The sequence below is a fragment of the Notolepis coatsorum genome, assembly GCF_963971535.1.
Source record: "Notolepis coatsorum genome assembly, chromosome: 16".
In the NCBI taxonomy this organism is placed as follows: Eukaryota; Metazoa; Chordata; class Actinopteri; order Aulopiformes; family Paralepididae; genus Notolepis; species Notolepis coatsorum.
Window position 1 is genome coordinate 16,643,772 of NC_140180.1, and position 72,089 is coordinate 16,715,860.

At 44.9% G+C, this 72,089-nt stretch overlaps 1 protein-coding gene across 1 annotated transcript; it reads right to left on the bottom strand.

The window, feature by feature from the left end:
- Window positions 1-9,225: 9,225 nt before the first annotated feature.
- Window positions 9,226-23,773, bottom strand: LOC311242902 (N-acetyllactosaminide beta-1,3-N-acetylglucosaminyltransferase 3-like; the record flags this gene model as incomplete). The annotated part of the gene is made up of 2 exons (XM_084331965.1): window positions 23,761-23,773; window positions 9,226-10,390 (listed from the first exon to the last, which is right to left on the bottom strand). Exon 2 carries the CDS (start codon window positions 10,378-10,380, stop codon window positions 9,226-9,228), a length of 1,155 nt encoding a protein of 384 aa, XP_084188091.1. The 5' UTR covers window positions 10,381-10,390; window positions 23,761-23,773.
- Window positions 23,774-72,089: the final 48,316 nt, after the last annotated feature.

Sequence of the window (72,089 nt, forward strand, 5' to 3'; positions counted from 1 at the left end):
AATATTTGACTTTGGATGAAAATTAATATCTTCCTGAAATGAAATGAAATGAAATGAATTGAATTGAGAGTGAATTGATCCCAACCCTGCAATCTACTGTCACTGATCACTGTTTAAAAATTGCACAGTGTTGAGCACAGTGGTTAAAGGAAAATTGGGAAATTAGCTTATCGTGGTCAATACGGCAATACTCACGCTGCATTGTGTGGTATGTCACAGGAAGCTCGTTCCAAGTTTTAAGAATCAGCTGGTCTTCAGGTTGAAGATTTTTAATTTCTGTCCACTTGTGTTCCCTCGCCAGCTCTGCTCGCTATATCTTCAGCTACAGATACTATTAGCTGTATCTTCAAAACTAATTTCTGTTTACTTTAAAATGACACAGTATTATTAAGAAATATCACAAGTATTTATAAAAAAAAAAAAAAAAATTTAATTTTTTTTACTCAAACATTTCTGGGAGCCATATGCTGTCACCAGAAGAGCCATATATGGCTTGCGAGCCATAGGTTCCCGACCCCTGTTCTAGACCATTTGTGTATCTATATAATATTCAACAATTCTCTCTGAAGAGCTCATTGTGCATCTTGAAACAGTGCTGAGCATGTACTGAACAGATAGCCTAACAACATAGATTGAAGCCTGCATTTCTAGACCAGGGTGCCTTGCCTACCATTTTGCTGTTTATTTACGGCTTTCAGGTGAGGAGGAATTTTCATGTGTCGAGTCGGCTGTGATTTTGAAGACTGGGAAAATACAGTTTTCTTACCTTGTAGTAGTGACGTGAATATTTAGGAAAATAGCTTTAGGATCACTTCTGTAAAGAAAGACTTCGCTGTGGAAGAGAAATAAACCATTTGGATATCTTTGTTTTACACCGGAGCGGCTGTGGCCCTTATTTTTCTTTATCAACGAACGTACTACTACCAGTAGAGTGGAACGTCGGCCCTGATACGTATATTGTGCATGTGACCGTTGACATGAAAAGAAAAAAGGTTAAAAAATAAATTAAAAAAGTGCAATTTCTTTTAATTATTTTTCTTTCTTTTACTGTATCTCTTGTGAATCGATACTCTGTAGTACAGACGTGTTTCGGTAAGTACCTTTAAAAGTACCAAATTCGGTACCCATCCCTAATAAGCAATGACGTTATAGTTTAAAGCTAAACTATACGTTTTTCTCTCTTGTTAGAAGAGGGATAACTTCTTCAGTTAGATTTGATTTGATCTTTATTTATCTTGAACATTTTCAACCATAAACACACATTTGTAATAACACAAAATGTATAAAAACGAAATAAAATACAAATACATTTAAATATATCTTCCTATGGAGGGAATAATCAACATAGCTCAAGACCAGGGCCAGACTGGGGAAATAATTCATACCGGGAGATATAGCGCGAAATATAGCCCCAATCAGGCCACTTTTTAAGCGGGGGGTCTGGGGGTCCCCCACCAGGATTTTTTTTGTTACAAAGACTTCATTTCCTGCATTCTGGTGAATTTTAGTGCATGTGAATCACAAACTAATGAGCCAACAATTGCTTAGTACAATGTACTGTTATGGACCTCAAATAAAATTGTTGTGGCACTAGCAATGCTACTCTCTCCACCTTCAAAAAGAAAAAAGCAAGAGCACAACATATTTTTCTATTTACTATTATAATACAGTTAACCACTCTCTCCTGTAAGGGCCTTTCTTTTTCTTTGTTTTATCCCTCTCTCCTCCACCCTTTCTCTTTCTTCCACTGTCCATCTTGACATCAACGTTAATTGACTTTCGCTCTACTGCAGGGGTCTCAAACTCAATTTACCTGGGGGCCGCTGGAGGTGGAGTCTGGGTGAGGCTGGGCCGCATCAAATATTCCACAAAAAAAGGGTTTCAAGTATTCAAAAAAAAGTACAACTGATCCAATCTTCTCAATCTTATCTTCAGGCTTCTTAGTGGTGTCAGTAGACTTATCCACAGCTGTGTCAGTAGACTTATCCACAGCTATGGAAATGCACTGTGCCAGTATTTCAGTTATTCTGGTTGCTGTGCGATCTGAGGGGGATTTGCTTTTGTTTGCCTTCAAACATGGTCTCCATCACTTCATCACATTATTTTCAAATAGCTATACCGTTTCTTGGCATATAGTCACATAATTGGTTTGGTGCTGGGACCAGGGGAGTAGCTGGGGGGGGGGGGGGGGGGGGGTTAGGATGATTCCAAGGGCCCAGCAAATGCCCCACATTTTTTTATAGATTGGGGGCCCCACATTTTTTAATAGATTGGGGGCCCACAAATTGATTATTTCATGGGGCCCAGAATCTCCAGCTACGCCCCTGGCTGGGACTCAGCATGAACAGATTATTTTCCCGTCCATTCACCTTTGAATGCAGTCGACATTTCTTTTACTGACCATCTTTGAAAATGCCATATTTTTCTGCTGCCTGCCTGCTGGCGAAAATAGGCTAATAGCTACATTTATCTCACATAGATAAAACTGGGAGCGAGTTTACTGTAGAATAGATGCGCTGTCAACTCTGCTCCGATTTGAACTGAAAGAGAGAGACGACATGCAGTCCGTGAAGACCCGCCCTACTCCCCTACTCTGCATCTGATTCGCAGACTGTGGGTGAGGGGGGAAAACGCTGACGGGACGCGTATGTGATTGGACCAGACCCATACACAGACACACAGTGGCAGTGCTGCGGGACATGCAGAGCACTGCTCGCAGAGGAGAGAGAGAGCGAGGATGCATTTGCTTCCACTTTACTTGATATCACTCCGGAATCACGTTTCAACCAAGTCACTAACATAACGTTGCTGTCATGAGCCTGCGCTATGGTAGCCTACAAGTGATAAAATAAATAAAACTTCCAACTCTCGCGCAACGACTCGGCAAACAGTTGCGCGCGGGCCGCACTAACACTAAACGTTGACGTCCAGTAGGGGGCCGCAAAATATCATCCCGCGGGCCGCAATTGGCCCGCGGGCCGCGAGTTTGAGACCCCTGCTCTACTGTATCTCTCCCGAGTCCCTCACTACCTGGCTCACTGCCTGGCTGTTATTCTGCATCTGAGTGCCGTCTGCCATTCCATTCGCCGCCTCCGCTGTCAATCAGTTGTATCGCCTGGTCCCGCCTCCACCAATCACAAGCGGCAGCACGGCTCCATTGTGTGTGTGTGATCCGCGTGAGGGAGAGAGTCAGATAGTTCTCCAACTCTGTCACAGACAGTGAAATCCTGGTTGTTCCCCACCCACCTAGGTTATCTAACTATCGCGCCGCGCCGCCGCCAAAACTAGAAACAATGGCATGGCAAAAAAAAAATTAAAAAAAATTATATATATTTTTTTTTTTTTTTTTTTTTTTATATATAATTTTTTTTTTTTTATCTGTGCAGGCCAGGCCACCGGGAAAACTCCCGGTGCTCCCGATGGCCAGTCCGGGCCTGCTCAAGACAAATGGTTTTGTTCGAGAAGGGACAGAAAGAAGCAAAGCTTATCTGGTCCTGCCCCTTACAATATCATATTAATATGTAATAAGTTATCTATCAATATATAGTTAACTAACGGAATAGATAGTTAACTAATCAAAGTATCAGAATGTTTATAGAAATTCCTGTGGCCTGCGGGCCATCCTCTCCTCAGTCACGACTCACGAGAGCACTCGCAAATTATGCTGCATGCATATCATTGTCAAACGGTGCACGTCTCGAGTCGTGCCACTGTCGGTCGCTTGGTTGACAGTGGCACGCACGAGACCACTGCACAAGACCTGCGATAATATCAGAATGTTTCATAAAAATTCCCGCGGTGGCCATACTCTCAGTGCACGTCTCATGATAGCTGTCGGTGGCTATACCAGTCATCAACACCGTAATGACCAAACGACCAGGATATTCTTCATAGCATTAACACATTTATTGACCCAGAAAATGTGTAGTTTGACATAGGGGTGGACGGTATAAACGCTATGAATTTGCGCTATGGTATGGATTTTGACTATACCTTGTAACCGGTAGAGCAACTCTAAAATAGCAATGACGTCATGTAACCACAGCCAGGGCGTGACTATTTCACTCGTATTTGCCCCCAAAAATAGATAGAATTAGTCATAATAGATGTGCGAACTGGAAAAAGTTATTTATGAGCACAGAGGCTTCACGCAGTGGGCGTGTCAACGTGCAATTGTCATTTCATAATACACAGAAGCAATAGCTCTTCCACCCTGCGTTTGAAGGCTGCATGTGACAACTTCTCTCGCAAGTCACTCAGTTTCTATGTGTAATGTAAACTGCAATGAGTCCAATGGTCTAACATGCTTTGCATCCTCGCCATTCTGGAATGCCCACACCGCGCTAAAACCTTATGTAATGTTAACTGTCGATGTACTATCGTCAGCAAGCTAATGTTAGCTGGCTCCACTAGCAGCCTGTCGATGTACTAGCCTCAGCAAGCTAACGTTAGCTCCACTCTAGCAGCCTCCTCCCTCCCTCTCTCTCTCTCTGCTAACAATCCTGATTCGATTCTTGAACCTATTTAATTAAAAAGGAAGATATTGATGGACATTAGCTATAGTATATCTCAGCAGCTGTAACAGAATAACAGTGTTTTACCCCTTCAGAAGCATTTATATAGACATTTTGAGATAAGTTAATATACCGTGATATATACCGTTACCATATATGCTTCAAATTATACCATGATATACATTTTAGACCATACCGTCCAGCCCTAGTTTGACACCAAAATTGATATATGTTCAACATTCTAACAACAAACCCTAACCCAATGTTCGACACATTTGTACCACATGCACAAACCTGCTTGATTATTGCCCCAAATAGCATGCAAGTTGGACAAAGTGGGTATGTCTGGAAAGAAGAGGCTTGTGGGTACCTATAAAACCAATGTTCACTCTGATATATTCATGTGAACAGCCAAGGGACCTTTTGGAAGATGAGCATGGCAGTTTTTTCTAGGTGAAAATTTAACATAATTTTGAATCATTGCCTATTAAAACCCCCTTCCCAACAGTTGGGCTTAATGAAAATGATACAAATGGAAAGCTTAGCTTCTCTAGTTTACAGGGATACCAATACCTTTGTGTTCGCTCAAATATTGAGCGTGCTATGGACCAAGATATTTATTAATGGGCAGAACCTTGATTTTACATGGCGGCCATCTTGAAATCCATCATGATGACGTGGCCCCTACCCCAAAATGAAAGCTATGGTGATGGGGAACACGTGGAAAAAATTTTGTGCTTTTGTCCGGCGCGTCCAAATTTTTTTGCTAAGCCACCGCACTACATATAGATGCCTGTCCCAAATAGGCAGGGTGAGTTCAGTGATTGAAGCATATTATAATAATATTATTAATTAATAAAATAATTGCTATAGTGGTTTTCTCAAACTCAAAATTGCTTTACACCAAGGATGGTGGAAGGAAGTATCCAACGATGTTCATTGCTAAGCATAATAATAACAATAATAATGAATAATACAAAATAACAGAATAATGAAGATTATGTAACAATGTAACATCTGCCAAAGTTCACAGTGAAACATAAAGTCAAAATATGCATCGCTCTTGATAAATAACAGGGCCTCCAATCAAAATCTTAGAATAAAATAATATTGCAAATGTCTTCAAATGTCCACTGCATTTGTGGACTGTCCAAACTTTATTTGTTTAGTCATGTAAATGCAACTTCATTATGACAAAATATTTGCTGTCTCCTTGGCTTTCCCTCATCCAGCTGTCTGTAAAATATAAATATATCTAAACAGAATAAAAAGAAAATAAGAAAAGGCTTTCCCCAGACTATCCCAAAGATTGAAACTGTCCATTGAGATCACATTCCTATTTCCAGCTAGTTTCCCATAAATGAGCATTTTCAATGAAATCTGAAATTAAAACATTGTTCACATCCAGTGCGTGTATAATATCTACACTGCTCAAAATGCTTTCATATCATCATCAACATTTATTTAAGTCTTGGGGGGGACGATTGCAAGTGGGCCCTCATTCTAAATGTTGCAGCGATTACAAAATAGGCAATGATTAAACATAAATAAATATGCTTAAAACAATAGAATTAGGCAACAATAAAAACATTAAAAAAACTGAAATACAAGCAAAACACAGATAAAAAAAAAGAAGATCTGTTAAAACAGTTACACAATGAACTAGGGAGGTTTGAGATCATGGCCCCAAGGTCAGAGAAGCGTTCCAGGAAGTTGGTGCACTACAGAGAAACGCTGACTCTCCAAGTATGGTTGTCAATATTCCAATGTACAGTTTTGCTTGTACAGTGTGTCCCCCCCCCCCCCCCACCTTTATTGGACATAATCCCATACCATAAATAATAATAATATATTGTACAATTAAATTAATTAATAATGACTTAAGATAGAAGCTGAAGGTTATCTGAGTTGTGAAACATCACAAAGTAATTAAACAGGATTCATTTTAATCATGCCTGCAGCGCAATGAAGAGGAGCGCCAGGAGGCAGCCAAGACTAACTAGTAACAAAGAGTAACTAGTAACAAAGAGTAACTAGTAACTAGTAACAAATAGTAACTAGTAACAAAGAGTAACTAGTAACAAAGAGTAACTAGTAACTAGTAACAAAGAGTAACTAGTAACAAAGAGTAACTAGTAACAAAATAACTAGTAACAAAGAGTAACGAGTAACTAGTAACAAAGAGTAACTAGTAACAAAGAGTAACTAGTAACTAGTAACAAAGAGTAACTAGTAACAAAGAGTAACTAGTAACTAGTAACAAAGAGTAACTAGTAACAAAGAGTAACTAAGAGTAACTAGTAACAAAGAGTAACTAGTAACTAGTAACAAAGAGTAACTAGTAACAAAGAGTAACTAGTAACAAAGAATAACTAGTAACAAAGAGTAACTAGTAACAAAGAGTAACTAGTAACAAAGAGTAACTAGTAACTAGTAACAAAGAGTAACTAGTAACTAGTAACAAAGAGTAACTAGTAACAAAGAATAACTAGTAACAAAGAGTAACTAGTAACTAGTAACAAAGGAAATAAAGAAAGGAATATTTGTCAAGTTCAAATGCTTTCTTTCAAGTAATTTTTCAGTATTTCATGGAGGAAGGAGGGAAGGGATGAATACATTTTTACTGAAGCAACTTCTTTTTTTTTATCCACTTTTTTTCTCATTTTTCTATTTTGCTCCCATCCCAATTTAGCCGCGCCAATTCTCCCCTCCCCTGTCTTGAACGTTGCTCGCATATGCCCCCCACTGGTCGGCTATAGGGAGGATAGAAGCCTTGCATCACATGTCCCCTCCGATACATGTGGAGGCAGCCTGTCACATCTTTTCACCTGCCAGCGCGGACTCTCATTCGGCGAGGAGTAACGTGTGGGAGGCTCACACTACCCTGACATTTCCTGTCTCTGCTGTGCAGGCATCCCCCAACCGACCTGTAGGAGTCGCTGTCCACAACGTCCAGATTACCACCCATCGACTTCCACCCGCTAACTCTGCCAATTGAGTTAGTATGACGGCCGGCCCAAGCCGGAGGCAACGCTGAAAATTCCCTATGCGAGTGTGTACAATCTTTTTCATGTTTGCATTAGTGAAAAACTGCATATTACAGCGGCTCAGCTGACCCTCCCTAGATAGTTATGCAATTTATATACATTGAGCTAGTTTCCTTTCAACAGTACTTTCTTTCAAATATCAAATTAAAAGATTGCTCTGCTGCATAAATAACATTTAAGGAACAGTACTCATTGTTCTCACACAGTTAACAGGAATAGGCACTATCCACCAATTAAAATGTTAAAACGTAATGCTCTTCTCCAGAGTCAGACAAAAAGATAGATACCACGGAACTTATTTGCATATGTACTGGGAATGTACCCCAGTGGCAACATTTTGGGAGATGGTTGCTTCCAACCTCTCCGAAATATTTGAGACCAATGTACCATCTTGGCGGCACGGTGGTGTAGTGGTTAACACTGTCGCCTCACAGCAAGAAGGTCCAGGGTTCGATTCCCGCTTGGGGACCAGGTTTCCATGATGCCAGTTACCCAGGTGGGGTATCTCCCAGGCCTTTCTGTGTGGAGTTTGCATGTTCTCCCCGTGCTCGCAAGGGTTTCCCCCCCCGATAAGATAAACCCAATGGAAAAACATGCACAACAACAATAGATCGCTAACGCTGTGGCGTCCTTGACGAAGACGGACAGGAGCACTTGGATTGGTCCCCTGGCGCGGCTCACGTTGACGCCTGTCTGCTCCCGGCTGCCCTTGGGAGGGAACGACGACGGGATGGGTTAATCGCAGATACGAATCGCATTCATGCATCGCATGCGTGCCGAATGATGACCTCTGAGCAGGTCCTAAATTATTAATTATTTTTTACCTCATGCACCTGTTACACTCATGTTGAATGACATACTGTATCCAATCTGGGCTCAACAGTAATCAAGAAACGAGCATTACTGGCAGGGCTTACAGCTGCTAAACAGCTGGTGGCAATGCGTTGAAAGCCCCCCCATTCTCTCTCTCGTAGGGCATGGATACTAATGTACCTAGACATAGTCTATAGTATATCTGTGTGTGCTAAGCTAGGCTAGCTTGCAGCCGGATAGCTTTCTGCGGAACACACAGAGAGGAAATTGGTGTCTATCTTCTTGTCTGGCTTTGGAGGAGACGCTAAGGTAATTTCCCATAATGTTGGCGTGTTCCTTTAAAAGACATGTAAACTTTAGTAAAAAAAATAGGCTCTTAGGCTGCTTCTCATTCACCTTTGTTCCCTTGTTGAAGTCAACTAACTTTGAACCTTTTCCAGCGAGGGAACGGTTATGACCATGCACTTCTTCAGCTCTGGCCTGTGTCGTTGTGCTGGTGAGATTAGGGTTCATAGTTCGACTGAGGTCAAGAGCAAGTTCAGGATGCAAAATCCCAGTGTTATTGGTCCGCCCAAGGCTAAGGCTGCATTGGTCCGTTGTGTCTGTCTCGTCTACGTCTGTTTGCATTTAATTCTCAATGAGGAGAATCCATTCGTTGGATAGGGTTGACTCTGTGTCCGTCTTCGCCAGATTTGTGTCCGTTTTGAAGGACAGAAAAGTTTGGAGAGGGTAAACTTTTGAAAATGTTACCATCCGCAAAGCTGTTGTTTCTGCAAAGGCACAATTATGTTTGATAAAAAGAAGAAGAAAAAAAACAAGGGAGAGTAATACCTTCCGTAAAAAAAGAAATCCTAAAACACAGTCTCAGAACTCCAACATTTCAGGTCAGGGTCATGTATTCTGTGCCACATGACGTATATATCACGCGGCAAGAACCTATGTACCAATATCATTTCTCTGTAATAACAAGGAACGTAGGGGTCTTGTGTACGTGAGGGGATGTGCAGTCCTGCGGTCTTGACACCCATGTGGGAAACAGGCCCGAGTCCCGCCTTAGCCAGACACATCCCCATGTAGACGTCATCGATGGGTAGAATCCTGATGGACGCAGACATTTTGTATATGAGCATGGCTGTATAGCCTGAGAGGAGGAAGCCCCCACCACCGCAATAAGGGGGGTATGAGTTGGACTCTTGTACCTGAACTGGGATATAGTACTTGCTCCCCGGCTCTCGGATAGGTCCCACGTACTGAATCAGGTGCCCAGTGAAGAGGTGCTTGCTGCCGTCATTGTCCTTGAGGCTCTGAAGGTACTCCACCATGTTGTCCGTGTTGGCGAAGATGTCATCGTCTCCGTTGAGGAGGAAACGGGCCTGGGGACAGTTCCTCTCCATCCACTCCAGGAAGAGCATCTGCTTCAGGGTGAGGTTGAAGAAGGAGTCTTGGAAGTCCCACTGCAGGATGTCGTTGTGCTCACGGTGCTCCAGTTCCAGGAGCCTGTTCAGTTTCTGCTTCTTGAATCCCGGGCTTGTCGTTCCCAAGATGAAGATCCTCCGGATCCACACGTTGTTGTGTAATCGCTCCTCTGCCCAGGTTTTTCGTAGGACTTCTCGCCGGTCGTAGTTCCTGGGGGAGCTCTTGATGAGCAACAGGAGGAAGACGTCTCCGGAGTTGTCCACTCCTCCGCATTTGCCAGGGACGTCTAGCAGCATGGGGAAATGGCGACAATGACAATAGTAGAGGAAGTCTTGGATGTTACCAGGGAGAGAGGAGAAACCAGAGACATTGGCTGCAGACAGGTTTTGCTGACAAGTTGGCCATGAGAACGCAAAGGAGCTGTCATTGTTTGGAGAACTCCTCTGATCGGTTGCCTCTCTTTTATTGGCCTGTATATGGAGGGTCACGTCATCATGGAAATCATCTTTCCTCAGAAGGACAACCAAGCATAGAAGTCCAATCAGCATCAGAGCCGTTGCCTCAAGTTTGCATTTAAATGTTCTTCTCATCCTTGTTGCTCTGCAATGACAAACCAGAACAACGTTTTCATATCAGCCGTCTACATTTAAATGTTCTTCTCATCCTTGTTGCTCTGCAATGACAAACCAGAACAACGTTTTCATATCAGCCGTCTACATTTAAATCTTCTTCTCATCCTTGTTGCTCTGCAATGACAAACCAGAACAACGTTTTCATATCAGCCGTCTACATTTAAATGTTCTTCTCATCCTTGTTGCTCTGCAATGACAAACCAAAACAACCTTTTCATATCAGCCGTCTACATTTAGAAATTATGTTGTAACTTTTAACATTTGTTATATATTTGATTACATGCATTGTCATATTAGGCCGTAAGGTGCAGGCATCGTTTCATCCCGTTCCCACCTCGGCGGACTACTAAATTTTCACTCTGGGTGAAAGATATATTGGTGTAGATTTAGGAATAAAAAGTCCATTTACAATCCTGCCCGTTTTGCGCAGAATTTTAAAGTCGGGACTAGATCTTTCCTCACGAACGGATACTTGGTTACCACAGAGTTTTATTTGACGTAATTGGTGCAAGTTCGGTCACGTATCTTGCGCTCGACCAATAGCAGCTCTCTTTGTTGCGAGGATACGGGCGACGTCCGTTCAGAAACCTACCAGGCCAGAATCATACCATTGTGGAGATATACAAACATTGTTTAGAGATCAATTTGTGTCATAAATGTCATGATATATATCTTTATATCTGTATGTCGTGTATGTCATAAATGTCATGATGAACTTGTGCTGTTCAAGTTGGTCATGAGCAGTAAAACTCCTGTTTTTATACATAATCAGATTGTTTTTAGTAATACTGTGCACAAGCATTACACTAGAGTTGAACACTGAACTCTCCACGCACAAGCACACATGAGCACACACACAACACACACACTGTACACGCTCACACACTAGCAGCCACTTTAACATGAGCACACACACACTCATGCTGCACACGCTCACACTATGGACACTTTACAGAAGGAAAGGTCACTTTAAGAATGGTATAGCTTGAGATTGTATAATATTGCATTGTATAGCAGTGTACATAAAGACCCAAGGCCTCATCCGTAGCTAACAGTGTACTGCACTGCCACAGGACCTAGCATGTCCTACCATGCTCTGTAAATAACTCATGTACAGATACCGATATGCCTACTTTGTTTACTTGTTTATTGCACTATGTCGCTCTATTGGTTGGACTCTTATTATTATTACTTGTATTATGCACATCGTTGCGGGCGAGACCCCCCGCATTTCACTGTATACCTGTATGCCGTGACAAATTAAACTCTTGTATCTCTTGTATCTTGTATCTTGTATCTAGAGGTTCCAGTAGTGGGCAGCTTGAATTGCCAGGTCCTAGAACCAGTGCTTTGGGGAGATCTTTTATTTTTAGAGCATTAACTCTTTGGAATGGCCTGCCTCGGAACCTCTGCTGCATTTACAGTAGATTCACTTTTAAAAATAATCTTAAATTGTTTTTAAATAGTTTTTAACACTGTAAAGTATTTTTTTGTTTTTGTTTTACACTAATGTAATTTTAGCTATCTTAATTGTTACAGTAGTTTCATTATGCATTGTGTGTACTGACTTTTAATAATTTTGTTTTTGCAATAGTGATTGTTTTTGTATGTTTTTTTTGTGTGTGGACCCCAGGAAGACTAGCTGGTTGCTATCGCACCAGCTAATGGGGATCCCTAATAAAATAAAATCAAATAAAATCAAATTGAAAATGGGGGACCCTGATTAGATTAGATTGTACTTTATTGTCATTATAGGGGTGTAACGGTACACAGAAGCCACGGTTCGGTACGTACATCGGTATTGGGGTCACGGTTCGGTACGAGTTCGGTACAACAGAAAAAAATAAATATATATATATATTTTTAATCCTCTCTTTCTCCGATTTTTCTCTGTTTTCTCCCCGTTCCAATTTAGTCGTTGTGCCAATTCCCCCCCCCCCCCCCCCCCCCCTACCTGGTTGTTGTGCGCATGTTCTGCTACTGGTCGGTACAAGGGAACCCTGAAGTCATCCGCACGCTTCCTCCGACACGCGCGGCGACAGCCAGTGACTCTTTTTTCACCTGGCAGCGAGGACTTTTTCTCGGAATCTGCCAGGGTGAGTGAGGGGCGGAGTTTAGTGATGTTTCGGAGGTGAAAGAAAGAGGTCTTGCAGAGGTGTTTGATGTGTGTATCATATGTGTGGGGGTCCATTTTCACGCCCAAGTTGGTGACAAGGGTGGAAAGGGGAATGTCCTGACCGGAGAAGGAGATGGTGGTGATGGTGGTTGACCGGACCTGGTGTGGGGTACCGATCAGCATGGCTTGTGTTTTGGAACTGTTGACCTGGAGAAACCTGTTGTTCATCCATGCCTTAGTCTCCTCCAGGCAAGCGGTCAGTGTGGGGGGTGATGAAGGTGATGATGGTGTGATCCAGATATATAACTGGGTGTCGTCAGCGTAGCAGTGGAACAACACACCGTGCCGGCCGATGATGCGGCCGAGGGGGAGCATGTACAGGGTGAACAGCAGGGGGCCGAGGACGGATCCCTGGGGGACACCGCAGGTGACGGGGTGGTTGGAGGATGTTGCGCCTCCAAGGGAGACACACTCAGTCCGACCAGCCAAGAGGGACTGGAATAAGCCAAGGGCTAGGTCACGGAGTCCGACATTGGAGTGGAGACAGTCCAGTAGAATGGGATGATCCACCGTGTCGAAGGCTGCCGATAGGTCGAGAAGGACCAGAATGGATGGGGTTCCAGCATCCGCCGCCATCAGTAGATCGTTGGTTACCCTGACCAGGGCTGTCTCTGTACTGTGCGCGGAGCGGAAACCAGACTGGAACTTCTCGAAGATGTTGTTGTCTCTGAGGTGTGCTTGGAGCTGCTTCGCAACTACCTTCTCCAGCACCTTTTAAAGGAACGGGAGGTTGGAGATGGGCCGGTAGTTGACGAGGGCCTCTGGGCCTCTGAGGGTCTATCATTGTTTGTGTTTCATGTTCATCCCCTCTCTCTTCTCGCTAGAAACATCGACCCACTGACAACGCAACGCAGTGAATTGAAAAATTCACATGGCAACATAAATGCACCTAGCAACTACATTTAGTCAATCAGCGTCTTCAAATATGATGGTGTGAACAACCAGACTACTGCTCTACTGCTGGTGTGAACAACCAGGCTACTGCTCTACTGCTGGTGTGAACAACCAGACTACTGCTCTACTGCTGGTGTGAACAACCAGGCTACTGCTCTACTGCTGGTGTGAACAACCAGACTACTGCTCTACTGCTGGTGTGAACAACCAGGCTACTGCTCTACTGCTGGTGTGAACAACCAGACTACTGCTCTACTGCTGGTGTGAACAACCAGACTACTGCTCTACTGCTGGTGTGAACAACCAGACGTACTGCTCGCACAATAAATTACATGGTGCTTCAGCGCTTTGGCCCTGGTCTGTTCCCGGCATTAGCCACCCTTCAATCTGATAAATAATTGTAGGCAACATTTCAAATTCTCCCCAGCTTCAACGCTTGGCCCTATCACCTCTAATAGTCAGGCAGGTTAATACTTGCACCATATTTTCCCCAAATTGACCCTGAAAATTTATGATTAGACACCAAAATTATGATCCTAAGTTACTTAGAAGCTGAGATATTGGTAGATATAGGTTTTTACATTGCAGCCATTTTGGATCTTCCAGTTGGTGTGTATGTATTTGCAGTGGCTTAGCAAAAAAGAATTGACGCGCCGGACAAAAGCACCACATTTTCCCCACGTGTTCCTCATCATCATAGCTTTCATTTTGGGGTAGGGGCCACGTCATCATGATGGATTTCAAGATGGCCGCCATGTAAAATCAAGGTTCTGCCCATTAATAAATATCTTGGTCCATAGCGCGCTCAATATTTGAGCGAACACAAAGGTATTGGTATCCCTGTAAACTAGAGAAGCTAAGCTTTCCATTGGTATCATTTTCATTAAGCCCAACTGTTGGGAAAGGGCTTTTAATGGGCAATGATTCAAAATTATGTAAAATTTTCGACCTAGAGAAAACTGCCATGCTCATCTTCCAAAAGGTCCCTTGGCTGTTCACATGATATATCAGAGTGAACATTGGTTTTATAGGTACCCACAAGCCTCCTCTTTCCAGACATACCCACTTTGTCCAACTTGCATGCTATTTAGGGCAATAATCAAGCAGGTTTGTGCATGTGGTACAAATGTGTCGAGCATTGGGTTAGGGTTTGTTGTTAGAATGTTGAACATAGAAGATAAATGTTGGTGTCAAACTACACATTTTCTGGGTCAATAAATGTGTTAATGCTATGAAGAATATCCTGGTCGTTTGGTCATTACGGTGTTGATGACCGGTATAGCCACCGACAGCTGTCATGAGACATGCACTGAGAGTATGGCCACGCGGGAATTTTTATGAAACATTCTGATATTTTCGCAGGTCTTGTGCAGTGGTCTCGTGCGCGCCACTGTCAACCAAGCGACCGACAGTGGCACGACTCGAGACGCGCACCGTTTGACAATGATATGCATGCATGCAGCATAATTTGCTAGTGCCCTTGTGAGTCGTGACTGAGGAGAGGATGGCCCGCAGGCCGCAGGAATTTCTATAAACATTCTGATACTTTGATTAGTTAACTATCTATTCCGTTAGTTAACTATGTATTGATAGATAACTTCTTACATATTAATATGATATTGTAAGGGGCAGGACCAGATAAGCTTAAGCTTTATCTTTGTAAAACAAAGATATCCAAATGGTTTATTTCTCTTCCACAGCGAAGTCTTTCTTTTTAAGTGGTCCTAAAGCTATTTTCCTAAATATTCACGGCACTACTACAAGGTAAGAAAACTGTATTTTCTTACCTTGTAGTAGTGACGTGAATATTTATATTTAAATAGTTTATATAAATATTTATATATTTATATAACTCGACACATTAAAATTCCTCCTCACCTGAAAGCCGTAAATAAACAGCAAAGCGGTCGGCAAGGCACCATGGTCTAGAAATGCAGGCTTCAATCTATGTTGTTAGTCTATCTGTTCAGTACTGCTCAGCACTGTTTCACGATGCACAATGAGCTCTTCTTCTTCTTCTTCTTATTGAAAGAGAATTGTTAAATATATATAGATGCACAAATGTTCTAGAATGTTTGATTATGACATCATACTGTGACATCACGAATGCTCTAGAATGTTTGACTATGACATCATACTGTGACATCACAAATGTTCTAGAATGTTTGACTATGACATCATACTGTGATATCACGCATGTTCTAGAAGGTTCTATTATGACAAATAATACGGTTCAATGACTATCTAAATCCAATCAATATTCCTAATGCCGTTTCAATGTAAGGTTATAAAAATAAACATATAAACATTCATATAATACAATAACCTAAATATATAGCTTTGGCTCCTCTACAATACGTTTACCTATACGATTTGACTTGATTCAACAACAAAGCAGTCAGGGCAATGGCAAGCCGAAAACGGTCGAAAGTGTAGTTATTTGAAGTTTGGATTTTTTCTTTTCACGACTGAGGTAGGTAGATAAAATTTTTAGAGACTAAAGTACTGAAAAAAGGTACCGTTGGGTACCGGTATCGATTCACAGGTACCGGTACCGTATCAGTTCAAATGTGAACGGTACCCATCCCTATTGCTTATGTCCAGAGATTCCACCTTTGATAACTAAAGTAATGACACTTGACTTACCGGTTATATGTTTTGCCTTTTTAAACATGTCCTTTATCGTGCTGTCCTCTGGCTGCGCTAAGCCAGGACAGCTGTCACGAGACGCGCACTGAGAGCTGGCCAGTATACCGCGGGAATTTTTATGAAACATTCTGATATTTTCGCGGGCACGAGACCACTGCACAAGACCCGCGAAAATATCTCCATAACAGTTAAATAAGCCTATACGGGCTAAAGAGTTATGATAATAATAATAAATGTAATGAGTGTTCCTAATAAAATGTCTATTCGATTAGCCACCCTTCAATCTGATAAATAATTGTAGGCAACATTTCAAATTCTCCCCAGCTTCAACGCTTGGCCCTATCACCTCTAATAGTCAGGCAGGTTAATACTTGCACCATATTTTCCCCAAATTGACCCTGAAAATTTATGATTAGACACCAAAATTATGATCCTAAGTTACTTAGAAGCTGAGATATTGGTAGATATAGGTTTTTACATTGCAGCCATTTTGGATCTTCCAGTTGGTGTGTATGTATTTGCAGTGGCTTAGCAAAAAAGAATTGACGCGCCGGACAAAAGCACCACATTTTTCCCACGTGTTCCTCATCATCATAGCTTTCATTTTGGGGTAGGGGCCACGTCATCATGATGGATTTCAAGATGGCCGCCATGTAAAATCAAGGTTCTGCCCATTAATAAATATCTTGGTCCATAGCGCGCTCAATATTTGAGCGAACACAAAGGTATTGGTATCCCTGTAAACTAGAGAAGCTAAGCTTTCCATTGGTATCATTTTCATTAAGCCCAACTGTTGGGAAAGGGGTTTTAATGGGCAATGATTCAAAATTATGTAAAATTTTCGACATAGAGAAAACTGCCATGCTCATCTTCCAAAAGGTCCCTTGGCTGTTCACATGATATATCAGAGTGAACATTGGTTTTATAGGTACCCACAAGCCTCCTCTTTCCAGACATACCCACTTTGTCCAACTTGCATGCTATTTAGGGCAATAATCAAGCAGGTTTGTGCATGTGGTACAAATGTGTCGAGCATTGGGTTAGGGTTTGTTGTTAGAATGTTGAACATAGAAGATAAATGTTGGTGTCAAACTACACATTTTCTGGGTCAATAAATGTGTTAATGCTATGAAGAATATCCTGGTCGTTTGGTCATTACGGTGTTGATGACCGGTATAGCCACCGACAGCTGTCATGAGACATGCACTGAGAGTATGGCCACGCGGGAATTTCTATGAAACATTCTGATATTTTCGCAGGTCTTGTGCAGTGGTCTCGTGCGCGCCACTGTCAACCAAGCGACCGACAGTGGCACGACTCGAGACGCGCACCGTTTGACAATGATATGCATGCATGCAGCATAATTTGCTAGTGCCCTTGTGAGTCGTGACTGAGGAGAGGATGGCCCGCAGGCCGCAGGAATTTCTATAAACATTCTGATACTTTGATTAGTTAACTATCTATTCCGTTAGTTAACTATGTATTGATAGATAACTTCTTACATATTAATATGATATTGTAAGGGGCAGGACCAGATAAGCTTAAGCTTTATCTTTGTAAAACAAAGATATCCAAATGGTTTATTTCTCTTCCACAGCGAAGTCTTTCTTTTTAAGTGGTCCTAAAGCTATTTTCCTAAATATTCACGTCACTACTACAAGGTAAGAAAACTGTATTTTCTTACCTTGTAGTAGTGACGTGAATATTTATATTTAAATAGTTTATATAAATATTTATATATTTATACAACTCGACACATGAAAATTCCTCCTCACCTGAAAGCCGTAAATAAACAGCAAAGCGGTCGGCAAGGCACCATGGTCTAGAAATGCAGGCTTCAATCTATGTTGTTAGTCTATCTGTTCAGTACTGCTCAGCACTGTTTCACGATGCACAATGAGCTCTTCTTCTTCTTCTTCTTATTTGAATTTCCGGCAGAGTAGACGCATCGAGGCGTATTACTGCCCTCCGCAATTCTTTTTATGGGCTCTTCTTCTTCTCCTTCTTCTCCTTCTTCACCTTCTTTTTCTTCTTCTACTGGACCCCGTCATCACCTACATTGTCCATTGGAGTGCAGCTACTGCTGCTACTTCCTGTCTGAGCCCCCCTCCGCGGGACCCACCTTGCCCCCTGCTATCTTATCCTGGGCTGCTTTGTCCCTCGCAGCCTTGTCCCTCGCAGCCCCCTCAGCCAATTCGCTATACACCACCTCCCAGTCCAGACCTTCCAATCCCAGATGTTGAACCGCTATCCTAACAATCATCTTCACCATCGCTGTTTTACCCTTAGCCTCTGCCATACCAGTAACTACCCCTGCCACGAAGGCCACAATACCTAATTTCTCCTCCCTTCCCCTCTCTACCTGCTCTACCCTCACTGCCAAATGCCCTCCTTCAACCCCCTGCACCCTTTCTTGGCTACCCTGTCCTGCCCTGCTAACCGCCCCAGCATACGTCAACTTACCCTCCCTTCTCTCTCTCCGATCCGCGACCTCCTTCATCATCACCTCGCACCCCCTAAACGCTACACTATGCTCCCCACCACAACTACAGCACTTCGGCTTCACTCCCTCTCCACACTTCCCATATTCATGTTCCCCGCCACACCTAGCGCACCTCAGCCCCTTCCTACACGTGGTAGCTATATGGCCAAACTCCAGGGCCCTCATTCATCAACGTGGACTTTGACCTTGACCTACTTCCACAAGTAAGCACGGAATTTAGAACTAGCGCACGCACAGGGAAGTCGGCATTCATCACACGTGCGTAAGCAGGCTCTACGCACACCTGTCATGATGAATCCCACCTTGGCCCTGCGCCGCAGCTTGTGCACGCTTTCACGTATTTGCATACCAAAACCGCCCCGACCAACCAAATATGGTCAGGCCCTCCCCTTCAAATACCATGAGGGAATCCCTGTGCGTGGAATGTTGGAGGATGGCAAAGCGAACGAAAAAGAGAAACTACACAGACACCGAGGTGGAGGTCCTCGTAACGGAGGTGGATAAATAAAAGGCGGATTTGTAAACGGTGATGTCAGATATCAACGGCTCCCTAAGACCATTGCTGCAATTCTGCCTGGACAGCTCAAAATACTAATAAAGACCGTTCGTTGACCACTGTTTGGCGTTGGTTGTGTTGTGTGTCATTATAACCGTGCTGTACAATATGAATGCCTTTATTAGTTGTGTTCGATTGGCTATATGATTTTTAGAGGCATCTATTTTGTTGTCGGCTAATAAAGACCGCGCTGGAATATGACTGCCTTTTCCCGTGTTGTTTGATTAATACCCACGGATTAAAGTTCTCCTCAATTCTATTCCAAATCGCGATGGATCTCCCGTCAATTTTCTACCTGCTGCATGATTTCTAGAGGCATACTACTACAATCTATTTTGATGTCAGTATTGGGTAGCCTATATAAACAATATAATACGAGAGCATATACAAGAACAATGAATCTCACTGCATGTATGATGTATCCTGCCTTTCAATACATGAACTTGAATTCCATCATATAGTCTGTCCACTATCTGGTGTCATTGCAATGCGTTTTCTATTCTTTCTTGTACAGTAAAAAGGGGGAAGAACACTATATTCATATGACTTATTCTGCTTACAGCTTCGAAATTCCACTTGTTTCGTTTAACGTAAAGCCTTTTAAATATAATCAAAACGTTCCCGTGTTTCGGCGGTCTGTGTGCAAAATAATAACGAGTTGAGCTTTATGATTTATGATGAATTGAAAATGGGGGACCCTGATGTAAACAGGACGAAAGTTGGTCTGCATCCCCAATTAACAATTGTATGTACTGAGCTGTACTGTACCCATTCTGCAATCTGTTAATAAACTTTTCAATCAATCAATCAATCAAGCTACGCGGAGCGCAGTCAGTCAGTAGCCTACACCCCGTATATTCCGAGAACGCTATATAAACCATGAATGAATGAATGAATGAGAACTTTATTAACAGATTGCAGAATGGGTACAGTACAGTACAGCTCAATACATACAATTGTTAAGGGGATGCAGACCAGAGAAAGACTTTCGTCTTGTTTACATCAGGGTCCCCCATTTTCAATTAATCGTAACATATATGACATGCTGCATTCATTCTGAGAGAAAGATCTATTATTCCAAATGCTATTTATAGGGTTTTGACCATAATTACACTACTGTTGCTATTTTACAATGAACTATAATGAACTACGGTTCATAGAACATCCAGTGTTATTATGCACAGAAGCTCATTTCCTTGTTGTAATAATATATTCTACCACTGGGCGCGAGGTACGCCAGGTCCGAAATGTGCGTAGATGTAAGCACGAAGTCAAGTTCAAGTTGAAGTTGATGAATCCCACTCTTTGCTTAGAAATGATCGTACGCACGGGTTACGCACAGATCTGTGCGTAGAACACGTTGATGCATGAGGGCCCTGGCACCTATAGCACCTAAGAGGATCATGAACAAATTCCCTAACCCTATACATCCTACGCCCTACAAACACCTCCCTAGGAACAACCCCCTCAAATGTAATCACTACCGTCCCCGTCACTGCCCTCTCTGCTCCCCTCTTCATCCTTTCTGCACTCTTAACTATGCCATTACGCCCGTTCTCCATTAGCTCTCCCACCAGCTGCTCTACTGTAACCTCGACCGGTACCCCAGCTATCACCCCCTTACATCCCCCCCCCTCTTCTCCCCTACCCTCGCCACCTTACTTATACCCACCCCCCCAATGCCCCGCATCTTCCTAGCCACCTCCACCTGCCCCTCACTACCACACCCTACGGCCAGATTCCCATCCCACAAAACTCTCACGTACTTTACCTCCCCTAATTGCTCTGCAATGAGTTTGGGCCACTCGAGCCTACCTACTTTCCTCTCACCCCTCTCCCCCTCAAGCCTGACCACTATATGGATCACTTCCGCTTTTGCCACATCTTTTCCAGCACCCTCGTCTCCCGGCCCACTTGAGCTATCGTCCCCCACTTTCTTCCTCTTCCCCCCTTCTCCCCCCCTCTCCTCCCCCCTACTCTCACCCGACCCCTCACCCTTGCCCTGGCTATCCCAATCGCTGTCGTTCCTCCCCATCTGTTTCTTCCTCTTCTTCCCCGCCGTTTCCCACACCTCTTTCTCAATCTCTTCTTTCTCACTCTCCTCTTCTTCTTCTTCTTCTTTTGAATTTCCGGCAGAGTAGACGCATCGTGGCGTATTACTGCCCTCCGCACTTCTTTTGATGATCTCTTCTTCTTCTTCTTCTTCTTCTTCTTCTTTCTTGGCGTATTTCTTCCCTCCTCATTTCTTATACTACACTAGTGGTGTTCCATCTTTAGGCCTCTTCAACTCACACTTTCTCCTTCTTCTCTGCTCCTCTTGCCTGTCCAATACTAATACATACACTAACGCTATATCCTCTGGTACAACTCTGAAGCATGCAGAAATGTCAGCACTGCCTCTGTGATCAACTGGTGGTTCTCATTATCCATGCCAAAGAATGATTTAAGAGAGAAGGAAGATACTCCCAGCTCTACCAGACTTTTATAAAAGATTTCCCTCTCTTTCCTATACCTTTCACATTTTAGGAAGACATGCCCGACAGTTTGTCTCTCCACATTCACACACCCCATCTGGATGTTTGCCCACAATGAACAAGCTACTGTTCAACCCACAGTGCCCCAGCCTCAGTCTACACATCTTCACCCTATCACTCCTTGACCCATATCCCTCCACCTTGATCTTGACCCGAGGCTGCAGAGAGAAATAGTGCCTTCCCTTGGTCCCCCTTTCCCACTCATCCTGCCACTCAGCCTCAACTCCTTTCTTTATCTTATCTCTGAGTTCTACTCTTCCCATTGAAATACCTATCTCTTCCTCCCTTCCCAGGCTCTGTTTGGCAAGGGAGTCAGCCATCTCATTCCCCGCAATCCCAGCGTGTCCCGGGACCCAACAAAACTCCACTGACCATCCTGCCTTCGCAATCCTATATAAAACCAACATTATTTCCTGAATGAGATCAGGGCGAGCTTTAGACCCACCTGCACTCAGAGCCATCAGTGCAGCAGCCGAGTCAGAGCATATAATCACCTGGCTTGGTCCCACTTCCTCCACCCACCACAATGCCCAGAGGATGGCAAGCAACTCTGTCACAAATACTGAGCTGCCATCGGATATTCTTTGTCCCTTACCGATCCCTAACCAAGGCACCCACCACCCAAATCCTGCCCTCCCACTTTCAGGATCCACAGAGCCATCAGTGTACACCTCCAGAGCCCCTGATTCCAGAAGGAACCTCTCTATTTCCTCCACAATCTCGCCCTTATCCTCCTCCTTCAAGAACCGAAGTTCAATGACTTGATCAGGCAATAGCCAAAATGGCACTGATAGCCACCGAGTGTGCTCCGCCACTCCCCCCTGATGCAGTCTCAACTTCCTGGCCCACTGATCAATACTGGCCAAAAAAGGTTTATACTTATCCCCATCTCCTGAAAGTAAACACCTAGCTGGGAAGGACAGACTTGTCCCACTCAATTTTGCCCAGTACTGTAGCCCTAACTTTACTCTCCTCAGGTTTAGGGGCAACTCCCCCATTTCCACCAATAGTGCTGAAGCAGGGGTGGTCTTAAAAGCTCCACAGCAGATTCTCAAAGCCTTGCACTGAAGCACATCCAGCTTTCGCAAATTAGACTTGGCCGCAGAGCCGTACACATAACAACCATAATCAATTGTTGACCTGATCATCGCCTGGTATATCATGCACGTGGTCTCTCTATCCGCTCCCCACCCACTCCCAGCCAAACTTCTCAGCACATTCACTATTCTTTCACACTTTGCCAGGATTTTCTCTATATGAACAGCCCAATTCAATCTTTCGTCAAACCAAACTCCCAAAAATGTAAACACCTTTACTCTCTCTAAGGGAGATCCATACATAACCAGCCTTCCCCTAGGCACCCTCTTTCTAAAACCAAAAATCATATAATTAGACTTAGAGGCGGATATTTTAAAACCCCACTTGTCTCCCCATTCCTCTACATCCCCCAGAGCTCTTTGTACCTGCTTTAAACAATACTCAACATTCTTCCCTCTTTTCCATATGGCCCCATCGTCCGCAAATAAAGACAACCCATATCCTTTTCCAATTTGCCCAAAAATGTCATTAATCATCACATCGAAGAGGACCAGACTAATCACGCTTCCTTGCGGGGTGCCATTTTCTATTTTTACAGTTTTTGAGGTTTGCCCCCCCACACGTACTTGGATCGTCCTGTCTAATAGAAAATCCTTTATCCAATTAAACAATCTCCCTCTAACTCCTAGGTCATACAATTTCAAAAGCAGCCCCTCTTTCCACAAAGAGTCATACGCCTTCTCAATATCCAAAAATACACTTATCACTACTTCCTTATTGTCAAAAGCCTGTCTAATGTCCTGGTCTAGAACAGCTACTGATTCCATTGTAGACCTGCCATTTCTAAACCCATTCTGATACCCAACATAAAGATCCTTACTTTCTAAAAAGTAAACTAATCTATTAGTAATCATCCTTTCCATAATTTTACACAATACAGACGTCAAGGCTATGGGTCGGTAAGACCCTGGGTCAGCCGCTACTTTACCTGGCTTCAAAATAGGAATGATGACGGCATGCTTCCACTCCTTTGGCAAGCAGCCTTCTAGCCACACATTATTAAACAAACCCAGTATTTCAATCATTACAAATTCGTCCAAATTCTTAAATAATTCATAGGATAATCCATCTCTGCCAGGCGTCGTATTTGCACCAGCCTGGATAGCATCCCCTAACTCTTTCATTGTAAAGTACAAATTAATCGGATTATTATTTTCTGAGCTTCTTCTCAACTTCCACTCATTCTGCGATAGCAGTTCAGACCTCTTTCTCCCTCTCTCCTCCCCCAGACTCCCAGAGTTATGCACTGCCTGAAATGCCTCCACCAGCATGTCTGCCTTCTCTTTATTGGTTACTGCTTCTACCCCCCCCTTCTGAATCACTGGAATCGAGCTTTTTTTATATATTCCAGCCATTCTGTGTACGACTGCCCACATCTGCCTCACAGAAGTCTCAGGGCCTAGTGTTTCACAGAACTTCCTCCAACTACTCTTTTTAGCATCTTTAATAACTCTTCGTGCTACTCCCCTTAACCTCTTATATTCTACTGACTGGCACAACCCTGGATACCGTCTCACCCTCTTGTATGCTTTATTCCTATTCCTTACAGCTACGTCACATTCTTTATTCCACCAGGGAACCATCCTTCTAGCTCTGGGTTCCTCCTTCATAGGGATTGTGCCCTGCACTGCCCTATGTATCATCTCACTAAGAGAAGCATTCCACTCGTCTACACTCCCCTCAGAGTCAATCTCTCCTACCCACTTTCGGGCCGCCTCCAAGAACTCTTCCCAATTAGCTTTCGAAAAATTATACCTGGGCACCCTCTCCTCGATTTCTATTATCAGATCCCTTCCAAATTTGCACAGAATAGGACAGTGGTCGCTTCCCATAGTATTACTATCCAGCGCTTCCCACTCTCCAACCCTAGCCAAACCCGAGGAGGCAAAACACAAATCTATGTGACTGCAAGTATTCCTTGTGACATCAAACCTAGTCGGTCTATCATCATTTATCATAACTAGCTCATGCTTATCCAGGATCTCCTCAACCACGACTCCATTACTGTCCTTACTATTGCTTCCCCACAATGGGTTACAAGCATTAAAATCACCGACCCATATAACTGGACATCTCACCTTCTGCATAATTTCATCAAATTCAGGCAAAATAAGTTGTTTACACGGATTATATAAATTAAGCACCGTTATGGGACTATGGCTCTGATTACTCCAAACTTCCACTGCCACACACTCAAGGTTAGATGTTATGTCCAATGCCCTATACTGGATCCCTTCTCTAACGAAAGTTGCACACCCTCCGCCTCTTCTACCAACTCTGTCTTTTCTTAAACACTCATATCCTGGAATAACAAACTCAAGGCAAGGTTTCAGCCACGTCTCCTGAATGCAAATTAACTCAGGTTTCACTATGACTTCCTCCACAAATCTTTTTAACTCCTGTCCATTAGCGATCAGGCTCCGGGCATTCCACTGAAGAATACAGAACATCAGTGATCTAATCCACTTTCTTCTTCCTCCATACTGCTGTCCCCCTCACTCTCCCTGTCTGTCGTCCGCCCCCTGCCTATCTGCCCACTTATCTTCCCATTCTCCTTTGCCCCTAGTGCACACGACTGTTCACCCCCACTTTTCTTCTCATTCTCCTTCTTCTCCCTCTCCTTTGCCCCTCCACTCCTGCATATCTGCCATTCAACCCCACTTTTCTTCTCCTTCCCCTTTGCCCCCAGTGCAGCACCCTTGCCCGGCCGCTGCCCACCCTCACCCAGCACCCCACTCTCCTTCAGTACAGTATGGATTTCTTCTCCCCTTATCCCTACCCCCAAAAACCTCTCAGCTGCATTAGCCACCCTTTTACAGACGTTAGACTTTGATTCACTGCCCTTCACTCCCGCCACCACCTCTACCATGGAAGCCAGAAACGCTGTCTTGGTCATTATCATCACCTCATCCTGAGACGCGGCTGGCAGACCAGGTCCAGACCGAGACGCATCGGAAATAATAGGAGGCGCGGCTGGCAGAGTTGGAGCAGATTGCTGACTCCCCTGCTGCACCCTGTTCACCCCCTGTCTCCTTTCCTTCTCTTTCGCAGTCGCAACTGACTTAACTGCCTCGGCATATGACACCTTGTACTGATCCCTCACAGATTGCACTTCCTTGGCCTGAGCAACATATGCACACCCACGAAACGCTACATGGTGTTCCCCTCCACAGTTACAGCATTTGGGAACCTCTGCATTGCACTCCTTGATCTCATGACCCTCGCCACACTTCGCACACCTCTGTTTCGCCCTGCAAGCCCCTGCAATATGCCCGAACTTCTGGCACTTATAGCAGCGCAGCGGTGGCCTTTGTAAGGAAATACCCTTATAGTTCTTTTATTGAATGAAGCAATGAGACACAAGTTGAGTCTGAAGTCTGGTGCCGCCAAGGTTTTTATCTCGAAGTACACAGAGAACACAGGAAGGATAGCTCTTCAATCCGGACCACCTGCTCGAGTACACCCGCAGAATGATACTTGACGACAGACAGCCACACATTTTATACAGTATGGTACATAGGCCAACCTCTTCTCTGCCTTGGTGATTGATAGCCGTCATGTCACAGTTTGAGGACAAAGGATCTTATCAGAATGGTGTGTGTATATCTCTCGGTGTGTATGCATTGATGTCTATGTGATGTGTGCTTGTGTGTGTGTTAAAGTGAGAGACATGAGTTTGCATGTCTAGCTGGCACTTTCGAACAAAAAAGGGGGGGGTGTGTGTATCTCTCTCTATGTGTATGCATTGATGTCTGTGTGATGTGTGCTTGTGTGTGTGTTAAAGTGTGTGTGCTGGTGTGTGTGTGGGCTTTTGCATGCTTCTGATATGATCATGCACCTGTGTCCAGAACTGTTTCATGGGGCCCTATGTTTACACAGAGACCGTTTCATCGGGTCCCGTGTTTACACAGAGACATCTGACGTCAGTGTACAGCCTGAAGATATATAAGATATTGACAACAGATCAATGAATTAAAACTATCACCTTACATACTCTCTCACGGCGTACGACATGCTCCCTATATACACCCTGACTGGTAACAATGCGTCTGCAAATGTTACCACTACTGGCGCTCCTGAGCTCCCCTCCCTTGCCTTGAATCTATAGACACCACTGACAATTCCTCCCTTGATATGACCCTTAATGTCCTCCTCGGTCAACTCACCGCAAACCCCGTAAATGACTCCTTTTAGCCCCTGCTGTCTCTCTCCAGGGATAATTGTCTCCACCCCTATCTTCATCACCGTTGTCAACTTCCCAGCTGCTTTAAACTGTACTGAATCCTTGCAGCATACTCTCAGCACGCCGTTTGACAATGTTTTTGTCTCATATCCTGGTCCTATCTGATCATCGAAACTTTTTTCTAGCTTTAATGGATGCAGAGAATTGTTAAATATATATAGATGCACAAATGTTCTAGAATGTTTGATTATGACATCATACTGTGACATCACGAATGCTCTAGAATGTTTGACTATGACATCATACTGTGACATCACAAATGTTCTAGAATGTTTGACTATGACATCATACTGTGATATCACGCATGTTCTAGAAGGTTCTATTATGACAAATAATACGGTTCAATGACTATCTAAATCCAATCAATATTCCTAATGCCGTTTCAATGTAAGGTTATAAAAATAAACATATAAACATTCATATAATACAATAACCTAAATATATAGCTTTGGCTCCTCTACAATACGTTTACCTATACGATTTGACTTGATTCAACAACAAAGCAGTCAGGGCAATGGCAAGCCGAAAACGGTCGAAAGTGTAGTTATTTGAAGTTTGGATTTTTTCTTTTCACGACTGAGGTAGGTAGATAAAATTTTTAGAGACTAAAGTACTGAAAAAAGGTACCGTTGGGTACCGGTATCGATTCACAGGTACCGGTACCGTATCAGTTCAAATGTGAACGGTACCCATCCCTATTGCTTATGTCCAGAGATTCCACCTTTGATAACTAAAGTAATGACACTTGACTTACCGGTTATATGTTTTGCCTTTTTAAACATGTCCTTTATCGTGCTGTCCTCTGGCTGCGCTAAGCCAGGACAGCTGTCACGAGACGCGCACTGAGAGCTGGCCAGTATACCGCGGGAATCTTTATGAAACATTCTGATATTTTCGCGGGCACGAGACCACTGCACAAGACCCGCGAAAATATCTCCATAACAGTTAAATAAGCCTATACGGGCTAAAGAGTTATGATAATAATAATAAATGTAATGAGTGATCCTAATAAAATGTCTATTCGATTCATGCATGTCTGACTGTTAAACAGTAAAAAATGATGTAAATATGTTGTTAGAATGGTACAAATATTCATCTGGTGACATTCTTCATAGCATTAACACATTTATTGACCCAGAAAATGTGTAGTTTGACACCAAAATGTATCTTCTATGTTCAACATTCTAACAACAAACCCTAACCCAACATTGACATTTTTGGCAGTTGTTAGAATGTTCGACACATTTGTACCACATGCACAAACCTGCTTGATTATTGCCCCAAATAGCATGCAAGTTGGACAAAGTGGGTATGTCTGGAAAGAAGAGGCTTGTGGGTACCTATAAAAGCGAATTGCCTATGGGCAACATTTGGGGAATCGTTCGTATCTGTTAATAAAATTTCCATTCAATCAATCACCTGCAGATTGATTGATTGAATGAAAGTTTTATTAACAAATTGCAGAATGGGTACAATACAGTACGGCTCAATACACACAATTGTTAAGGGGATGCAGACCAGAGAAAGACTTTCGTCTTGTTTACATCAGGGTCCCCCATTTTCAATTCATAATGAATTGTAAGTAAGGGTGCAACTTGCTCCGTGCAATCCATTCTTTGTGGATCTAGCCCCAAGTCTCCAAACGCTATAACTCTTGAACTCTTCAATGTACAGTCAAAATCCTGGGCTCTAATAAAAGGTTACACATAGAGCTATCTTCAGATTTGATCAGATTCACTCTCAATATTACTGAAACAGAGTAAGTGAAGCATAAACGCATCCCATTGACAAACAAATCACAGGCCCCTCCCCCTTCAAGCCCCAAACTAACCAAATAAATATTTACTGTAATGAAGAATAATCTCAGAACGAAGCATTTGAAATACATGGCTTTCGAGTCATATATCCCTGTTTGCTGAATTTTATTGGCTACAAAAGTGGCCAATAATTTTCACCGGTCAGACGTGATTGGACCAATTACCAGAAGGCGAAATAGGAGGTGGTAACTTTTTCAGAATGACGTTCGTTGGTTGTTTCGTATTATTCCCGGAGATTGCAAGCACCTAATACGTTGAGTATGGTGTCAATCGAACGGTGCCAATCTTAGCTTTCAAGCAATGTATTGGTTCATTGGCATACAAGCATTGGATCGCCTTAAAAACGAGGCCAAAGTGCCACAAGTGCAAAATGGTTCGTATAAGACCCGGTGCATGTTAAGAGGTTTTAACACCATAGTTTTCATATTTTGGACATGAATGTTCATAGCGATCAAGGATGACAAGAAACATGGTGGTGAATGGCACACTTATAGCAGACTAAGCAGAGACACTATATATAATGAGAACAGATAAATCCGTAACACTAAAGATGGGAGCAACGACGAGTCCACATGGTATAATCTTTTGTGTGGCACGGTGGTGTAGTGGTTAACACTGTTGCCTGACAGCAAAGAAGGTCCTAGGTTTGATTCCTGCTTAGGGACCAGGTTGCCAGGTACCCAGTTGGGGTATCTCCCGGGCCTTTCTGTGTGGAGTTTGCATGTTCTCCCCGTGCTCACAAGCGTTTTCCCTCCAGAAAAATATATAAACCCAATGGAAAAACATGCAGAACAGATCGCTAACGCTGTCACGTCCCTGACGAAGACGGACAGCAGCACTTGGATTGGTCCTATGATGAATTGAAAATGGGGGACCCTGATGTAAACAAGACGAAAGTCTTTCTCTGGTCTGACTGCATCCCCTTAACAATTGTATGTATTGAGCTGTACTGTACTGTACCCATTCTGCAATCTGTTAATAAACTTTTCAATCAATAAATCAATCAAGTCCCCGGGCGCGGCCCCACGCCGCAACCCGTGTCTGCTCCCGGCTGCCCTAATGTGTTCTGTCGCCCATCGCATGTGTGTGTTCGCTGCGTGACTACGTTCCAATGTGTGCTACAAATAGAGACTTCTTCAAGCCCAGTTTAATGTACTTTACTCTGAAAGGTCTGAATCTTGGAACAAAGTATAGGTAACTATGAGCAAGAGTGGCCTCATCTGACATTTGTCACTGTGGGAACGGTCTGTTGTAATCCGTTTAGAAAGAGTTAAAAACTGGCCGGCTTCTTTGACTCTGACATCTTGACGCTCGGCCGCACCCTGCAGAATACCTAGAGGTGAGGTATAATTGTTGAAGTGGAATGGCATCCAGTTTAAGAATTCTCCTTGCTCTCCCTGCTGACCTGCTCTCCCTGCTCTCCCTGCGCCACGGGACGTGTGAATATTAAAGGCAACCAACTTGTGTTCAGCTTTTCGTTCAGCGTTTCTCTGATTGGCCACACGGCCACGTGACCGCCCTAGCACACGCCCTTATCCGCTGAGAGACGCGGCAGTCGGCAGACGCGCTGGTCGAACCAACGCGCTGGTCGAACCAGTTCAGACAGAGGTGTTTATTTATATTAATAAACATATCTACTAGAAACACTGGTGTTCTGTTGTGTGACTGTACTAAACTCTTCCACCACATGACCGACATTTGACATACAGTACACCTCCTATAGCTATGTTGGGATTATGTTTGGTCATGACATGACAAAACAATAAAAATCGCTACTGTTAGTAACGCTGCCACCACCCACTTCAATGACAGAGCTCTCATATTTGCGAATGCATAAACTATATCTTAAATTATGGCGATGTGTCTAATATGGCTGTCGCGAAGTCATTGATAAGCGACAGCCATATTAGACACATAGCCATAATTTAAGATATAGTTTATTTATGCATTCACAAAATATGAGAGCGCTGTCATTGAAGGGCTTCCTACAACGGAGCATGGCCGCTGCTGCTGCTGGAGCTGGATCGAGTCAAGCCGCGGGCGGCGCACGGAAGCCGGGGACAGACCACCGCGTCGCCCCGCTGGCGCTTCAGCAGCCTCCACGGGCGAAATAACATATAACGTTACACTGCAGCGTACAGTTCCACACTGATGTACAGTGAGTGTCTAATATGGCTGTCGCGAAGTCATTGATAAGCGACAGCCATATTAGACACATAGCCATAATTTAAGATATAGTTTATGCATTCGCAAAATATGAGAGCGCTGTCATTGAAGGGCTTCTACAACGGATATGTGGTTTATGACGTTAATTAATAATAAACACTGTTAGGACTATCTGACTCTTACTAATAAACACTGTTAGGACTATAAACACTGTGCGGACTATCTGACTCTTAATAATAAACACTGTTAGGACTATCGATTCACGCGTCACTACTGTAATTAGAAACTGCTGGGTGTCACTGTACATCAGTGTGGAACTGTACGCTGTAACGTTATATGTTATTTCGCCCGTGGAGGCTGCTGAAGCGCCAGCGGGGCGACGCGGTGGTTTGTCCCCGGCTTCCGTGCGTCGCTGCTGCGTCAAGCCACACAATTATGTCTGTATTTGATTATGGTGAAATTATGTACATGCATGCCTCTCCCTCTGAAAACCCATCCACGCTGTGTATCATAGAGACATAGAGCACTGGGTTTTATCACTGGAGATATATTTCTCACTCACCATTGTATTTTGCACCATCTGACAATATCATAATGATGTGTTTTCTATATTATATCCACAATCATTCATCTAAAAAATGTATCTGGAGTGAATCTGGTAGTAGGTTGTTAAAAACACGAAACATAATAATCAGTCAGCAGCGCTCCACTGCTACCGCAGCTGAACACAAGTTGGTTGGTACAGCAGCTGAACACAAGTTGGTTGGTAAAGTTGGTTGCCCGCGCTGCCGCTTGCTCCTTGGATTTCATTTGGGACGTGGGACGGCTGCCGCTTGCCTGCGCGTGGGGGCGGGGGGTCGCGGCCAATCAGAGAAAAGCCAAACACAAGCTGGTTGCCTTTAATATTCACGCCCCCGGCGTACTTCAGTGTGTATTGTGGCTTGAAGCCACGTCCTCTGCTGCTGCCAATTAGATGTTTCCGTGTCTGTGTTTCTTGGTGTAGCTCTGTGTTGTTTCACATGTACTGTCTGTGTTTCTTGGTGTAGCTCTGTGTTGTTTCACATGTACTGTCTGTGTTTCTTGGTGTAGCTCTGTGTTGTTTCACATGTACTGTCTGTGTTTCTTGGTGTAGCTCTGTGTTGTTTCACATGTACTGTCTGTGTTTCTTGGTGTAGCTCTGTGTTGTTTCACATGTACTGTCTGTGTTTCTTGGTGTAGCTCTGTGTTGTTTCACATGTACTGTATGTGTTGCGTGCTTCATGCTTTATATGCCTCTGTACTGCTTGCATGACTCGGCTAACATTGTTGTCCTGTTTTAGTGCTTCGTGTCCTTTATTTATGGCTCAACTAATATTTGCTTAACGCTGCTTAGTGTTGTCCCGTTGCGTGCCTCCTGTATTATAATTAGAGCTGTTAATCGATTCAAATATTCATCGTCGTGATTAATCTCATGATTGTCCATAGTTAATTGTGATTGATCCCATATTAATCACACATTTTGTATCTGTTCAAAATGTACCGTAAAGGGATATTCTTCAACATGGGACTAGACAGATATATGCTTGCTTTATGCACATGTATGTTCTTTAAATAAAATAAATAACCAAAATAACAAATATTGTCCAGAAAAACATTGCATTTAGCTTACAGTAAAATAAATATGCTGCAAATAATCATAATATATATAACAAATAAGCTCAATAGGCAAATGTTTGTAATGTCCTATTCCAATTACATTTGTCACTTATAATTATTGTACTATATTCTATTGTGCTATATTTAATTTAGTTTATATCCCATTTAATTGTATTCAATCTCTTTATTAATTTCTAAAGCCCTGGCCTATATTTGATTTCATAATTATATTATATTGTGCTTAACTTGGTTCATATTTCATTTTATATTACACCACCTCTTTATTGTGATTGTAACCTAACCCAGCACCCAAAGGAGTGAAGGAGAGGAGTTATTTTTCATTTAATAATAATAATAATAATAATAATAATAATAATAATAATAATAATAATAATAATAATAATAATAATAATAATAATAATAATAATAATAATAATAATAATAATAATAATAATAATAATAATAATAATAATAATAATAATAATAATAATAATAATAATAATAATAATAATAATAATAATAATAATAACTTTGTTTTATATAGCACCTTTCATAAAACCCAAGGTCGCTTATAGGGGGGAAAAAATACTTTCAAACTAAAGTGGGAAACCAACTCAGAACAAAGCATTTGAAATGACATGTGTTAGTCAGTGCTTTATTATTTATAATAGCGCTCACTGCCAGACTTTGCAAAGGCTATCTCGGCCTGTGGCTGCAACAACAAATCATATAAGATCTATTTTCTGGCGTTCCAACGAAACCTCAATCAACAAAATCTGTCCATAGATTCTGGCTGTACAGGACAAAATGTAAGGGAGCGTCCTTATTTTTACAGTCATTTTACAGATCAGAGGTGCAGAACCTAGTTAGGTGGAGTGAGACCAATAACCTCACCCTGAATGCTTCCAAAACGAAGGAGCTAGTCATCGATTTTAGACGTAGCAAGGTATCCCATCTCTCCATCCCATCTCTCCATTACCATAAATGGCTCAGAGGTGGAGATGGTGAGCAGTTTTACATTTCTTGGGGTCACTATTTCAAATGACCTGAGCTGGCACTCCAATACCAGAACCATTGTTAAAAAGTCCCAGCAACGTCTTTTATTTCTCAGGAAACTGAAAGAGTTCACAAATAACAGGGTGATTCTACACAACTTCTATCGCTGTGTGATCGAGAGCGTTCTTACTTCCTCCTGTACTATATGGTTTGGTAACATCACAGACCAGGAGAAGAAATCTCTGAATAGAATTGTGCGTCTTGCACGCAAGACAATGAATCGGGTCTAGCCTGCCAGCTCTAGAAGAGATCTATGGTGCCAGGCTGCTTTCCCGTGCCTCTGGCATTATCTGGCATTATCAACGACCCCTCTGGTCACCCAGCCGCAGGCCTCTTTTGTCCCCCTCCCCCTCCCCTCGGGCAGTTGTTACCGCTCTATCACATGCTCTACCTCTCGGTTTACTAAGAGCTTTTTCCCCAGTGCTGTGCGGAGCCTGAATGACTCCAAAGGCTAGTTTTGTATTTTATCCTATTTTGTTTCTGTGTTTTTATTAGTGTTTTTAGTCAGGTTTGTGGAAGTGCTGTTTTTGTGTGTGTCTGTGCATCATGCACTTTGATTATATGCACTTTTACTGTAATTTGTGCCACTATGCACTTAACTATGATATGCACTTTTAGGGGATGTTGATATAAATTTTAGCATTTGTCCTTTTATACTGTCTGTGTTTTTACATATTTTTACTGTACTGTTTCTACTCTGCTCCTGTATTGTATTAGTTGTAGACACACAGTGTTTGCTCTGTACCTGTATTCCAATGTGGATTCGTCCATACATGGCAAATAAAATCTTTGACTTTGACTTATTGCATAATTACTGTACTACTGTAACTTTTCCGCGACAACACACCACTCTTGACAATTTAGGCACTGTGCCAGTGAAGATATTTTATAATAGACGAATATTTTGAGTGAGCAAGTTGTTGTTCACCTCAGAAACATTGCAAAACTACGCACCATCATATCTCACTCTGAACTAGAACTGTCCGTGCATGCTTTTATTTCCTCTAGGCTTGACTACTGCAACTCACTTTTCACCTGTCTCACCAAATCATCCACAGACAAACTACAAATGGTCCAAAATGCTGCAGCCAGGCTACTCACAAGGTCAAAAAAATCATGTCACATCACTCCCATTCTGGTATCCCTGCACTGGCTCCCGGTCCACTATAGAATTCACTTCAAAGTCCTCACTTTCACTTTCAGAGCACTTCACGGTCAGGCCCCTATCTACATCACTGAACTCATCCATCCCTACACCAACACCCGCTCACTCAGATCTGCCGATCAGCACCTCCTGGTGGTCCCCAGGTCCAGGCTGAGAACAAGGGGTGATCGAGCCTTCGCGGTGACAGCACCAGGGCTCTGGAACGCTCTCCCCCTGGACCTGCGAACTGCCCCCTCTGAAAACTCTTTTAAAAAACAGCTAAAAACACATTTGTTCAGACAGGCCTTTGGTCATACATAGGCACTTTTTTCTTGTCCTCACTGTTCCTACCTATAGTGTTGTTTTAATTAGTGACTCATGATTTTATCCAAATTCTTTTATTCTACTTTTTTCTATCTGGTTTCACTGTTTTTAACTGCTGTTTGTTGTTGTTGTCATTTATTTCTGATTTTGTTTTATTGTGTTTTTATATTAAGCTGTAGTGTAAAGCACCCTGTGCATTCGTGCTGTGAAGGGTGCTATATAAATAAAGGTCATTCATTCATTCATTCATCACAATTGGAACATGAGTGCAGTCAATAATGATAATAATAATAAACATATTTATATAGCACCTTTCATACACGGATTGAAGTTCAAAGTGCTTTATATAATGAATACATTATAAAACAAGTAGCAAATAAAAGTAGCATCATGATGCAAAATCAAAATCAATCAATCAATAACGCTGCCAACATTGGGAAAGCAGACAACGTTAACCTGTAAAGCTGCACGTTTTTTTTTTTTTTTATCATAAATCGATCAAGAGACCATATTAGATCCCCACGTGGGGTATAATTGAAAAGCCACACTCATTGGCTACAACCCTGTCCAAAGAATTTCGAGATCGCCAAATGATTGACAGAGCTAGAGCCCCGGGAGTCATGTACGTGTTGTGTACTTTGCCTTGTACTTTCCGTGTACTTTGGCGCACGCCTCACATATCGGCATGTAACTCGAGAACCGCTGAACGGATTTTGTCGCCTGAAGTGGCAATCGACAGGCAACAAATAGGGCTTTAATTCTATATATATATTGTATTAAAAAAATGCATTGTATTAAGGAGCTTTTTCCCTATCCATATATGTATGATTTGGCCATAATAAGGTCAAGTTCAAGGTCAAATATGAATTTATCATTTAAATGGATTATAATTTATTACTGTATCTACAAATCCTTCTGTTTAATCATCTTCCCTTTATTCATTTGCTTAGATTTTTTTGTACACTTGATCTCAAGAAGGTGGTGAATGAGCTCAGTGAGTGAGCTTGGTGGCTGCACAATTGTAACATGGTGTTATTCACGGGCAAAGATGCATAAAAAAATCATAATTTATATTCTCCTTTGTTTCATCACAATTTCCTCAAACCTAGTAACGGACACAATATTTCTGACACTGGGAATACATACCCCCAGTTCCGTAGATGTTCCTAGATACCAAGAACATGCAAATTGACCTTGTAGAAGTGGAGCAATCTTCCATTTACTTGGGCATGTACCTTTAGGCGAAATTTCTTAACAGGTTAAATAACAATATTTAAATAATAAATACGATTGCATGGGATCTCTGGGTGGCTGGCTTAATATCATCCTTGTGAGTGATATTCTCCTTCGAAATATTCTTTCACGGTCACGCCTGGCATTACGATGCCTGCGTCTGGCAACAATTACTGCTGCCATGATCACCTGTGATGCTGGCATGATGCCTCTTTATAGCGCTTAGGGATTTGCGCTTATTTACTACCATGTCTGTGAAGACGGTAGGTGCGTAGCATTAACTGGTCGGTGCAATTTGCGCCGGCCTTTGTGGATATGGAGCAGATTTGGACGAGGCTCATTTACATAGAAAGGGGACATGTTCCGCCCATATTACCTCATTTAAATGTGCACCAATTGCACCGGATGCAATGATGACGGAATGCAGTTGCCACCTCATTTCACCCGTTGCGCGTCCTCTGTGGATACCAAACAGAGTTTCAGAGCAATATGCACCGGCTTTGCGTCGGAAAAAGCTGTGCAAACCCTTTGTGGATCCCGCCTTCAGTCTGTATTTTGTCAAGGTTCTTTTTAGTTGTTGATCAGTCACCATGCTCAAATAATCTGCTATGGTGTACTGTCGATTTAGAGCCAGATAGCACTGCATTTTGCTCTGTGCTTTTGTTTGTGTTTTCCAATAGGATAGGTGATGTAGTTTTGTTTTAGCTGTGTAGTAATTCTGATGGTGATGTGTTCTGTTCCTGAGGTGTGTAATAGAGCAGGTTTGTGGACTCAGCCTCAGGACCAGCTGGGTAAGGGGGTTCCTGATGCTCCTCAGCTCTTGGCACTGCAGGGCTTGATAATGGTACGAGAGGGGGTCACTTTGTTTTAGGTGTGTCCAAAAGTGAATTGCTCTTTTTATTTAATTTTTTTTTGTATTTAGCTCCCATCCCAATTTAGTTGTTATGCCAATTCCCTTCCTGGTCATTGCGCGCATTGCCCCACTGTCGGCCTAGGGAGGGTGTAGAACTACCACATGCCTCCTCCGATACATGTGGAGTCAGCCAGCCGCTTCTTTTCACCTTACAGCGAGGACTCTCACTGGGGGAATGTAGCGCGTGCGCTATTTCCCCCCGATCCCCTCCCTGTTGAACAGGCGCCCCCCGACCGACCAGTAGGAACTGCAGTTTACAACGACCAGGACACATACCCCGCCGGCTTCCCACCTGCTAACACTGCCAATTGTGTTAGTAGGGACGACTGACCAAGCCAGAGGTACCACTGACAGCTGGATTCGATCCCAGAGTCTCTGCGGTGGTAGGCGAGTGCATTCTCCACTGCACTACCCAGCCGCACCGAATTGCTCTTTTTTGCATTTTTAGTATTAGTGGGTAACGGCCTAATTCTGCCCTGCATGCATTGTTTGTAGTTTTCCTCTGGACATGTAGGAGAATCTTACAGAACTCTGCATGCAGGGTCTCAATGGGGTGTTTGCCCCATTGAGTAAAGTCTTGTTTTGTAAGTGGACCCCACACTTCACTGCCAATTGGTTCAATAACACATTCAATAAATTTTTACCAAATTCGAATTGGTATTTCTGTTTGTATATTTATTTTTATGGCATAGAAGTTTTCACCAGACTGTTGGACTCAGCACTTCTGGTAAATAAATAAAAATACTATAGTCAGGGCGGCCGGGTAGCGCAGCGGACTAAGCGTCTGTCTACCACCACAGAGACAGTGGGATCGAATCCAGTTGTGGTGCCTCCGGGTTGGCCGACCGTCCATACTGACACAATTGGGAGTGTTAGAGGGTGGGAAACCCGGCGAGGGTGGGTCCTGGTCGTTGTAAACAGCGACTCCTACAGTTCGGTCGGGGCGCCTGCACAGCAAGGGAAGGATCTAAGAGAGGTAGTGACCTTCCACACATTACACTCTCCCAGTGAGAGTCCGCGCTGCCAGGTGAAAAGAAGCGGTGGGCTGGCTGTGTCGGAGGAAGCATGTGATAGTCTTCGCCCTCCCGGTCCGACTGTAGGGGGTAGAGTGCGCAACGACCAGGAAGGGGATTGGGAATCGGCATAATGACTAACATTGGGATGGGAGAAAAAACGGAAAAAGAAGGAGGAAAAAGACAATAATAAAAAATTGAATAAATTCTATAGTCAAACCGGCCGATGAGGAAACCTATTCGGCTCCGTGGTATAGTCTGGCCCGAGCACACAATAGTAGCCTGCAATGCAAACTATTGGAGATGATGGAGAAGAAGACAACGGATGAGGGCCACCTAACGTTATCCAAGACACTTGGAGCGAGAGTGGAGTACCTGCTGACAAAGGTAACGTCTATTTTACCGAACCCCATCATAAAACATGCTTTTGTAATGATCGCAACGTCGGAAAACGACCCCTCCCCCCCTGATGGCTTTGTGAAGAAACATTATGGTCATGTTACCTTTGACCTGGCAATAATATAGGTTTCAGGCGAGAGCAGCCACGAGATTTGCGCGTATGCGCACAAAACACTCTCACGATCTAGAAAACCAGCCTGGATTATTGTGAAACGGGGCGATCTTTAGCGTGGTTTAGCGCACAAACGAAGGTATGTAAAAATAAACTGTTTTGTCCCTGTTGGAGTATAAATAGTGCCTGTCAAATGAGCCATACTATTGTCTCCGTAGCTATAATATAGAATATACGATGGGTCCGCAAACATCGTGAAAATGGTCAATAACGCTGGCACCAGGGAGTAAAGATGGAAAAACATACGGTTATTTTATAACCATAGTTATATGAGTATAGCGAGCACTCTGCTCGTAGTGGAACTATCCCTTTATCCAGTCTAATAATGAATAATTTTCTCCACATGCACACACCCATCCGTCTGGCCACACCCACATCCGCTCCTCTACATAAGCAGGGTCGTGGCCACACCATCAGCTCCTTCCTAAGTCTTTCACCACCGAAGGCGAAGACCACGGGGCCCTCAGTGAGTCCGAGCAGAGCGCTCGCTATACTCATTTATTACATGGCGTTTTCACATTCACCGAAATGCTTGCTTGTGATTGGTCAATAGCCCCCGACAGCGGTGAATTATTTTTCGATAACCACCGGTGATTATAGTTTTTCGCAGCTGGAGTAATCAAGCCCCACTGACACACACTGTTTCAGTGCAGCCAATCAGACACACCTGCCGGGCTGCCCGCGATAATAATAATCACTTTATTTGGGCTGACAGAGCCACAGAACAACTGCGATTTGTCAAATGAATTAGGTATATTGTTAGTAAGTTAGCCATGTAATAAGCGGGATAATGTATAGCTATACTCGGTCATCATCGCAAAATAATTGACCTTCACTGACGTTTAAAACACCTCGCTGAGGCGGCTCTGTATTTTAAACTCTGTGTCGGTCAATTATTTTGCGACAATGACCTCGTAGCTATACATTATCCCTTACATAACTATGGTTATAGAATAACCGTACGTTATATATCGTAATAGCTTAAGCTCTGCTCGTAGTGGAACACAGGAGCTGAGCAGAGCTCGACAGATGTACCCGCTGAGGCCCCCCACAACCATCAGAACCGGGGAGGACCCGAGCCCCCCGGCCCTCCCTAGTGGAGGACGGGAGGGAATCGGATCCGACTGTGCGAAGAGGGTTTAGCACCTCAAAACGCACAGGGTGAGCAGACCGTGGGACTTACCTTCACACAGAAGGACCCGCGACCACTCAGGCGCGCATCCCACATGCCACCAGGGAACGGACGGGAAGCAAAACACCCCCGTCACAGTCCCCAACATCACGTGGTCGAAGGTCAAGAACCCAACCCGTGGCAAGGCTGTAGCAGCGGAGCCAGGACCCCCCCGAAAAAGGGACCCCACCAGACGGTCACTGGTGACACCACCCCCCACATCGCCAGCATATCGGACAGGGCCCAAATCAAGAGCAGGCCCTTCCCCCCTTGGCACGCCGCTCTGAAGCACTCTAGCTTACTGCACCTGGTATTCCCAGGGGTCTCCCATCCACTACCACAACTACCAGGGCCAAACCTGCTTAGTTTCCGAGATCTGACGAGATCGGGCGTGTCCAGGTTGGCATGGCCGTAAGCCCCAAGAGGCTACCCCCCCACAATACTGTGGGGCTAGACGGCGCGCCGGGCAGACAACCCCCAAGGGGGTTTATCCCTCAATCCAGGCAACAGGCCAGAACTCGACCTGTGCCTGGAGCACTGCGGACTAGACAGGCGCCTAAGGGGTCTACTGTGAGAACAGTACCCGGCGGAAGGGGTGTTCGATATGCTGTGCACCATGTCATGACCCCCACAAACCTGACCCCTCCAGCGGGGTCGAGGTTCAAAGGAGAGGCAGACACAATTGGCAGACGTCATGAAAGATGTGGGGGCATACTCTCTGGCAGACGGGGTCAAGCCCGGCCTCAACCCGAGAGTCGACTCTGCTACCAACACACCGGAGAACCAACCACCTCCCTATGTTTAGTTTAACAGGAGGCGGTTGTTCCCTTAACCCACCAAGAAAACTTAGAAACATAACTGCGCGTATACACAGGCTATACAAGCAGTACAAGTGTTTTCAACCCAGTTTTCAAAGGGTTAACCCAGGCCAACAGGTCGACGAGAACGAGTCCGGACCTGGGCCTGGCGGACCGGGACCTACACAGGGATGCCTAGAGGGGTTGACAGCAACCACCCCGACAGCCCCCTCCCATCCCCGCCCAGCAGGGGGAGGGAGGGGTGAAACTAATGGAGAAGGACCAGGCCCCCTAACACAGCGCAAGGTACAACACAGTATGGACCAAGCACGTCACTGTTAAGGGCAACTCGTAGTGGCATACATATGACACACACATCCACGACATCAATCCCCGCGAAGCAAGGACCGACCCGGCATTTTCCCCCCGGAAAAGCACAAAGTCCTTCTGGGTACCAGAACAGCAGATCTGCGCCCCGGCGGACAACGGGTTAACTGACCTGGTCCGGCGCGACCAGAACCAGTCCCGCGTCCTAGTCATGCCGCCATCCCCAGTCCTAAGAGGGGGGTAGGTACGCGTGTCGATCTAAAACATCACAGAGGGTGCCACCAAGATGGACAGTATGTGAAAGCGCTGCTCCTGGTGGCCCACCTCATGGGCGTGAGACCCCTCCGCCAATGTATTGATCTACTCCGTCATCTCCCCCCGGAGATGCACGTGAGTCGAGTCTAACCTAGTGCACTGGCGCTCGGTAGAGATGAAAATCTCCTTCCCAGTCGCCTGCATAAAAATGAATTGGGCAACCAAGGCACGCCGGCCCATAACGTGGTTCCACATTGGAAGCACCCAGGGCCAGTGCTATATGCATGTCAAGAACCCGAAACACATCAATGGTGAATTCTAATAAGAAACACCAGACAACGTTCCCTCCATGCTGTCTGGGACGAGCAGCAGGAAGCCGGTCAATAAGACACAGACACGGGCCTTATATGACGCGTCTGAGGGCAACCCCGTCAATTCCACTCCTTACATAAGAGGGGAAGACAGAAGTTCCCCCAGAGAGACCTCTACGTGAGTAACAATTGAAAAAGATACATGTAATAATAATTGGGCCAAGTGACCCACACTGTAATAGAGAGCAGAGCAGAAAACGAACAGTTCATCCAACTTTGACAAAGACAGCGGTCGTCTCATGGCCAAATAGGAAAAACGTGCCTAGTGACGTATTCCATGGCCGGGGGGAAATCCTGTGACCCACCCATCCTAACATGGAGTGGAACCAGGGACCCCCCCCCTCCCTGTAGAGTAAAAGCTTCACATCATGCACGCCAGCCACAGCCGATAACCTTGTTTGAAAACAGGTTTCCCACAGCTCTGCTTATGTGTGAAAACTTGCCACTTGTAACTGAGGGGTACAATTCCCTGACTGTATTGAGAGTATGGTATTATTAAACCACTACTTAGTTATGTACTTTAATTACTGGCCATACAGTACATAGATATATCTGGTGAACACCCACACAAGAATACGGCAATGACACATAAAGTTCTAGTTAGAGGTATTTATTATTATTAGAGCAGCAACGGTAGGTTACAGATTGAGAATTATACTTGCGCTTGTAAGGCGAAGAACACTTAAAGTAGGTCAAGAGCGTAAGTCCATGAGAATAGTAAGATGGGTATAACTGACGCCACCTGTAGCATAGTAATTACATAAGGCACACTCGTAGTCAGCTGGAGACACTGGGGGGTTCCCTCCGGTTGTAAGCCGGCAGGGTAGAGGAATGTTCGGGAGCAAAGTCTGGGTCAACGCGGAATAACGAGGCTCCAGATACAGGAGCCAGTGCAGTACTCCCTTGGTCCGCAGACAAAGCAACAGCTATAATCCAGTATGCCCGACAGCATGGATGAAAGCTAGCCAACCTCTGGTCCTAGAGGCGGGCTCGAGGGTGCTCCTCACAGGGGTAGATCCCACACGACAGTGGGGTAGACGGTTCTCTGCTCCAGCAGCCACAGTACCAAAGCAATATAATCCAGCCAGAAAAGGCTCTGCATTCGCCGGTGTAGGTTCTCCGGTGTACATATCCAACGGTTCTCGTCTAGGACTCCTCGGTGGTGGCACGAGTTTAGGCCGCCCAGCCTGGATAAGTGCACTAGCTATAGGTACGACGAACCGGTGGTAATGCTGGTCACTGAAGAACGGTAGCCGCACGATACACTATAAATGATAGACTATTACTTCACATTAGAATAAGTCGAACTCAACTCTGCGTTAAACTCTGACACTTTAGCTATATATTCGCACGCGGTTCTCAAGGCTCTATTCAGGGGCAAAGAGGCCCACTTCACGGCGAGTTGTATCGTGGTGAAGGCTTCAACGTTTAGGATACTCTACTGCTGTATCCACCTGCGACGTATTTATACGTAAGGTGAATAATCTAGTGCCAACCTCAGTTCTGTCTCGTATTACTGCGCAAACCTGGACATGTTGAGACATGCCTTGGCGTTGCCTTTGAACTTGCCATTGGGGGTATGGCCGTTGGCGCCTATGGGTCGCTGTCCAATAGGAGAACGAATATTATGGTCTGGTTTGTACCTAGGTAAAGGGATATTCCGTGTATATATACAAAGAATATACAAGGGATATCAAACGATATACAAATATTATACAAGGGATCTCAAGCAATAAATATATATATTCGGTTTAATCTGACCCTTTGTAACACCACTCGTTATTTCTATCATTACCCTTAAGTAAAGAATAACAAGCCAAGAGATCGACTCAGGCCCTCAATCATATGCCACTATGTACAGCGTTGTAGGCAGGGCTTGACATTAACACCGGCCACCGGCGAAATGCTGGTAGACAACAGTGGCCGTTGACTTTTTTTCTGTTTCAGCCGCCTCGCCGAGGCGGCTCGGTATTTTAAACTCAGTCAATTATTTTGCGACAATGACCTCGTAGCTATACATTATCCCTTACATAACTATGGTTATAGAATAACCGTATGTTATATATCGTAATAGCTTAAGCTCTGCTCGTAGTGGAACACAGGAGCTGAGCAGAGCTCGACAGATGTACCTGCTGAGGCCCCCCACAACCATCAGAACCGGGGAGGACCCGAGCCCCCCGGCCCTCCCTAGTGGAGGACGGGAGGGAATCGGATCCGACTGTGCGAAGAGGGTTTAGCACCTCAAAACGCACAGGGTGAGCAGACCGTGGGACTTACCTTCACACAGAAGGACCCGCGACCACTCAGGCGCGCATCCCACATGCCACCAGGGAACGGACGGGAAGCAAAACACCCCCGTCACAGTCCCCAACATCACGTGGTCGAAGGTCAAGGACCCAACCCGTGGCAAGGCTGTAGCAGCGGAGCCAGGACCCCCCAGAAAAAGGGGGCCCGGTGAGACCAACGATGCCGTAGCATCGGGACCCCACCAGACGGTCACTGGTGACACCACCCCCCACATCGCCAGCGTATCGGACAGGGCCCAAATCAAGAGCAGGCCCTTCCCCCCTTGGCACGCCGCTCTGAAGCACTCTAGCTTACTGCACCTGGTATTCCCAGGGGTCTCCCATCCACTACCACAACTACCAGGGCCAAACCTGCTTAGTTTCCGAGATCTGACGAGATCGGGCGTGTCCAGGTTGGCATGGCCGTAAGCCCCAAGAGGCTACCCCCCCACAATACTGTGGGGCCAGATGGCGCGCCGGGGAGACAACCCCCAAGGGGGTTTATCCCTCAATCCAGGCAACAGGCCAGAACTCGACCTGTGCCTGGAGCACTGCGGACTAGACAGGCGCCTAAGGGGTCTACTGTGAGAACAGTACCCGGCGGAAGGGGTGTTCGATATGCTGTGCACCATGTCATGACCCCCACAAACCTGACCCCTCCAGCGGGGTCGAGGTTCAAAGGAGAGGCAGACACAATTGGCAGACGTCATGAAAGATGTGGGGGCATACTCTCTGGCAGACGGGGTCAAGCCCGGCCTCAACCCGAGAGTCGACTCTGCTACCAACACACCGGAGAACCAACCACCTCCCTATGTTTAGTTTAACAGGAGGCGGTTGTTCCCTTAACCCACCAAGAAAACGTAGAAACATAACTGCGCGTATACACAGGCTATACAAGCAGTACAAGTGTTTTCAACCCAGTTTTCAAAGGGTTAACCCAGGCCAACAGGTTGACGAGAACGAGTCCGGACCTGGGCCTGGCGGACCGGTACCTACACAGGGATGCCTAGAGGGGTTGACAGCAACCACCCCGACAGCCCCCTCCCATCCCCACCCAGCAGGGGGAGGGAGGGGTGAAACTAATGGAGAAGGACCAGGCCCCCTAACACAGCGCAAGGTACAACACAGTATGGACCAAGCACGTCACTGTTAAGGGCAACTCGTAGTGGCATACATATGACACACACATCCACGACATCAATCCCCGCGAAGCAAGGACCGACCCGGCATTTTCCCCCCGGAAAAGCACAAAGTCCTTCGGGGTACCAAAACAGCAGATCTGCGCCCCGGCGGACAACGGGTTAACTGACCTGGTCCGGCGCGACCAGAACCAGTCCCGCGTCCTAGTCATGCCGCCATCCACAGTCCTAAGAGGGGGGTAGGTACGCGTGTCGATCTAAAACATCACAGAGGGCGCCACCAAGATGGACAGTATGTGAAAGCGCTGCTCCTGGTGGCCCACCTCATGGGCGTGAGACCCCTCCGCCAATGTATTGATCTACTCCGTCATCTCCCCCCGGAGATGCACGTGAGTCGAGTCTAACCTAGTGCACTGGCGCTCGGTAGAGATAAAAATCTCCTTCCCAGTCGCCTGCATAAAAATGAATTGGGCAACCAAGGCACGCCGGCCCATAACGTGGTTCCACATTGGAAGCACCCAGGGCCAGTGCTATATGCACGTCAAGAACCCGAAACACATCAATGGTGAATTCTAATAAGAAACACCAGACAACGTTCCCTCCATGCTGTCTGGGACGAGCAGCAGGAAGCCGGTCAATAAGACACAGACACGGGCCTTATATGACGCGTTTGAGGGCAATCCCGTCAATTCCGCTCCTTACATAAGAGGGGAAGACAGAAGTTCCCCCAGAGAGACCTCTATGTGAGTAACAATTGAAAAAGATACATGTAATAATAATTGGTGACCAACGGCCCAATACACACTGTAATAGAGAGCAGAGCAGAAAACGAACAGTTCATCCAACTTTGACAAAGACAGCGGTCTGCAGCACAGCGCCTGTAACCTCACGGACGTCTCATGGCCAAATAGGAAAAACGCGCCTAGTGACGTATTCCATGGCCGGGGGGAAATCCTGTGACCCACCAATCCTAACATGGAGTGGAACCAGGGACCCCCCCCCCCCCTCCCTGTAGAGTAAAAGCTTTACATCATGCACGCCAGCCACAGCCGAAAACTTGCCACTCGTTATTTCTATCATTACCCTTAAGTAAAGAATAACAAGCCAAGAGATCAACTCAGGCCCTCAATCATATGCCACTATGTACAGCGTTGTAGGCAGGGCTTGACATTAACACCGGCCACCGGCCAAATGCTGGTAGACAACAGTGGCCGTTGACTTTTTTTCTATGAAAAAAAAACATTGTAGTCTACAAAAGGCATCGGCAATAATTAAGTCAATCCAAGTGATACTACTAGGGTTGCCACCTTTGACCAATAGAAATAAGGGACACCTATCAGCGAGCGTGCGCGAGATTTTTTTTTTGTGGTTTTGGGGCGTGTTTTGGGCAGAAATGGCCGGATTTTGTCACTATTTATTTTTTTTTACTTTATTTCGGTTTTAGGGTTAGGCTTAGGGTTATGTTATTTAATTATTTTGGGGAGCCAGCCCCCCAAACTCCTGAAATGCATAGAAATCTATGAAATCTCAATAAAACAATCTATGACATTTATATTAAAAAGAGCTAGCCCCCCAAACCCATAAAATACATAGAAATCTATGCATTTTGGAACAGTTACTATATATAGTCAAGAAAGCATTTAGTCATACTTAAAGTTCAAAGTGCTTTATTTGCATTTAACATTGTTTAAATAAATTGACTGAACTATAGCCTCAACTTTGAACTGGCACTCGTAAATATGACCACATCTCACCGATTTTATCCTCACTCCACTGGCTCCCCGTGCACTTTAGGATTAATTTTTTAATTATTTTATTTGCTTTTAAAGCTCTTCATGACCTTGCCCCACCCTACCTCTCTGAGCTGTTGCAGGTCTATACACCTTCTCGCTCTCTCAGGTCAACTGACCAGCTGCTCTAGTAGTGCCTACAACTAGGCGTAAGCTCAGGGGGGACCGTGCCCCCAAAATGTGGAATGAGCTGCCACTGCAGATTAGGCAGGCCTCATCACTGCCCCGTTTCAAAGGCCTCCTTAAGACCCACCTTTTCTCTCTGGCTTTCGACACCATGTAGCTTGTTGATTTTATGATCTTATTGTCTTACTGTGTTATTGTTGTACAGTTTTGTTACTGTGTCCTTTGCTTTTAAATATTTTTTAAGTACTCTGATCTATTTTAATTTGTATTGCTGTCTATGTTTTTTCTTCTCTTTTTTGGTACTCTTGTATTTTTGTATCTATTTTTAGTGCTGCTTATAGTTTTTAATATGCTCCCTCTGTACCGCACTTTGTGCCCCTGTGGCTGTTAAAGCGCTTTATAAATAAAGTTGGATTGGATTGGATTGGATAGCCTCAACTTGAGCATAATACTGTATGCATATAAAGTGCTGTAAAAACAAAGCCTGGGAACACTTTTACTGAAAGAGGACAATAATACAATGAAACACTTGTGTGACCCAAATTAAAAGATTAATAAAAGTGCAAAGAAGAGTAGGCTCCTGGCTGCCAGGGCAGGTAAATAGAAATACTGACATCTAGTTAAAAACACAACCAGATAAATAAGATGTAATATCCCATACCGAATCAATCTCAGGAGATGTTTCACCCATGAAGAACTGTGACACCTGTGCTTGGGTCCTTTCTTTGCGTTCTTATATTTCGGGAATGTTGTTCTCCTGAGGCATGCTGTCTGATGTCAGTCAGTCAGTCGACCATGCGCCACAGAAAACACATACATACATACTCTGACACTATCAAGCCAGTGGTTTGCCTCTTCCCACTCAGGTCTGTATTTCTGGAGGCGTTTTGTCTTTTTAGGACGCGGTGGAGTAACAGTGTCTGCTGTAGACATTTTCAAAACGTCTTCGAAAAGAAATCACGCAGCGCACAGACAGATGATTGGCACAACGGCACAGAACTCTTCTTAGCAACGTGAAAGCGCTAATTCTCATTGGTCGGTGAGCTGCTGAGCGCACGCCCACCATACCAGAGTTGCCATGTCTGTTTATTTCCCGCAACTTTGACACAATCTTGCTTGTTTTTGTAGCTCGGCTGGCTCATTTCTCTCACTAAACTGGCAACCTTAAAATACGGGACAAAGGGCGTCCCGTATCAGTTCAATACGGAACGCGTCTTTTAGTTCCCAATTATGGGACGATTCCGTATTTTAAGGGACGGGTGGCAACCCTAGATACTACATAATACTACAACTCCCACAACAATTTGGAAAAGTGCATTACCGGCCAGATCCTGGTAGTGGTGCTGTCTCAAGAATGGAGTACTCCTTGTTTTCAGACCGGATGTTAATTGTTTTCATTCAGGCCTACTTTTTCTGTTAGCGTGAAGCTATGCCTTCATCAGATCGCATGGAATACCTTTTGCGTCGCCGAATTCAGTATGCAGTAAAGGAATATAGCATCGGCCAATGGACATATCGATCTACCAGATGGCGATCAATAACTGGGAAATCCTTTTTGGGATCCAACCGGCCACAGGTAAGAACGATTTCACGTAGATTTCATGCTGATCAGGCCTTGTTAGCATAGCCAACCAGCCGATGAATGAATGAATGAATGAAAACTTTATTTAACAGATTGCAGAATGGGTACAATACAGTATGGCTCAATACACACAATTGTTAAGGGGATGCAGACCAGAGAAAGACGTTTGTCTTGTCCCCCATTTTCAATTTATAGTGACATTTATGACATACACAACATACATGACATCATGACACATCAGTAACGAATGCCGTTATTGGTAATCAATCAGAAACAACGTCCCCCACCCCCACCCCCCCTTTCATGCATTCATGGTGGAACATGATACCGATCATATGCATTTTGATTTTAAACATATTAATCACGCAATAAAATGGTATTGATGAAAAAATTATTTAGTGTGGTTGTTCTGAAGGGCCAGATTAACACTGAGAATCTGCGTTTATTATTTTGTATAACTTGTATATTGTTTATATATATAAGCTATATACCTTTAAGCTTCCGTTTGCATCATAGTATTATTCGCTCGCCTCATTGGGCACCGCCCTTGACATTGGAGGCGCCAGCAGACGCGCCCCTCAGACAAGTTCAAAGACGTTTCCGGGCAAGTTCAGACATGCCCATAGCAGGCGCATTGATTCCGGACAGGTAATTCGGCTGCGCTCTAGAAATCAGTCTGAGTATATATATTGTAGATGGCGCAAGCAGCAGTAAGCAGAGAAACGAAAACACAGTAACGAGTGTGCAGAACGAGTGAACATGTGAGCAGTGGAAGTAATGAGTCGGCAGTAGCAGAACAGGAGAAGCAGCTGAGCGAGATTGTAATACGTTCGGTACCGTTGTACACAGACCTACCCGCGGTGTATCGTTACGGATAGCTAGTAGCTACTTAGATACGACCATAATATTGTAGAGCCATTATTGGCGCAGTATAGTGACTTGTGTAAGCGAAGTAACGTGGAGAAGCGTATAGTTAAGACCATCGGAGTTTGGATCTAACTACTCCCTGAAGACCGTCATCGGGCTAGCTTCCAGTACCAACGAAGCTAGCTAGCTACCATCTCTGCCATCGTGCTTTGGATTAAGAGCTATTAACCCTGCCATCGGGCACTTGGATTACAAGGACTGGATCCGTACGAGACCCCCTTTTCTTCAGTGACCACAGGATTATCCGACTATTCTTCAATTCCTCCGGAGCTTACAACTCCACAGGGGAAATCATCGTCTCCAGCTACCCACCATGCTTTGCCCTGTATCGCCTTCTCTCACTCCCTGCAGAGCTCCGGTCGAGTATTATTAACCTAGGAAATATTCATTCCCCCTGACTTTGATACTCTGACATTCTACTATTAAAAGAGCAACGTAATAATTCAGTTGTATAGTGATATGACTATTAAAATACTGTAAACTTGATATCCTTGTCCCCGTGCCGTCAATTGAGTGTCTGCCATATTTATCTACCTGTACTGTCTGGCAAGTAATAATATTTAGTAGTGGTTTAATCTAAACAATCTTTAATACAGTCCGGGTTGTGTGGCCCCTCAGCTACAATTGGTCCTTCGAGCCGGAGGGTATCAGTAATAATAATCATATTAATAATAATATGGCCAGCGGCGGACACTCTCCAAACGGCTCTCCCCCACTAGAGCGCCCTAGGCGCCAGCGTCAGCCCCCTCCCCACTTCGAGAACTACGCTGTAGATCTACCTCCTAGCTTATCTAAAAGGACGTTAAGCAAGGATAAAATTAGTAGCTTAAGTATGCCCAACCTTATCGACCTGTCAACCCCACCGGTAGAGACCCAAGCTAGTTTAAGTGAAACTGACTTAGCTCACGGTAGGGGGGACAAGCGGGACATGACTTGACTATGCCCATAGACTACCGCGCCCCCGAGATGGACCTCGGAGCGCAAGAAGATAAAGACCGCGCCTCCGAGATGGACCTCGGAGCGCAAGAAGGTACAGAACGCGCCCCCGAGATGGACCTCGGAGCGCAAAAGGATAAAGAATGCGCCCCCGAGATGGACCTCGGCGCGCACCAAAGAAAAGAGCACCGCGCCCCCGAGATGGACCTCGGAGCGCGGGAGAAGACAAAGTACAGCACCCCCGAGATGGACCTCGGAGCGCGTAAGGAGACAAGGTCACCGCCAAGCCCTGCCAACTCCAGATCACCATCATCAGCGTCATCCCCAAGCGAGGCCGACCAGAGGCTAGCGCAAGTCCTGATCGCCACGCTGGCAGCTTCAAGCCAAAGAGACCGCCTCCAAGCGCAACAAGAAAGTGAACGTGAACACTCCAGAGTGGAAGAGAGACGTCTCCAGGCGCAACAAGAGGGTGAGCGTGCACGTCTCCAAGCGCAACGAGAGAGTGAGCGCGAACATCTCAGACTGGAAGAGAGGCGCCTCCAGGCTCAAGAAACCATGGAGCGAGACCACGCCAATGCACAGCGTGACGCAGCCAATGCGCAGCGCGATGCACAGCGCGACGCAGCCAATGCACAGCGTGAAGCAGCCAATGCACAGCGCGAGGTGGAACGAGACCATTTACAAGCACAAATGATGGAGCAAGCGCTCCAGAGAGTGACGCCCCACTCTTCCACCCGGAGCTCCCGGAGATCATCACGACACGGGTCGAGGGCACCCTCCCCTCCCCGACAAAGCTACACGGGACCCAGCCTACGGGAAGAACCTGCTTACGTTGCAGAGCAGCTAACCGAGCGACTACAAAGCCTAGCGGAGGACGAGGGAGGACAGAAAGCCCACCCGCACGCACCCATCTCAGAACAGGAGGAACAGTGCAGCCCCGGTCTCAGTCCCGACGCGCGGCGTTATGAACCCCCAACACGTCCCAGTGGGGAGTTCGAGCAACAGACAGCACCGAGGAATAGTGCCTGGGGGCCCAGTCTCTGGTTCCCGCCCAGCACGAACCAACGACCCCACGTACGGGGAGACTCGCCAAGGAGGCCTCTCCCCCTACGCGCATCAGTGTCACAGCCATCCATGGCATCCTACATTGGGACACCCACATTCCCAGACTTCACAAGAGAAGACAGAGCGCAGTATACCGAACTGCGCATGTGCCTAGAGACAATTATGTCCGGAGTACAGGACGAGTCCTACAAGTATGCCATCCTCCTTAAGCACCTCAAGGTAACCAGAGCGCACAACATAGCGCTGGCATACTCCAATTCACAGACTCCCTATTCTGATGCCCTGGTGGCCCTCGACGCACGTTACGGACGTACATGGGACTATGTCATTCAGGAGATACGTGAGATTGAACGTCTCCCCCCAGCTAAAGACAATCGAGCCCTGGACGACCTATCCGTCAAAGTACAATCCCTGGTAGGGATGCTCGGGTCACAACGAGAGAAGGGGATGTACGAGTTGTACGCCAACTCCAACGTGGAGCGTATATTGGAGAAGCTCCCCCCATTCCGCCAAGAACGTTTTCGGCGGCAAAGAAATCACTGTGACCCCAATGGCCCAGAACAATCACTCCTGGACCTTGCTGACTTCCTAGCCAGGGAGGTCAGCAGCCTAAGGATCGACACCTTCGCATGGGGTGGCTTGAACATTAAAGAGGGACCGAGAAGGTTTAAAGACCAAAGCAGGCCCATCACCGTGATGCACCAGGCCGAGTCGGTGCCACGACAGAAGAGTCATAACCCCCCCGCTAAGGAAAAATGGAAGATCGCATGCCAATATTGCGACAACGAACACTGGCTGTCACAGTGCGACGCATTTAAGAAACTGACCGCCGACGACGTAAGGCAGTGGATTAAAGCAAACCGCCGTTGTTTCCACTGCGCGCGCAGCCACATGGCAACCGAGTGCCGCCTTAAGAAGAAGTGTGGCAAGTGTGACGGCGCCCACCTCGAAGCACTGCACGAGAGCAACAAACGGAGACCCGCCCCACAAAGCAGCTCGAGAGCAGAAGTACTCTACATAGACCCCGCGAAGAGCGGGAGCTCCCGGGTGCTCCTCAAGGTGGTACGAGTACTCCTCAGTCACGGGGACAAGGTACTCGACACCTACGCCGTCCTCAACGACGGGTCGGAGAAGACTCTCCTCCTCGCCTCCGCCGCGACCCAGTTGGGCTTGCGGGATCCAGAGGAGACCATGACAATCTGTACCATTCGTCGAGACTTAAAGACAATAAAGGGTGAAAACGTCTCGTTCACCATAGCAGCGATCGATCAGCCCGAGAAGCGGTACAGCATCAACAAGGCGTTCACAAGCCACGACATAGGTCTGTCACGCTATGACTACCCCATCCCACAGCTGAGGGAGAAGTACGAACACCTACGCCGACTGCCCATACCGCTCATCGACGGCGCTACACCGACCCTGCTCATAGGCTCCGACCACGCAGACCTTATCGTCCCAACGGACGCGGTCCACATCGGACCCAGAGGATGCCCAGCCGCGGTTAAGACCCAACTGGGCTGGACACTCCAAGGCCCTCTCTCCGGGCCTTCCAACCGACCAACGTCCACACGCTGCCTTTATACCAAGGTGAGCGACCCAGACAATACCCTCTTGCAGCACGTTGAGAGGCTATGGACACTAGACTCGCTGCCATTCAAGAACGAACGCAAAATGGTTCTGTCAAAGGAGGACAAGTATGCCATAGTTCTACTCGAGCAGAAGACTACGAGGGTCGAGGTCGACGGAGTGCCAAGATACGCGACCCCACTCTTGAGGCGGGAAGGGATGCCCACTCTGCACGTGCCGAAGGAAGTGACACAACACTATCTACAGAGCACTGAGCGGCATCTCGCCAAAGACCCCCCCCAAGCAACGATATATCGTGCCGAGATCGAGAAGCTGATCACGGCTGGCCATATAAAGAAAATCGATGACCACGAGGCAGACAGGACGACTGAGTCATGGTACGTGCCCCACCACAAGGTCACCCACAACGGAAAGAACCGCATCGTGTTCAATTGCAGTTATCAGATTGGACAACAGAACCTGAATAACCTGCTCCTGCCCGGCCCGACCCTCGGCCCCTCCCTCCTCGGCGTACTGCTACGTTTTCGTCAGGACAAAGTGGCCATCAGCGGCGACATCAAGGGAATGTTCCTACAAGTCCGACTGATGGAGGAAGACAAGCCTCTGCTGAGGTTCCTGTGGAGAGAGAGGCTCGACAACGAACAACCCTCGATATACCAATGGGAGGTACTCCCATTCGGCACCACCTGCAGCCCGTGCTGCGCCACGTTCGCGTTACAGAAGCACGTGGCCGAAGACCCCGGAGCCGACGAGGAGGTCCGACACAGCGTGGAAAGAAGTTTCTACGTGGACAACTGCCTACAGAGCGTATCTACGCCAGAAGAAGCCGAGAGCATCCTACTGAAGCTACGAGCTTCACTGGCCAAAGGTGGATTCGACCTCAGACAATGGGCCAGCAGTGACCCTCAAGTCCTCCGAAGCCTCCCCCCAGAGACCAAGGCCGCGAGCAGCGAGACCTGGATGGCGCACACCCCAGGCGAAGCGCAAGAGATGACCCTAGGCCTCGTCTGGCGTTTCAAGACGGACTCGCTTCACTACAGACACACACCCCTGACCACGGATCAGGAGAGGTCCAAGACTCGGCGGAGTGTGTACCGAACACTCGCCAGCCAGTACGACCCAATGGGATGTATCCTCCCTTACACCACTCGGGCGAAGATGCTGGTGAGAGAACTGTGGGACAAGGAGCAGGGCTGGGACAACCCCATACCCAAGCACCTGGCTTCCACATGGAGAGAATGGGAGGATGAACTTGACTCATTCCGAGATGTGACCATCCAACGGAGTTACTTCCCCCCTACAGTGCGGCTGGAGACGTGTCAGATAGACCTGCACGTCTTCAGCGACGCCTCTGAAGTGGCGTATGGATCGGTGGCTTACCTGAGATCCCGAGAGGAGGGAGGAGAAGTCCACATAGCCTTCGTCCTGGCCCGCTCGAGGATAGCTCCCCGCAAGCAGCAGTCGATCCCGTGACTAGAGCTCTGCGCAGCTCTGGTAGGCGCGCAACTCGCAATGATGATACAAAGTGAACTCACCATATCGGTGCGTGAGATCATCCTATGGTCAGACTCTATGTCCGTGCTCACCTGGATCCAGTCCGACTCCTGTCGGTACAAGGTTTTCGTCGGAGTCCGAGTCACCGAGATCCAAGACCTGGTAGGAGCAGCATGTTGGAGATACGTTGACACCAAGCAGAACCCGGCGGATGTCATCACACGGGGGATGTCCCTAAACGACCTCACAAGTCCTAACCCTTACAGTGATGGTCCTGAGTTCCTCAAGCTCCCGGAGGAGAAGTGGCCTATCCCCACACCACGGGAGGCGAACCAAGATGAGTCAGAGATCAAGAAGTCTATGTTCTGCGGGCTGACGCAAGCCCCGGCTCCAACGGACCCGGACCTAGACGACTGTTTAACTTTTGAGAGTGCTCAGAAAAGGACATTCTTATGGCACCACCCGGAGCTCCCCCCCACCACAGACCTCGACGCATCGAACTACAAAGAAGCCGAACTTCTTCTGATAAAGAGAGCCCAAAGAGACTCATTCCCAGAAGAACTAGATTGCCTGACAGGGAAAAAGCCAGTCCCCTCAGACAGTCGACTCCTCACCTTGGCCCCAGAGCTCGACGCCCAGCACCTCATCAGGGTGGGTGGTCGATTGAGACGGGCCCCGGACGTAACCGAAGATGCTAAGCATCCCATCGTCCTCAACAGCCGACACAAGATAACCGAGCTGATCATCCAGAAGTACGACGAGGTGGTGCACCACGCGGGGGCCGAGAGAGTCTTTGCGGAGATCCGACGGCGCTTCTGGATACTTCAAGGGAGAGAAGCTGTACGTCGATTCCAACGGACTTGCCCAACCTGTCGCAAGTGGAGGGCACAGCCCAGTATTCCGATGATGGCCGACCTGCCTCCCTGCCGCCTCCGACTCGGCGAGCGGGCCTTCCACTCCACGGGCGTGGACTGCTTCGGCCCATTCAACGTCAAGAAAGGAAGAGGGACAGAGAAGAGGTGGGGCATCGTGTACAAGTGCATGACCACCCGAGCTGTTCACATTGAGCTCCTCCAGACCATGAGTACAGACTCGTTCCTCATATCATTCCGGAGGTTCCAAGCAAGGAGAGGAACCCCATCAGTGCTGTTGTCCGACCAAGGGACGAACTTCAGAGGAGGAGACACAGAACTGAGAGAGAGCTTCCTGACTATGGGTGAAGAACTCAAGATCCGTCTCGCTCCTGCTCAGGTCACCTTCCAGTTCAACCCCCCGAACGCCCCCCATTTCGGGGGAACGTGGGAGAGAGAGGTCCGATCCATAAAGACTGCTATGTACACCGTACTTGGGGCCCAGACCGTGGGCGAGGAAGTCCTGGCTACGGTCCTCACAGAGATCGAGGGCGTCTTGAACTCTAAGCCCCTCGGTTACGTTTGAATGAATGAATGAATGACCTTTATTTATATAGCACCCTTTACACTACAGCTTAATATAAAAACACAATAAAAACAAAATCAGAAATAAATGACAACAACAACAAACAGCAGTTAAAAACAGTGAAACCAGATAGAAAAAGTAGAATAAAAGAATTTGGATAAAATCATGAGTCACTAATTAAAACAAAACAGTGAGGACAAGAAAAAAGTGCCTATGCATGACCAAAAGCCTGTCTGAACAAATGTGTTTTTAATTGTTTTTTAAAAGAGTTCTCAGAGGGGGCAATTCGCAGGTCCAGGGGGAGAGCATTCCAGAGCCTTGGTGCTGTCACCTGGAAGGCTCGATCACCCCTTGTTTTAAGCCTGGACCTGGGGACCACCAGGAGGTGCTGATCGGCAGATCTGAGTGAGCGGGTGTTGGTGTAGGGATGGATGAGTTCAGTGATGTAGATGGGGGCCTGACCGTGAAGTGCTCTGAAAGTGAAAGTGAGGACTTTGAAGTGAATTCTATTTCAAGCGACGTAGCGGACATCGACTCCATCACCCCAAACTACCTCTTGATGGTGCGGCTGGACCCTGCCCTTCCTCAGACGGTGTACAGACAGGACGAGATGAACGGCCGGAGGATGTGGAGACACAGCCAAGTACTGGCCGACCAGTTTTGGGCCCGCTTCCTCCTACACTATCTACCATCCCTTCAAGCCCGTCAGAAGTGGGTAAAAGACAGGGACAACCTGACAGTGAATACCGTCGTAATGATAATAGACCAGTCACTACCCCGAGCTACGTGGCTGGCTGGCCGTGTGAGCAGAGTGATTACTGGTTCCGATGGGAAGGTCAGAGCGGCAGAAGTCATCGTCCAACGGCGGACCTACACCAGACCTGTAGCCAAGTTGATAGAGCTGCCGGAGATCCCAAAATCCCCTGACGACGACGATGACCCACTGACTTTGTAGATTGTTTCCAACTCCCCATAGCACAGTATGGAGAAGTTGACTTGACTTTAATATTAATCTGTGCCCCCATTTATTTACTAATTAGGTGCGGACTAATTAGGAGGCGGCTGTTCTGAAGGGCCAGATTAACACTGAGAATCTGCGTTTATTATTTTGTATAACTTGTATATTGTTTATATATATAAGCTATATACCTTTAAGCTTCCGTTTGCATCATAGTATTATTCGCTCGCCTCATTGGGCACCGCCCTTGACATTGGAGGCGCCAGCAGACGCGCCCCTCAGACAAGTTCAAAGACGTGTCCGGGCAAGTTCAGACATGCCCATAGCAGGCGCATTGATTAATTCGGCTGCGCTCTAGAAATCAGTCTGAGTATATATATTGTAGATGGCGCAAGCAGCAGTAAGCAGAGAAACGAGAACACAGTAACGAGTGTGCAGAACGAGTGAACATGTGAGCAGTGGAAGTAATGAGTCGGCAGTAGCAGAACAGGAGAAGCAGCCGAGCGAGATTGTAATACGTTCGGTACCGTTGTACACAGACCTACCCGCGGTGTATCGTTACGGATAGCTAGTAGCTACTTAGATACGACCATAATATTGCAGAGCCATTATTGGCGCAGAATAGTGACTTGTGTAAGCGAAGTAACGTGGAGAAGCGTATAGTTAAGACCATCGGAGTTTGGATCTAACTACTCCCTGAAGACCGTCATCGGGCTAGCTTCCAGTACCAACGAAGCTAGCTAGCTACCATCTCTGCCATCGTGCTTTGGATTAAGAGCTATTAACCCTGCCATCGGGCACTTGGATTACAAGGACTGGATCCGTACGAGACCCCCTTTTCTTCAGTGACCACAGGATTATCCGACTATTCTTCAATTCCTCCGGAGCTTACAACTCCACAGGGGAAATCATCGTCTCCAGCTACCCGCCATGCTTTGCCCTGTATCGCCTTCTCTCACTCCCTGCAGAGCTCCGGTCGAGTATTATTAACCTAGGAAATATTCATTCCCCCTGACTTTGATACTCTGACATTCTACTATTAAAAGAGCAACGTAATAATTCAGTTGTATAGTGATATGACTATTAAAATACTGTAAACTTGATATCCTTGTCCCCGTGCCGTCAATTGAGTGTCTGCCATATTTATCTAACTGTACTGTCTGGCAAGTAATAATATTTAGTAGTGGTTTAATCTAAACAATCTTTAATACAGTCCGGGTTGTGTAGCCCCTCAGCTACAGTGGTGATTTTTGGCTGGTGAAAATGCTGAGTGGCTAGTGACTTTGGAAAACCACTAGCCACAGTGGCTAGTGAGCCAAAAAGTTAATGTCAAGCCCTGGTTGTAGGATAACACCCAGCCAGTTGTGGACTCAGCCACGTTGTCAAAATGTTACATGAACACACACAACTTCTCATCATACAACAAAAACCCAGTTCATTTTTACTAACGTAAAAAACAACTCTGTTTTCAGGTAGAAAGAAGACATAACCCAGATAGCAAAAGGTGTTAATTCAATGTTGATTTATGGTCAAAATGCTTGATTTTTGGTTAAGGTCGACGATTGATGATGAATCACCCATTAACCGCTGAAGCAATTGACTAATGTTGAAAACATATCATTGAATCAATATTGTTTTGTGGTTGCATTTTAATGATTGAAATGCCAATATCTAATAAATGTTGAATCAACGTATGCTGTTCAACGTATGCTGTTTGTCGTCATTACGTTGGACCGATCCGAATTCCCCCCCCCAATTTAAACAGGTACGTCCCAGCATGCAGCTGAGCACTCTCTCAATGTGAACTGCATGGCAACAGAACAGCACGTCTGGATCCCCCGGATTTGATTCTACTGAGTGCTTTACAGTAAGTTTTGGCTATATTACTTTTATCTTAACTGTGTTCTGTGAAAAATAACGTTATTGTGAGTGTGACCAGTGGATCTTGACGGCGTTGTGCATGTGCTTATGCTGCAGTTTGGTAGGTAAATATATATATACGTCAACTAAGATAAATATTCATGAATATTCATTAGCGTGTGCTTAATATAACTCTGGAGAGTGTGCAAGTGGAATCGTACGGTTGTTTAAGTTATTTCGATGTAAATATATTCTAACGCCAAACGAATAGAAATTGCGTGGTCCAATTGCGTGCGTTGGTACTGAATGACGTTGTGCGACTCAGCCAATCAAAAGCATGCTTATTGGGTGAACAGGAAGTAGTCAAGGAAGCACGTGCTAGCTGGCCTAGTAAACACGTGGATCCGTAAATGCAACGTTGCCTACCAGACAACGGGACCGCGTGTTTCTTTTTGTATTGCTCCTGGCTGTTCAAACTAATTTTACAGTTCTGCTAGCTACATGCAGTATTTAGCGAGCTGGGTTAGCCGGTTAGTTGGCTTTGAATCCCGGCTGCGGCTAGGTAGCCAGCTAGCTAAATGCACCGCGACGGTGATGTCACCAAACAAAATGGCGGCGCCCATGTTGATAAAGCGCTTCACATAACAAATCGTTTTTTCTTAGAAACTGCTTATTTTTATAACGTGATTTTTTTCTGTGGCTTATCTAAATACTAATTTGATGCTATGACTATGTTTATATCGCTATATGCTTCATCTCCCCTTTAAGCTTAGGCACTCTTTCTAAGTTGGTTACGGTTAGAGTTTGTCTTAAAGCATGGCGATAGAACGCCAGGTAGTTTGCAGGCTGTTTGGCGTGCCACTGGTCCTGCTAATGTTGAATGAATGAATGAAAACTTTATTTAACAGATTGCAGAAGGGGTACAATACAATATGGCTCAATACACACAATTGTTAAGGGGATGCAGACCAGAGAAAGACGTTTTTGTCTCATTTACATCAGGGTCCCCCATTTTCAATTCATAGTGACATTTATGACATACACATGATGACATTTATGGCATAGGGAGGGACATGCATGACATACAGATAGTATATAGTTAGACGTTTGGTTATATGCACGGTATTTTCTAATGAACAATATAACAATAATATAATAATGAACTCTCTTGATATTGATCAAAATGTAGAATTATGCAAGCGTTTCACCCTGCACATTGCAATGCAGAACATTAATCAGGACCCTCCCCCCTTTTTTCTTTCTTTTTCCAGAATCACGTACCAGTTTCAAGAAGCCGCATGTTGCAGCAATTGAAGCAAAGACTTAATTGTTCTAGCCAAGTAAATACCACAATTTATGTACCATTACATTGACTATATAGTTAGACGTTTGGTTATATACATGGTATTTTCTAATGAACAATATAACAATAATATAATAATGGACTCTCTTGATATTGATCAAAATGTAGAATTATGCAAGCGTTTCACCCTGCACATTGCAATGCAGCACATTAATGTCGACCCTCCCCCCTTTTTTCTTTCTTTTTCCAGAATCACGTACCAGTTTCAAGAAGCCGCACGTTGCAGCAATTGAAGCAAAGACCTGTTCTAGCCAAGTAAATAGCACAATGTATGTACCATTACATTGACTACAGCACCTCATCACTATGTCATCTTATTCTCGGGCTAAAAGACGTAGAGTCAACAAATTAGTGAGAGAGACAGAGCAGGCTATCCTCACTGATTATAAGTTAATTGTTGCTGCTAATTCAAGGACAAACCATCACTCTTTAGAGAACACAGATCCTGTCACAGCCTATACTGAGTGCCTGCTCGATTTACCAAAGACAGACTTGCCACTAGATTTAACAACTAGATCAGACTTGCCACTAGATTTATCAACTTCAGACTTGCCACTAAACAGACCACTAACTATCAGTGATCAAAGTGAAAATATTGACTCACCAGGTGAGTCAAATGCACATTTTGAAAGTATAGCTGGGGATGACGAAATTGAACCTGAACATGTCTTTGACAGTGATGAGCATAATGAAGATTTCCTCATGACAAGTTTAAAATATTGGGCAACATCCTATTCAGTCTCTCTGGTTGCACTATCATCTTTGCTGTCCATTTTGAAGATGTTTCACCCCACCCTTCCTAAAGATGGAAGAACATTGCTAGGAACACAAAAACATGTGCCTACCACTAAGATTGAAGGGGGAGAATACTATCATTTTGGTTTAGTCAAAGGGGTGCTTTCACGGTTGGCATGTTTGATTTTACCGGCAACTCTGACAACTCTTAATTTACAGTTTAATATAGATGGTTTACCTTTATTCAAAAGTTCTAAACTTCAGTTTTGGCCCATACTTGGAAGTCTCAAATGTGAGGTGGTGCTGTGGTCAGTTGTACAGTTCCCAAATGGTGGGACAGCAGTAGTTCTAGAGAGCTGGTTTAATGCTAAAGACCAGACTGTGTTATGGCCCCCTAAACACATAAAGCTCACAAAAGCCCTTCGAGATGGACTGCAACCAGATGATAAATGGATCACCTATAAGGATGTACGTGAGCTTACTACGTGTGGTGAGTATTTCGTGCAACACATACACAAAAAGTGAGGACGCAAATTGTGACGATGCACATATGATAAGAGGTACATATATTTTTTCGTTAAACACTGGACTGCAGATATGTTAATTGTCATTTTCTCTCTGCTCTTTCCAGAGACCCATGATGAGGCCAAAAAACGAGAGACCAAGTACACCTCAACTATGTGTCCAACCTCTGAAATTGAATCTGAGGACGAAGGAGATCTCCGCCAGAAAAGAAGATCCAGGTACAGTGTTCACTTTGTTAAAGGGACAACTCTCCCTAGGGTGTTGTAAATAATGGCACTGCTGTTGTAGTTGCAAGTAGTGCTAAAAGGATAACACACAGTGGCCTGAGGGCCTATGTATTCAGACTTTAGCCTTGACTAATAAACGTAGTATCATAACTACATTTATTTATATGTGTGTATATATATACTTTTTTTTAGGCCAAATCAGCAGTATGTGCACTCGGACTCTGATGACTCGAGTGGCGACGCCAAAAGAAAACGTTTTGCCAAAGCACCTGATGTGGGTTTCCCAGGTATTGATGCAATGCATTTATTTTATATAGGCACTTTGGAAATGATCACTGCTACAGTTAATAATAATAATAATAATAATAATAATAATAATAATAATAATAATAATAATAATAATAATAATAATAATAATAATAATAATAATAATAATAATAATAATAATAATAATAATAATAATAATAATAATAATAATAATAAACAGTTAAACAAATTAGTCTGACCATGTACCGACAAATTGAGCATTTTAATTTGATTGGACTTCTGCATTTCTTGCAGTTATTCTATAGTTGGCCCAAAATATATACATTGTGAATAACATGCCAACTAAAATATGTTGTAGGACAGACTCCAAAATCGAGCCGGTCTCGTAAGGCGCTAAGATCCGGCAACCCTCCAGTTGTTGGCCAAGAGCCTACAATGAATGGTATGTTGCTATGAATGTTAAAATGCCAACTAGATGACTGTTTAAACATGATTTGTAGCATCTTCAATTCTCACCCTGGCTTACCTTTTTTAGATTCTTTGGATGGTGGCATGATCTACAGCTATTTAGATTCGTTGCAGACTCCTGATCCAAATAACAGTAAGTGAACCCATATCTGTGTTCTTGTGAGGAGCTTGCTGGCAGGTCGCTGGCATCATGCATGCAACAGAATACATGTTTACAATGTGCATGCCAGCCCACTACAAAAATTCAAAGCCTTCACAACTTGCAAGCAATGTCACAATAAAAATGTGTAGTTGTACATAATGCTTTTATATTGAGCACAATTTCCACCATGTTTGAGTCGCAACTTATTTTACATTTCCCCTTTGTAGATCTGGTTACTAGCAACTACCGGCAATCGCTAACTCAACATAATGGTGAGTTATCAAGCAATCTCATAACATAATATTCTGGCATGTTTAAAATATCTGTATTGTCTCGCATTGTCTTTGATATTTTTATTAAAGTAGTATTTGGCAGTGCATGTGAAATCAGCTGAATGGAAATCAAACATTTTCTCACATGGGGGATTACAATAGCGTCATTTGCTAATAACTTTGTGTATTTCCTACTGTGTTTCAGCCGAGATGCCAGGATTTGATATTGTACAGTATCACCAGCAGCAGCAGGCCTCACATGTCCAGCAGCTGCAAGATCGACAAAGTGCAAATAGTGGTATGATACTGTACTCTTTCAGTAACAGTGTTTTGAGAGACGGGGATACAACTCCTTACACCCCTTCCTGACATAGAGCGACGCGAGCGAGCGAGAAAAAGTGATTAAAATGTATTCGTTTCAATCAGACTATCCTGACCTGCCGCGAGCGACAGTGAACTGAGCAGCGATGTCGTTCACCCCTCAAATATTCGCTCGCTGTGTCTCTAGTTGAGCGATTACGCGGCCGAGTCCCGCCCCTAAACACTTTTTATTGGTCGAGAATCCAGGTAACACACACGGACACGCGCTGCGTCATATCAGGACAGTGTCGTGTGCGATTTCGTCTCCAGTTCGCTCGCTTGCTGCCTGTCAGGAACCGGTGTTAGTGATTATGACATGTATGTTAATTTGACTGACAAGTCAGATTTTGTATTTTTAAATATAATGATTTGTTTCTACAGGGATGTCGGGATGCAGCTCGGGGCAATACTACAGTCCCCCTGGTCTCTCACAACATGCACAAAATGGTATGCCATTTTAGAGGGAACTACCACCAGTTTGATCCAATGCAGTCAAACTATAGTGAAATATATAACTATGATTTTGTTTCTACAGCGATGTCAGGACACAGCTCAGGGCAATCTGGTGTTTCACAGCGTAGACAGATGGCCGGCGATGACGGGCAGCTTATGAAAGGCAAGTCTATTGGACATGGTGTAATTCCTCGTGTGATTTGCTGCTTATTTTTATTTCTCACTTAATGATTTTAACCCTTCTTCTGAAGACCTTACCATCCAGAAGATGAATTCAATGCTTGCTGAATTACTTGTCGTGGTGAAGGATCTATCCAGAGATGTGCAGTTCATCAAGACCGAGTTGGCTGAGGGCAACATATCTGGTGGGACCAGGGGACACGGGGTGGCCACCACAACCACTATGCTCCCCTTCCAGCTGCCAATCGCCAGTGAACAAGACTTCAATGAGGCAGAATCATTACTGATGGAGCAATCAGTCCGTCAAAAGATGGTAATTTATTGAACTGCATTCATTTATCAAATGTAGATCGTTTCAGTGTGGTCTTGTTCAGGGGAAAAATGTGTTTAGCACTTTCTAGTTCAAAACGTGTTAGAGCTTGTATATCTGCTATTTATGAAACGTTTTGAAATTGTTCAAATATACCGTTTACATATGGACAGGAGGGTTAATGTGGTTAAACCTAATGACTGGCATGGGCTGGAATATCAGTGCATGCATAAAGTGTGTGTATAAACAAGTTGGTTGCTCTGTGTTCATAAAATAAACGTTATGCTGTTTCTAACGCAGGGCCTTCATTTTCTTCTCTCTGATTTAGATTTCTCGCCTGGCTTTGGTAGGAGGCACCAATTCAGAGAACCTGATCAGACTGATGTTGAAAACTGCTATGACCAACGCCCTGGCCAGTGGGTTCAACTGGGCTGGAAAGAAAGACAAGCGTTGTTCAGAAAGCAAGAAGCCATTCAAGCACACCACACTACAAGCCTGCATGTTTGGTGAGTTTCCTCCCCTGCAAACTACTTCATAGGTTAAGTTTAGGTAGTGAGGTGGTGATGCTGGTGATGCTGGTGATTCAGAATATAATTATGCTGTTGCAAAAACTTAAAAAAAAAAGTGTTATGTTGTGTTACGACCCCTGTGAGTCTAAGGGTAAAGGGCTGTAACATAACAGTTGGTTGACAGAAAAGATGGACCCGGTTTGTAAACAACAATGATATTTATTGAATAGAGGCAAAGGAAGCACATGTAGCTCAGGGGTGAGCCCAGGCCAAAACAACAAACAAACACCACTATACTCCAAATAAACACAATCTAATCTATGGTAAAAGAGATTACATTACCTAAACTACTCTTACCTAACCAAAACAGGAGAAAACAATGTCCAAAGGAAATGGCAGCTCACCCCATCTGTGCTTCCTGAGAAAGAGAGAAAAACACATTAATTATACAGAAACAAAAGCAGAATATATACAAAAACAAACTATGGCTAACAATGCTCTCTCTGTGGCCATACACACACAAGGAAATTACTACTAAGCACCAAAGGCAATAAACGAAATGCAATACTGTCAAAGTTACAGGTTTACCAAAAACACAACATGCCTAGCCTCATGCCAGAGAGAGAGAAAGACTGAAGTGAGAAGCCATGTTTTAACAGGTGTGGGGTGATCCATGATTGGGTGGTGTGGATTGAGTGTTGGAGTCTGAAGCCATCCACCAATCGGTGCTGTATTGCAATAATGGAAGAATTGACCAATGGTGAAGGGAACAATGGCTGGAGGGAGGAAACAAACAAAATGGAGAACACACACACTGGGGAATATATACATTGGGATGTAACACCCCCATACATAAGACAAAAAACATGCCTACATAAACTACCAACTAAACATGTTTTTTTTTTTTTCTTTAACAACGAGATAACATCCCCGAGATAACATGCACTCCAAAACAAAGAGCTATGAAAAAACTAGCAGCAACATAAAACGAGTCCACAGCAACATAGACCGAGTAGACAGCAAAAATAGATCAAGTCGACAGCAATATACAGTAGAACGAGTCGACAGCAAAATAGAACAAGTCGACAGCACGAGAGATTTAACTCCGAGATAGAGCATCCGCCAACACATTCTCAGACCCCTTCTTATGCTTTATGCTGAGGTTATAATTTTGCACTATGAGCGCCCAACGCATGAGGCGCTGATTGTGGTTGTACATCCGCGACAGAAAAACCAATGGGTTGTGGTCGGTGTATACTACCACTGGTAATACGCTCGAACCGACATACACCTCAAAATGTTGCAACGCATACAACATAGCCAAAGTCTCCTTTTCAATAGTGGAATAGTTTAGTTGATGTTTGTTAAATTTCCGGGAGAAATAACAAACCGGGTGATTGACACCATCGTGATCTTCCTGTAATAACACCCCTCCAGCTCCCACCCCGCTGGCATCCACCTCCAGCTGGAACGGCAGGGAGAAATCTGGAGCAGAGAGAACAGGGGAACTGCATAAGAGAGCTTTAACACTATCAAATGCATTTTGACAATCAGCTGTCCAAATGAATGGTTTGGACGGGCTACACAGGCTAGTGAGAGAAGTGACGACAGAAGAAAAGTTCCGGCAAAAACCACGGTAATACCCAGCCATCCCAAGGAATCTACGCAATTCCCGCCTAGTAGTAGGCACTGGAAAAGTTGTGATTGCAGATATTTTTGCATCCACCGGACGCACTTGGCCTTGTCCTACCTGCTTACCAAGATAGGTAACCGTAGCCTTGCCGAACTCACACTTGGCCAGGTTAAGGGTCAGGGAGGCTCCAGCTAAGCGGTCAAAGACAGTTTGCAAGGTTGTCATGTGGTCACGCCAGTTGGTCGAATAGACAACCAGGTCATCGAGATAGGCATTACAATTTGGAACACCAGCCAGGACTAGGGTCACCAGTCGCTGGAAAGTGGCCGGGGCATTACGCATTCCAAAAGGCATTACAGTATATTGCAGAAAATTGTCAGGAGTAACAAACGCCGAGATTTCCGAGGCACGGGGGGTCAAAGGGACCTGCCAGTAACCCTTTAACAAATCTAGTTTGCTAACATAGGTGGCAGATCCAAGGTTGTCAATACAATCTTCCATGCGGGGCAGTGGGAAGGAATCAGGCACGGTGACAGCATTTACCTTTCGGAAATCAGTACAAAATCTAGGAGTTCCATCCGATTTGGGAGCTAACAAGCAAGGTGAACTCCAGGGACTGCAACTTGGCTTGGCTAAACCATGTTTTAACAAATAGTCAACCTCCTGTTGCATCATGGCCCTCTTGGTGACGTTAACACGGTATGCATGTTGCTTGATAGGCACAGCATTGTTAACTTTAATATCATGGGCCAATACAGAAGTACAGGAGGGAACATCACCAAACAGAGCCATGTAGGCCTGAATCAAATTTGTGATGTCCTCTCGCTGCTCCTCAGGTAAGTGTGCTAAGTGAGTGGGCAGGTTCAATAACATCTCAGTGTTGGACAATCTAGCACCCTGATGGGCTGCATTGCGCAACTCCAAGCCATCTACATCCTCACCACTAACGTCAGGAGAGTCCGGAACTATTGGAGTTGAGGCAACAGCAGAGACGGCCAGTCCGGCTGTCTGGTCTGAGGTCTTCACCTGCACACTATCTCTGGAAAAATATGGTTTAAGCATATTGATGTGGCAAACACGAGAGTGACGTTTACGATCAGGGGTGCGAACCACATAGTCTGTATCACTTATCTTCTTGTCTATTGCATACGGTCCGGAAAAACGAGCGGAAAGAGCAGAACCAAGGATAGGTAACAGGACTAGAACCTTATCACCTGGCTGGAAAGATCGAGAAACAGCTTTCTCGTCATAGTGCCGTTTCATAGTTCTCTGGGAAGAAGAGAGCGCTTCTTTTGCGAGAGAGCACGCCTGATGCAGTCGCTCTCGAAACTGGCTAACAAAATCTAGCACATTAGTGGGTGTGCTGGCACCCTTTGACATGAACCGTTCTTTAAGAACTTTCAGAGGCCCTCTAACAGTGTGCCCAAAAACGAGCTCAGCAGGACTGAAACCAAGAGACTCCTGTATGGTCTCTCGCGCAGCAAATAGAACAAGGGGGACACCCTCATCCCAATCTTTCTCTGTGTCTAAGCAATATTTACGCAGCATGGACTTTAAGGTCTGATGCCAACGTTCTAGAGCCCCCTGAGTTTCAGGGTGGTAGGCACTGGACACTATATGTCGGATACCCAGGGACTGTAACACTTGCTCAAATAACCTAGACAGGAAGTTGGTGCCTTGGTCCGTTTGTACTACCTTAGGCAGTCCAAACGTGGAGAAGAACTTCGTCAAAGCCTTCATTATTACAGGCGCTGTAATTCTGCGAAGAGGGATAGCCTCAGGGGAACGGGTGGCGGTACACATTATTGTCAACAAAAACTGATTGCCGGCTTTGGTCCTTGGCAACGGACCAACATAGTCAACTATGACATGTTCAAATGGTTCACCGACCGCTGGTATAGGACAGAGGGGAGCAGGTGGAATTACCTGGTTTGGCTTTCCGGTAATCTGACAAGTACTACAGGTACGACAGTACTGTGCTACATCGGACTTCAAACCGGGCCAAAAGAAATGTTGAAGTATTCTGTTGTATGTTTTAGTGACTCCCAAGTGTCCAGACCAAGGGTGGTCATGGGCCAAGAACAGTACATGCTGACGATAAACTGCAGGGACAACAATCTGATAAACAGTGCTCCAGTCTGGTACCTGATCTGGTAGCCCTATCTCCGATTGTGCATGCTCTGTCAGTCTAGTACCATGGGACCTCCATGTACGCATCAAAACTCCTTCATCCACAAAATAAGAATGCAACTCTCTCCTCTGTTCTATTTCAAGAGAAGAGAAACATTTTGCAAGAGAAGGGTCAGCCTTCTGGGCAGTAATTAGCATTACACGAGTAACGGGTAACTTCAATGCGTCGGAACTAGTTACAGTTGTCTGTGGGGGTACCTTACTATGAGTCGGTGGTTTGTCAGCGGTATCAGAAGTTGGAGCCAGCAACTCCTCCCTGACAAAGGCTGAAGCAAAAACAGAGTCAGACAAATTAATTTCATCACCTCTCTTTTTCAATTGAGCCCGAGTGACAACACTTGCAGAAAAAACTTCAGGGAAGTTCTGTGACAAGTCATCAGGCAGAGAATCTGTGTCTGGGTGATCCAACACTTCCAGCACAGCGTTCACCTGTCCTCCAGCTAAATCATTTCCCATGATAAAGGAAATGCCTTTAACTGGCAAGGAAGGTCTCACCCCTATTTTAAAGAAACCAGTGACCAAATCAGATTGTACATGAATACAGTGTAACGGGGCTGGCACGAAACCCATCTCAATACCTTGAACTAGGACACTAGAACCACAGGAAGATTTCTCAGACAGAGGTAGTACATCAGAGAGGATAAAGGATTGTGAGGCTCCAGTATCTCGTAAGATCTGAACTGTACACTGATCTTTTGGATCCCCTGTCAAGGAAACTAAACCCTTGGAAGTAAATGGCCTGAAACAAGGATCGAGAACATCCTTGCGCATCTGTTGATCGGAATCAGGTGCCATTTTAATCAGACCAACCCCTTTGGGTTGTCTAAAGTTCTGAGAGGACGGTTGCTGCTTACGTTTCAATGTTAAACAGTCAGAAATAACATGACCAGATTTATGACAGTAGTAACATGTCCGCTCATCTTTTGAGCGTGGAGGTGACATTTTTGGTCGGGGTGTGTGAATTCTGAATGGTTGGGGACAGAAGGTCTCTGAGAGAAATCATGGGGGGGAAACGAGTCACGCCTATCTACAAACACAGTTTTATGGGTTAGCGCAAACTCATCAGCTAATACAGCAGCTTGCTGCAGAGTGGACACTTTCTGCTCACTCAGGTAAATTACAATACGCTCTGGCAAACGATTCCTTTTTTTTTTTTTTTTTTTTTTTATTATTGCAAAACAGAACTTATTAAAAGTCAGTACTCAACACACAATGTATAATGAAACTTTCAGTAAAGGTGGTTAAAATATATGCAAGTACAGAAACAGGATAAAACAAAAATAGTCAATAATAACATTTTAACCGTATACAGTGTATATCCAGCGAAATTACAATTATATAAATGTTAGTATATAATATACCCCTAATACCTATTTTCTAAAACCCTACACACATATGCTCCAGCTCAAACCCCCCCCCTCCCGGACCCCCTCTTGGATAGTACCTCCATTATCCCTCACTCCTAACCAGACACTACCTTTATAGGCTAGCTTTTATTCTCTCCACCACTTCTAACCACATTGACATTTTGGATTCATTGAGCCCCAGAATTCTTGCTGTAGATATTTCTTGATATATCACATCGAGATATGTAAGAAACCACACTTTCCGGCAAATTTTTTCCGGTTGAAACCAACGTGATGCGATCAGTTTTTTAGCTACTGTGATACCCGATAAAACCAATCTTTTTAGTTGTGGATTCACTGCAAACTCAAAAACATCATTCAATAGCAATACCGCGGGGTGTACAGGTATATTCCAAAATACGAGTATTGATAATTGTTGCGACACATCTTTCCAGAATGCCTTAACTGGTGGGCAGTCCCAATACATGTGCATAAATGTTCCTTCGTCCCCATTTGTACATTGGGAGCATTTGGAGTCTTGTATAAGCCCCATTTTGCACAGCCTTATAGGAGTCAAGTATGTCCTGTGAATATAGTTCAGATTGATTTGTTGATGATCCGGGTTCCTTGATGTAAGTCGGACATTTGCCCAGGCTCCTTGCCAATCAAAGTCATTTTCCAGGTCTGGTATATCCCTCCTCCAGACATTGTCTAGTTGAAGGGTTTCATACGAGGACGTTAGTAATTGATAATAAAAACCTGATACAAAACCTCCCAATGTATCTCTTTCATAGAAAAATTTGTGGTATCTGTGGTGTTCAATTGGTATGAGTAATGGAACACCGTGAGATTTCATACAAAGTCGTAACTGTATGTAAAAAAGCCATGTGGACTCGGTGAGGTTAAACTTTATGCATATTTCGACATAACTACAGAGGCCCTTGTTATTAAAAATATCCCCTAATGAGTGTATGCCTTTCTCTTCCCATATAGGGAATCTTATAGGTCGTTTTCCCATTAAGAGAGCATTGTTATTGAATATGGGAGTGTGATTATGCCATACTTGAGGGTTAGGAAATTTCCTTTGTGTTTCCCGCCATGTCCTGATTGCATGGGTAATTATTGGGCCAAATTCTCGCTCACAATGCTTGATTGAAAGTTTAGTGTATGCTATGTCTTTCAATCTCTGTGGGGCTACTATGTTTTCTTCTAATTTTCTCCAAGATACCAAAGCCTCGGGGTCAAACCATATCTTCTTCAATGGTCTTAATGTGAAGGCATTAAAATATTGTAAAAAATCTGGGACTGCCATGCCACCGTCTGCTTTATTTCTCTGTGCGGTGGATCTTTTTATGCGAGGTGGTTTGTTATTCCAAATAAATTTGTATGTGGAGGTTTGTAATCTTTTCCAGTAGCCCTCTGGCGGAGGTAACGGAAGCATTGAGCTGAAAAAATTGATTCTTGGTAATACATCCATCTTAACTATTGATACCCTTGCCTGTACTGAGTTTTTAAGTTTTGCCCACCTGTCCAGGTCGTCTTTGATTTTGTTCTGTATTTTTGTGTAATTGTGCTTCACCGTTTGTCTTATGGTGGGAAATATTTCCACACCCAAGCATCTGAAATGTTTGACCATGGGTATCGCACCTGGGAGGGTTGTGTCTTTTTTTGCACTGGTGTTAAGAGGAAGAAAAGCCGATTTAGGCCAATTTATTTTAAATCCCGATAAATCACCAAAGTTCTCTATCAACTTGAGTATAAGCGGCAATGTGTTGTTGGGGTTTTGCATGAACAATATTACGTCGTCCGCATATAAACTAATTTTATGATGTGTGCCCTTGATTACTATTGGTTCTATGTGTTGGGATTGTCTTATAAATTGTGCTAAAGGTTCTAAAGATCGAATAGTCCGGGACTAAGAGGGCAACCTTGTCTGGCTGAGCGTGATACCGGAAAGATAACGGAGATGAATGTGCCTGTTGTAATCCTGGCCGATGGGTCCTTGTATAGTACTTTAATCATATCAATGAAACCTTTTCCTAACCCCATCCTTTC